Genomic DNA, 72089 nt, shown 5'->3' with positions numbered 1-72089 from the left:
TGTCAATTTGCTGTCCCCCCAAAATAACTCAATACACAGCCATTAATGTCTAAACCGCTGGCAACAAAAGTGAGTACACCCCTAAGTGAAAATGTCCAAATTGGGCCCAGAGTGTCAATATTTTGTGATGACATCATGGAGCTGGTGGATGTTGGAGACCTTGCGCTCCTCCACCTTCCATTTGAGGATGCCCCACAGATGCTCAATAGGGTTTAGGTCTGGAGACATGCTTGGCCAGTCCATCACCTTTACCCTCAGCTTCTTTAGCAAGGCAGTGGTCGTCTATGAGGTGTATTTGGGGTTGTTATCATATTGGAATATTGCCCTGTGGCCCAGTCTCCAAAGGGAGGGGATCATCCTCTGCTTCAGTATGTCACAGTACATGTTGGCATTCATGGTTCCCGCAATAAACTGTAGCTCCCCAATGCCGGCAGCCCTCATGCAGCCCCAGGCCATGACACTCCCACCACCATGCTTGACTGTAGACAAGATACACTTGTCTTTGTACTCCTCACCTGGTTGCCTCCACACACGCTTGACACCATCTGAATCAAATAATTTTATATTGGTCTCATCAGACCACATGACATGGTTCCAGTAATCCATGTCCTTAGTCTGCTTGTCTTCAGGAAACCATTTGCGTGCTTTCTCGTGCATCATCTTTAAAATAGGCTTCCTTCTGAGACAACAGCCATGTAAAACAATTTGATGCAGTGTGTGGCGTATGGTCTGAGCACTGACAGGCTGACCCCCCACCCCTTCAACCTCTACAGTAATGCTGGCAGCACTCACACATCTATTTCCCAAAGACATCCTCTGGATATGATTCTGAGCATATGCACTCAACTTCTCAACTCAACAAGTCACATGATACTGGGGAGGAAAAATGGCTAAATGGGCCCAATTTGGACATTTTCACTTAGGGGTGTCCTCACTTTTGTTGCCAGCGGTTTAGACATTAATGGCTGTGTGTTGAGTTATTTTGAGGGGACAGCAAATTTACACTGTTATACAGGCTGTGCACTCACTACACAAAGTGTCATTTCTTCAGTGTTGTCACATGAAAAAATATAATAATATATTTACAAAAATCTAAGGAGTGTAATAAGCCAATATTTGTAAGGTGGTAAATGCAGCATTTTTGTTCACAATCTAGAGTGGAAGACATCAACTGATAGGATAGGACCTGATTGGTAATTGAATATGTATTTATGTGGCTCTTCTTTAGTATAAAAAAGACTGAATATCTTATCCTATTTCACATCACAAGATATAGTGTTGCAAAGAGGGTTGCTTCATTTTATAAAATGTACAGATGTAGAAAGTACGCAGATTGATTTGATAAAGGGTTTGAGAATGTTCTCAGAATAAATTGTGTGTATATACTCTTCAATTATCCAATCATGTGCAGATGAAATAAGTAAACAGGCACTTTTTTTCTACATCATTGGATAATTGAAGTGAATCTCAAATTCTTTAATTCAGCCTTTTAAAAGCAGCGTATAGGTCATGTTAAATGCAGGTACCACTTGAACTTTACGAGAAATTTGCCTGGGTGTGGTATAACCTAAAGAAGGCCAAACAAGATTGCGTTCACACCACTTGCTTTGCATTTACCATGCATTGACATGCATTAAACACATAAACACACTTCAAGTGATGTATTTGTTAACACATTGTGTTGCGTCGATATGTGTTGTCTCTTTTGTCAGTTTTTAATCTACAGCTGGAGCCAAAATACTTTATTTTTTTCTTCTTATCATGCACTGTGCTGTATTGCACTGCATGTAATTGCAGCTTGTTCAAGTTTAACCTTGCACACACTAGTGCAGTACATTTAGTGTGAATTGGAGGACACAATTGTATTATTTAACTGTAAGTGGTGTTATTCACCTAGCTGTGCTGTGTTATCTCAGGAAATGTGTAAATCTCAGGATTGGATGGATGGAAATACAAATGCTTTGATGGTTAAAGCTCTTTTATATGTATTTCATTGGTATGAGCTATCATCTGAAGCTCATCTTCAAATGCACGCCTCAAATATAAATCCAGTGTTTTTTTTGTTTTGTATTTTTCCTTCAATTTATTTTTTCTTATACAATGTTTTATCAGATATCAGTTACAACAGATGAATGGCGACCTGAAAAAAAAAAGACAACTGACACGGAATCGATATTCCAGACAGCATAACCTATAGTAGTAACAAATTATTACCAACCTTTCTGTGTTTAAAAATAATTGAGTAATTATTATGTCCGGTTATAGTTTTCCATCTTGAATATACTTTGCATGGACTTGCAGAGGATGTAGAAATACAATACCATAGAGGAATACATTGCTTGCTATTCATTTCCAAGAAATAAGTATCATCTACGGCAGACAAAAGACAATTAGATACGATGCTCAATTAGCTTTATTTAGCTAATTTACAGTAATACTAAACCACTTTTTATTTCTTAGTCCTCTATTAGCTGCATAAACAATTAACCCTGTCAATGAAATTCCCATAAGAACTGCTTACATCTCTGAAAGAGGAGGTTATGTAACAATATATGATGTTTGTAAAGCATTAAAACAATTAGACAATTTCAGTATAAAGATCATTAAAATACCAAAAAAAAATTTAATTTAAATAATTTTTCAGGCAAATGTTTTCATGATACCCACTAGCCTTTTGAATTGTATTATGTGCCAAGGGCCTGGAGTTCATTTTGCCTAATTTTAAAAAAAGTTATGTTCTCATCCAGAGACCAGGAAGTCAGATTCTATCTGCTCAATTGTTTACATTTTATATTTTATGACACCATTTAAATCAGAGGTGCCCAACCAGTAGCCGGGGGCCACATATGGCCCGCGGAACACTCTCATGTGGCCCGCAACCTCCTGCTCTGGGATGGCGGGTTTGCAAGCCAACATTGCAGGTTGCCTACCCGCCATGCCAGAGCATTAGTGTTGTGAATGAAGCCAGCAGTAGAGGAAGCAAGCAGTTGTGGAGCAGAGCCGCATAAGCCAATGCTTACTGTATAGCACCAGCTCCTGCCATAGGTGGAGTGATACCAAATGCACTCTGCCTGGGACAGCAAGTTTATTACTAAAATCACGGTGTATATATGGACATATCTGTTCTGCAGTGGTTACTGGGCTGCTGTTAAACTGATCCACAGGTGTAGCGCAGTGTACCTGCAGCTTACCTGCACTGAGCCATAGACTTTTGGTTTTACCTGTGGGTTTGGTGCACTTTTATAAAGTGCACCACACCTGCAGGATATGATAGAATTCTATGGCAAAGTACAGCTAACATGCAGGAAAGCCACAGGTACAGGTAGACTGCAGATCATCAGTGTAAAAGTAGCCTTAGGCCCTGTTAACATGATCTGTCTGACCCAATCGGACCCTCCATTCACCTCTATGGAGCGGTAGATGTAAACAGACTTGTGTCCATTTACACCTGCCTACGTGAGGATTGTGTATCTAGCACACGGGCCAGCAGTGGGTGTATTACACTGAGTATTAGTGCTACCAGTGTTAGCTATTGTGACCCAATAGGTGCTTTTCCATCTGTGTCCTCATTAACTGTTTTGTTTTTGTTTTTGTGTCTGCCAGCCACCATATATTTTTAACTATTTTTTAATTTTGTACATTTTTGATCTGTAAGAATTTTTTAATAAATGGATTTTTGGTGACTAAAATACTGCACCATGGGAGCTGCCTTTTTGTTCTCTCTGAGGATCCATCACATCGCCACAAGCCTTTATTAAAGGGGAACATCCTAGGTATAAAAAATACAGACAAGTGAAAGGAGGTGGACGAATCAAATGGAAACAGTTGGACACTGAGGGACTACATGCACTTAACCCCTTTGGGGGACAAGGATTTGGTGAGTGGGGACTCGAGTGGGCGAGCATGGAAGTCACTGGATTATCTTAACCTGATTCGTTATTCACTTCATAGTTTCTGAGACCTGTTACACATTGACTGTGCACTTTATTTATATATATATTTTTTGAAAAGCTTTTTGGGACACATACAAAAATAGCTGGTGTTTGAATTTTTTTCTGCACATGTTTTTGCACTTTTGCGCACATTGCACTTTATGAATTTTGGAGAACTGTTCTTTACACAGAATTTAGACTTTATTGTTACATGGACCAATGATGGATGATGCTCCTCTTTTCTCTCACATGGAGATATATAGTGTGGAATAGTTGAGTGATAGAGAAGCATCGTGATTGAGTATCTCACATTTATATATATATTTACGTTCATAATCATTTTTTATAATCAATTTTTATAATTATTTTATTAGTTCAATCCATCTCGATATTCTGTATTGCCTTACACAATAGCCTTGGGAGTGTGTATGTAGAGGACGGGGTGCCCAATTTGCCCATTTTGAGTGTATGGTGTGTACATACACTCATTATAGGAAAACATTTTATATGATCTGATAGCCTTACTGGATATTATAGCCCAATATAATATGTAGCGTGTTCTCAGCATCAGAGAAGACACAGTTAATCCTGTCTTCCTTTTGCTTAGAGGGTCTCTTCCTCTGGTGGTAGAGAGGAATTTGGAGACCCCTTTAATACTGATCTAGTTCATATAATTTTGGGGTAGCACCTTGGGCCCTATATCTTCTTTATAAAAAGTATTAGCAACTAGACTAGCGAAAATCACACCGGGACTGATCAAGTCAGATAAGTGGGATTTGTCCAGGGTAGGCAGTCCCCAGATGGCACACGTCGCATGCTTGACCATCTCCGCATTGCGAAATCAAGGAAAACGCCAACAACCTTCCTAGCGCTTGACTCCGAAAAGGTGTTTGATAGGGTGCACTGGGGATACTTGCAGGCTACCCTGGACTAATTCCGAATCCAGGGAATCGCCCAATCCACCATCCTAGCTTTATACTCAAGCCCCTCAGCGAATATATATACCTCTAATGCTCTATCTGCATCCTTTGGAATTTCAAATGGCACTAGGCAGGGGTACCCCCTGTCTCCCCTCATTTTTACTCTCATAATGGAGCCCTTAGCGGAATCAATTCAAACTAACTCAGAAATCTCAGGTATAAAAATAGCAGGGCAGCATCATAAAATCGGCCTTTTTGTGGACAATGTAGTCCTAACCCTTACCAACCCGGAGTCCTCGCTTAAAGCGGTACAATCAATACTCAATAGATTTAGTAGCATTTCCCATTATAAACTTAACGACACTAAGTCCATTAATTTACCAATTAACATTCCCAAGGTCACCCTAGCAAGTTTAAAAAGAAAATTCCCTTATGTATGGGAGGGCAACAAATTACCCAATTTAGCAATAACCCTAACAACTCCTACAGCTAATACGTACAAGGCCAATTTCTACCCACTTATACAGACCATTTCCCAAGATACTCAACGCATTGCAAAATATGAACTAAATTGGCTAGGCCGCATCGCAGCATACAAGATGCTAGTACTTCCCAAAATTCTTTACCTCTTTAGGACAATCCCCACTATAATCCCATCCAGATTTTTTTTTTTTTAAATAGAGTCTATACTTAAAAAAATCATATGGCAAGGAAAAATCCCCAAAATCCCATATCGGACATTACAAAGGACTAAAAAAGATGGAGGGTGGGCCTCCCGAGGCTGGGACAATATCACCCCGCAACAATAGTGGACCAACTCCATTCTTGGTTTGACCAAAACTCAGATAAGCTGTGGGTGGAGCTGGAAAAAGCCACTACCACGTATCGGGATCTCCCATTGTTACTACTCGCCGCCAGAATGGGCCTTTCGTTACACATGCTTAATATCGCAGCAATTAAGGCCTCGGTAAATGCTTGGAATCTGTTCCATCAGAGACAAACCAGCAATCGACTCCGATTTAGGATTAAGGCCCCTATCCCAGTTTTAGAATACCTAATCCCATCTCTCAAATTGCTCTCTTGGATTGCACGGGAGTTGTCCTATATTGAAGACCTTAATATTACAAATCCAACTTATAGTCATTACAAAACTTTACAAGTCCAGCACCTATTTAAGGACAAAGGAAAAAGTATATTGCAGTGAACGGAGAGATATGGCAAGAGCTTATCAATAGACCGTACAGAAAGGGAGGGATATCTAGATGTTACGCTAAATTACAGACTAAGGAAATAAATACCAAAACAGCCCATATGTTAGCGTGGGAAAAGGACCTTGGAATATCACTTAATATTGCAGATTGGAAACAAGCTAGACAAACCACATTTGAAGCATCCAGGTGTGTCAACCATTGGGATAACTTTCTGAAAATGGTTAACAGGAGCTACCTAGTTCCCCTTAGGCTGTCTAGGATATTCCCTGTGTCAGACCCTATGTTCTGGAGAATGTGTGGAGACGTAGGATCAATATTCCACATATTTAGGACGTGCAAATGTTTATGTAGTTCTTGGAATGGAATATTCTGTCTAATTTCAAAGTTTACAGGCCTCCTCATCCCCCCCCCAAGCGGAAATGGCCCTTCTTCACCAAAAGATAGGGATAATCCCTAAACAATTTTGTTCATTAATAATTAAAATCCTTACAGCAGCGCGCATGACTATAGCATCCTTGTGGAAAACTAACAAGGCCCCCGAACGTGTCAGATACAATTAAGAGTGCAGAACTCTGCTCAATATGAAAGAATTTTGGCCAATAGTCAAGAAGCTAACAAAAATTGTAATGATAACTGGAACTGTTGGTTAACTGAATTCCCACTAAAAGATATGTAATTTAACAAATGTAGGACAACGCGATCCGTGACATAAACAGATCACAAAGTGGAGGGGTGGCACTGGATGTTTTTTGGTGTGTTAATGTTGCTTATTTACTTTGTTTAAGTTGTAAAGGTTATTTTTCTTTTCTCCTTTTTCTTTATATTATCTGTCGATTTCAAAAATAACTGCATAGCATTGAACTGAATAGCTGCAAAGCATTAAGGTGGACCCATGGTATATATAGGCCTTTGGAGAAGTTATGAGTTTTTTTTTATCTATGGGGCACCCATGCATGCCAACGATATATGTACTACTATTTCTGAAGTATGCTAAACCACTCAAAAACGGGAGAAGGGTGGCGCTGGGGCAGAGCACCGGGGCACAGCTAGTTCCCCATGGGGGTGCCGGGTGCGCAGCTGTGGTGCCATCCATGACCTAATGTTAAGACAATAAAGGTAACAGAATGAATACTATGGATGTAACTAAACTGCTAATTTCTTGTTAACTTGCTCTACTATACCTTGTAAATGTAAATTTGGAAATCTAATAAAAACGAATTAAAAAAAAAGAAGAGTGGACAGCCTATGCTAGTTTTCCTACACACACATTGGAAGACTCTTAAGCCCCATATACACTATTAGATTTTCTGCAGATTTTAGTCTTCAAATTTACCAAAACCATATAATATGAGGTCAAATCATAAGCAATTCAATTTGTATGCGTTCAGGCAGGCCCTTGTACTACATGATTTTGGTAATTCTGAAGACAAAAATCTGCAGAAAATCGAATAATGTGTATGGGGTCTTAGCGGGTGCATGTTTACGAAAGTATATAAAGTTCTTCAAAGGGGCACATTCATACAACATATTGCATAAAATATCCATGCTCTGCCAAAGTTGCCAATCCAGGCTTGCATTCAATGCAAAAACCATTCCATATTCACAACCACAGCAACAAATGAAATATTTTTTTTCCTTTGTTACATGAGTGAGCATTTATAAAAAAAAAATAAAAAAATAAAGTACAGAACTTATAATATTCTACTAGAATATTGGTCATCTTGTTTATCAAAAGAAAACATGTTCAATTATGTAATACGGGTTTTACACTTCACGCAATTAGCATGCTGAGTATTTTGTTTGTGTGCCATTCATCTGTTGAATTGAACTAAAGTGAAATACATTTAGATCTGACAGGCTTAGTGAGACTACCCCCCTGACTTTTTCAAACATTAAAATATCTGATACACACATAAAACCTGCTGAATGGAACTCAAGACATGACACCACACAGATGAAAAATGTGTGGGTGAAGAAGGTTCTCGAGGTACAAAAATTATATAGGCAACATTCTTCCAGAAATGACTGATCCAGGGCAAATCATGAGTGTTACTTTGCCATGATATTTCTTTTCTACAAATATCAAATATATTGTGTTATTATTTAAGACAACAATCAGAGAATGCTACCCTGAAAATGAAAGGCACAGAATATATTAATGATTAATTACTGAGCCATCTTCAAATAGTTATTGAGCACCACTGTGACTTTGACAAATTACCCTTCCATTTTTGTGACTGATATGCAATTTGAATAATACAGCTTTGCTGTAGTCTTGTCAGTTAAAGACCTTTTAATGGGATTCCTGGGTCTTATAAAGACAGCTTTGTCATGCTAGGGTAATGGATGATATTTTCGGCTTTTAAATAACATGAATTAAAAAAAAGTGAGTGAGGTAGAGAGAATAGGAAATGTGACAAGCAGGTAGGAAAATACCAGCAGGGTAATTGAATTGTTTACGGACAATGACAAAATATAATTTTTGCCAGCTGTTAACCTTTTTCATGCCAATACAGTTTCTATTACACATGTGACATTAATTAAGAGTTAATAAGTTAAAGGTTTGACTTTTTTTATAATTATGTACATTATACTCACAAAATGTATCTAAATTACCTCAAAAAATATGTGTAAAAATAGAACTTTAAATAATTAACAGTAGCATCAGCATTAGCAACATCTTTTTGTATTTATATGATCAATTACATACATATTAATTATAAAAATGTTTACTTATCCTTAATGGTTTTGGTCCCACTGAAGCATAGTGGGATTGCCTTTAGAATTTTGCTCCAAGCTTGCCCCAAGAATGAGCCTAGCTAAACAAATATGTAAAAAACAAAGATACAATGATCACAATTAATGTTGAAAAATTTAAGAGTTACTCCACTTTTGTGGAGAAAAAAAATCTCCTCTTTGTGATCTATGTACATGCAGGGATTTTCACAAATGTTGTTGAAGATTCTTACCTTTTCTTATTCTGAAGAAATAGCTGTTTGTGTCCATGTGCAAAATGGATGTGAATGGGAGTGATTTCATAATTATCATTCATAAGATATCATAATTGTCAGTCAGCTGCTGCACTTACAGAGTTATAATGAAGATCATTCCAGGGTCTGCATCCCTTTAGGCTGAGTTCATACCTATTCAAATTGGATGCGGGTTTCCCCACATCCAATTTGCATGACAGCAGATTGTGACCGACTCTCTATGGAGCAGTTCACATATCTCCATAGTGGCTGTGGACAGGAATGCTGTGTGTTTTTGGCTCCCTTTCAGGGCCGAATTTAGGCAAAAATTCAGCCCTGATTCATCCCTGAAACAGAGAATGGGGCGCATTGGACCCTTGCTGCGAGCTGCATCCGTCTGTGGTGTGAACTCAGCCTTCGATGTGATTTTCCTTTTGTTGCAGTAGCTGCCCAAAATCTGATGTGTATCTTACTGCAGACTTCTGGAAAAACTAGTAAGCAAATCACACAAGCAGCAAATGGCATTTCTGGAGGACGCTCTGTACACCATCTGTCTACAGAATGCCTCCATGTTGCAATATTGCATTGTGTTTTGCAGAAAATTGCAGTGTTGCAGATGGAAAAGCAATTTTCTATTACATTCAATTAGATTTTTTTCTCTCTTCCCCCTTTTTGTACTATTATGGATATGGTAAGGATCTGTTCTTTTGATGCTAGAGGTCTTAATTCAGGAAACACATTTTCGGTAAGACCATATTCACAATATACATAATAGACAGTATCCAACATGGATCCATGATTCATTCCAATATTCTAAATCTTCAGGTGTTTCCTTTGCAATCCATAAAACCTTACCTCATCAAATTTTACAAATATGGAAGGATAGAGATGGAAGGTATTTCATCTTAAAAATGTCAGTCTATGGAAAGATCTTTACAGTTGTTAATTTTTATTCGCCAAATCATGATCAGATTAAAGTGGAAGTAAACCCTTCTATCGTTTTTAGTCAAGGAAGCTGCCATCTTGGCCTCTAATGATTCTTCAACTGCCATAATGCTGCACATGTAATCAGTTATGAAACCAGCCATTGGATGGTTTGAAAGTTTGGTTGAGAGCACAACCAATGTGAAAGTTAGCATTTCCAGCATACCGGGAATGTAAGTGTTTTTTTGAAACAGGGTTTACTCCCGCTTTAAGATTGGAATACAGGTTTTCACAAAGGCAATGGAAAAAGCAGAAGGAATGGTAAATTTTGTAATGGATTCAAAATTATATACAACATTGACTTATTTGCGTAAAAATAGGGGCCAACTAAAAGAGTTTAAACAGATACTTGAAAAACACCAAATGGTGGATTTGTGGAGGGTTTAACATCCGACAGAGAAAAATTATTCATATTATTCAACTATACATAACACATACCATAGATTGGATTATTTCTTTATCAGTCAAATGGGATTGTTGATGAGATGACTCCCTCCTCTGAAATTGGGAGTTTGCTGTGGTCGGATGATGCGTCAATAACTATGCAATTGGCTGCGGCTGAATACAGGAAACCGTAAGGATCATGGAATTTAAACAATAACCTTATCCTTAGGGATAAGATATGTAAAATGGATATCTGAAAGGTGATAAAGGAATTTTTGCAGATTCATGAAATAGATAATGCTTCAATTCCCATACAATGGGAAACATTAAAATGTGTATTGCATGGCCTGTTTATTAAACAAGGAGATGGATTGAAGGCAGAGAAATCAGCCAAAATATCTCAACTATTAAAGGAAATTCCAATATTATAATATTCTCATAAACAAAATTCTACCTCAGAAATTGGAATATGTTTAAATGATAAACGCATCGAATTACAAACCCTGTTGAATGAGCAATCCTTGCGAACAAGGGATACAAATAGGGCCAGGTTTTATCAACAGGGGAATAAACCGGGACAATTGTTAGCAAAAATTTTGAAACAACCCCAACTCATGACCTCTATAGTTAAAATTCAAAAAAACCTTTGGGTAAGTAATATATGATCCTGCAGAAATTTATAAGACATTCCACACATATTACTCTAAACTTTATAATATACCAACACAAAAGAGAAGTAAGGCTGGGGGGGGAGACAAAAAGAAATACGCCAATATATTATAGAAACCGCAATACCCAATATTCCTAATGAAACAACAGAGAAGCTGGAAAGAGATTTTTTAATAGCAGAAATAAAACAAGTTATATCTGGGTTGGTAACCAGGCAAAAGTCCAGGCCTGGATGGATATACTCCTTGATTCTATAAGGTATTTCAGGACATACTTATTCCTATTCTAAGTAAGACGTATAACTCTATATATCTGCCTCTCAAATATTTACTACACAGAGTATGGAAGCACATATTGCACTTATCCCTAAACCAGATAAGGATCATACGATATGCGGTAACTATCGACCAATTTCCCTTACAAATATAGACATACGTCTGTACTCTAAAATCATTGCAAATAGGCTGACATCTATTTTACCCACACATATTAGCTTAACCACTTCAACAACAGGCACTTAAACACCTTCCTGCCCAGACCAATTTTGAGCTTTCAGCGCTGTCACACTTAGAATGACAATTGCGCGGTCATGCTGCACTGTACCCAAATTAAATTTTTATATTTTTTTTCCCACAAATAGAGCTTTCTTTTGGTGGTATTTGATCACCTCTATGGTGTTTATTTTTTGCTAAACAAATAAAAAAATACCGAAAATTTTGAAAAAAAATGTTTTTTTTGTTTCAGTTTCAAAACTTTGTAAATAAGTAAGTTTTCTCCTTCACTGATGGGCACTGATGGGGCTACACTGATGGGCACCGATAAGGCGGCACTGATGGGCACCGATGAGGTGGCACCAATGAAGTGGCACTGATGAGGTGGCATTGATGGACACTGATATGTGGCACTGATAGGTGGCACTGATGGTCACTGATAGGCGGCACTGATAGGTGGCACTGATGGGCAACACGGATGGGCACTGATAGGTGCCACAAATTGGCACTGATAGCTGGCATGGATTGGCATGGATAGACGGTACAGATGGGCATGGATAGGCGGCACAGATGGGCATGGATGGGCACTGATAGGTGGCACGGATGGGCACTAATAGGCGGCACAGTTGGGCACTAATAGGCGGCATTGTATTGCATTATACTGTACTAATGGATGCCAATCAGTGCCAAACAATAATGCATGCCAATCAGTGATGCCCATTGTGGGCACTGATTGGCATCCATTGTGGGCACTGACTGGAATCCCTGGTGGTCTAGGGTGGCATACCTTGTGCTGGGCATCCCTGGAGTCTGGTGGTGTCCCTGGTGATCCAGTGTGGGCATCCTCAGGGAGGCTGCGCTGATAATTGATCAGCACAGACCCCCCCCCCCCCATCAGAGGAGCAGCCGATCGGCTCTCCTCTACTCGCGTCTGACAGATGCGAGTGAGGAAAAGCCAATCACCGGCTCTTCCTATTTACACTGTGATCAGCCGTGATTGGATACAGCTGATCACGTGGTAAAGAGTCTCCATATGCAAAGCCATAGGAGACTCTTTACCGAGATCATAGTTGCGGGGTGTCAGAAAGACACCCCGCAACAACAATCGCCGCGATGACGTCCGGTCAGGATTTTTAAACCACTTTGCCGCCGTGTTTCTGTTATAGGGCGGGCGGCAAGTGGTTAAATAAAGTGGGCTTTATGATGGAGGCAAGGGACAACATAATAAAAACGTGCATATTAATGGAACACGCCCAGAGAAGCGCTATTCCATCATAAATTTTATCGGTTGATGCTGAGAAGGCATTTCTTAGGGTGGATTGGCACTTCCTGGGAGAAGCGAAAAAAAGGACAAATGGTATACTCTCAATATGTGCAAACATAAAATGGTACCCAACAAGGTTGTCCCCTGTCCCCTTGCTATATGTTATAGTAATGGGACATCTTACTACAGCTATACGTAATAATAGTGATATTCAAGGTATTAAGGCCAAAAGAAAAGTATATACAATGTCAGTATATGCGGACGATTTATTGCTATATATCACCAATCTGATAACAAGTTTACCTAATCTTATACATGAATTTAAAGGTTTGACAAGGTAAGCAACTTTAAAGTTAATTATGATAAGTCTGATATGCTAAATATATCAATACGAAGAAAAATTCAGGAACTCCTTCAAAATAACTTCATATGGCTAAATTACAGGAGTTAAAGTACTTGCCATTGATCCAAAAAGTTATAAAATCACTTCAAGGATATGAAAAAGTAGTCTATTCATGGATGGGGAGAATTAATGTAGTGAAAATGGATATATTACCAAAATTACTAGACGTATTTCAGGCAATACCTATGGTTCCCTCAATTAATTTAATTACACAATTATGCAAAGCCATAGGAAGCTTTATTTGGGCTCAAAAATCATCATGGATATTAGACCAAAAGAGAATTGAGGTCTTGCCTTAAACAGTGGGTAACCCTTGAAGAAGATATTATTTCTTTACAGCTTAAATTACTCCCACGGAGGAGGGGCATGGCCAGCAGCCGAGGAGTATGGCCGCGTAGTGATAGAGCTCCGTCTGCCACGGCCACACCGGAGCTTTTTACAGCACTCCTGAGCAGAGAAACACAGCAGTTTCAGCACCCCCGAGGCCGGGCACACAGGGGGAACATGTCCAGGTGGAGGAAGGTGGCTGAGTAGAATGACGGCCTTCTACCGCCATCCCAGCAGTACTCAGGCCTAAGATGGCAAAGGTAAGCATGAGGACAGAGAGTGTGGCATGCACTCTGACCATAAGCATACTACCACACGTCAGGCGCATCCTCAGGAAGAGGAATACTTAGGGGACAAGCAACCTTCCCAATCGTCATCCTCAGCTTCCAGCCCAATTAAAGCTAAGTTGCCACATATGCAGGGGACAGATGAGGAAGAGACTGGTAATACCTCTCTCAATGACACCAGGGAACTCCAGGACTCCATACTTGAATTCCCCACTAAATCAGCCAGTGATTGATACCACCCTCAAGGACATGCTGGTGTCGCTCCATAGTACATTACATGCTGACATTATGTCCCTCACAAATCACTTTAAAGAAGAAGTTAAGGAAGTGGACAACAGGGTTTCTTAGTGAACTGACACTAATGAAGGAGAAATTGGCCGATCTCGAAGACCAATCGAGAAGGAACAATATTAAAATCCGTGGGATACACGAAACGGTTAAAACACCAGACCTGCATGCTCCTGTTCAAAAAATCTTTCAGGAAGCATTGCCAGATGCCTCTCTCCCGCCTGGCCAAGGGCAATAACAGATTGACCGCTCAGGTAACTACTACTAATTACTAGTAATTACTAATTACTTGCATCGATCTTGTAGCTCCAGTGAACCCGTGGAACTATGCTCAGTTCTCTTTTCGCCCCTACTCATTCAGCTGAATCACCCCTTTTTTTTAACCTCTTAAACATCAAAAGTTGCTCTTATTGCTGTTTGTTGTACCGCAGGAAAAGGGCTGCCCGCCTTTAGGCACAGTACACGTTTGTAATCTTTTCAATGTTTTTTCACTTTTATTTTTTATTTTTTTACTTTTACCGCTTGGTACTAAGGCGGATTTGTGATCGTAACTATTGTGCATGACTGTTTATTTGATATCTGGTATAGCTACAAGGATACAGGTATAGTCTAACCCTTCTACTCTGCATCATGGGGTTCAAAGTCACCTCGTTTAATGTTAGAGGACTGAACAGCCCTCATAAAAGGAGTATGCTTTGGAAAGAAGCAAAGAGGCTGCAAAGTGACATTCTGTGACTCAAGAAATGCATTTTTTTGACTCTAAACCCCTACATTTACAAAGCAGGCACTTTCCAACAGTGTTCTGCTCAAACGCCCAGAAGAAAAACAGAGGTGTGGCCATTCATATTAGAGATACGATCTCCTTTAAATGTATATTGAACTTGACAAAGCAGGCAGGTATATTATCCTGGCGGGGGAGGTAAACAACACAGTTTATACTATAGTAAATGTTTACTTGCCTAATGTAAAACAATTGACTTTTCTGAATAAGGTGTGGAAAAAGGTAGATGTAATGCGCAAGGGTTATCTGATAATATGCAGCGATTTTAATGCCATACCTAACCAATCCTTGGATGTGTCATCAAGATCTCCTACAGCCAGGGATAGGATAACCCTTTCGCGTTTCATGGCCTCAGAAAACTTATATGATGTGTGGAGGTGCCAGCACTCAACAGAACGTGACTATTCCTATTTTTCCAGTGTGCATCGCACATATTCTAGAATCAACATGTTTTTGATGGATACATTTTTATTACAAAATGTCAGGATGCCATCCATACATAACATCACGTGGTCAGACCATGTCCCGATATCCATTGTGGTGGAGGGGTCTCACACGGAAACCAGGGCTAACAGGTGGAAAAATGACACCTCTCTCTTTACGCACCCAAATTTCAACAACAAAATTACTTCTGAGCTTCGGGAGTTTTTTGAGATTAATGCCTGGTCTGTGTCGAACCCCTTCACCCTTTGGAATTGCCATAAGGCAGTTATGAGAGGGGTTCTAACAAAAATGACTAGCATGGCCAAAAAATGTTGAACCCAGAAAATTCAAGGCCTCATTTCTCAAATTGACAATTTGGAATCCTTGAATAAAAGGCCCCCGAACACGTCTCATAGCTCCCAACTTGACGGTCTCAGGCAGGAGCTCAGACTGTTACTGATCTCGCAACATGACCATTCACGCAAGAAGTGGAAAGCCCGATTCTACTGTCAAGGGAATCGAGCGGGGAAACTCTTGGCTAGGCAAATTAAGGAGAAAATAATTAAGCAGAAAATCCCCTTTATATATCATCCAACCAATGGCACCAAGTTATCCAATCCAAAGGATATAACCAATGCATTTAGGGATTACTACAGCGCCCTGTATAATCTGAAGGAAGATGCCTCGATCCCACAACCATCTCAAGAATTGATTCAAGGGTTCCTTGACAAAATTTTGCTTCCTAGAGTAAATCAGGCTCAGTTAAATATTTTAAATGACCCCATTAGGCTAGGTGAACTACATAAAACCATTTTAGCTTTGCCACTAAATAAATCTCCTGGCCCAGACGGATTTTCATCTGAATATTACCGCGCATATTACCCCATACTAAGTCCACACCTATTAAAGGCATTTGAGAAAGCTACCTCATATTCTTCCTTCCCTCCGGAAATGTTAGCAGCTACAATTATAACTCTACCTAAACCGGGGAAATCACCAGATACTCCACAGAACTTCAGACCTATTTCTTTATTGAAATTGGATCTGAAGGTCTATGCTAAAATATTGGCCAACAGACTGTCTGGTCTTTTGCCAACATTGATTAAAAATGACCAGGTGGGTTTTGTCCCAGGGCGTCAGGCACCAGATGCAACTAGAAGGATTATCAATTTGATCCACGGGACGGATGTCTCGGGGGTTCCTTCTCTGCTTCTCACGTTAGATGCGGAGAAGGCATTCGATAGGGTCCACTGGGGGTATTTGAGCCAAGTACTCCACAAATTTGTAGTAGTAGGTAGAATGAACTCGGCCATTTCGGCGTTATACACTAATCCCTCGGCTATGGTCTATACGGAAGGCATGTTCTCTGATAGTTTTCATATTACAAATGGAACGCGGCAAGGGTGCCCGTTATCACCCTTAATATTTTCCCTTTTAATGGAGCCCCTAGCTGAAGAAATTCAAACACATCCAAATACTGTATCTCCGGCATCTCAATATCCAAACATACTCACTCTATTACATTATTTGCAGACGATGTAATCTTATCCTTAACACACCCTAATACTTCCCTACCAGCCGTACATGCCACGTTAGAATACTTTAATAGAATCTCCTACTACAAAGTCAATGCCACAAAATCAAATTTGTTAGCTATTAATATAAGGGGGAAAACACAATCTGCACTGGCTACACAATTCCCATATCCCTGGGCAGACAAACCTTTTCAGTACTTGGGCATTCAAATAGTGTCACCTAGTTCCTCCTTATTTGAAATACATTTTCTACCTCTCCTCACCTCCCTGCAACAAGAGTTAACTAGATTGAAGAAGTTCTACCTGTCCTGGATGGGAAGACTGGCAGCATATAAAATGACAATTCTTCCATGGGGGGTGTGGCTAGCCGCTGACCGAGATGGCCGCCTGAGTCAGCAGCTCCGTTTCACAGCGGGGAGACGAGCTACATGCAGCTACCGAACACCCCGAATAGGCATACCGCCTGACTGGGGAACACATCAGAACTCCGGGGCATGACGAAGAAACGACAGAAGCCCCCTGCCCCGCGCCGCCTGACTCATTATTATTCATCCGCCGCCATGCAGGAGGCCCAAGATGGCGCCGGCTCAGGGATCTCTCGCCGGTCCTCCCCCAGTACTCCTCGCTCCACCATGCCGCCGCATCCTCGGCGCTCAGCGGAAGAAAGCTCCACTCTCCAAGGGGCTGAGATGGACACCCTGCCACCGCTCCCTATGCCGCAGGGGACACCTCACTCAGATAGAGGTAAGAGACTGGCCTCATCCCCTGCACAATCCCCATGTAAGGAACCACATGCAAAGAAGCAGCTTTGGTCTGCAGTTGTAGCTGGTGGACAGAATGCAGACCAGACCCCTTCTCTTGCAGCAGTCCCAGTGTCAGACAATCCAGTGTCTGAAGCTATGCTAAAAGCCATGCTGCTGACCCTTCAGAAGGATCTCCACAGAGAATTGCAATTCTCGATGTCCCAGATACATTACAGAGTGGATTGTCTGGAAGAGAGAACAGACACCATAGAGGAGACGTTACAAGACTACTCCAAAGCCCACAATGAGCTGCTGGATGCACATGACCATCACTCCGCAGAAATTCACCGCCTAAAGCTAAAAATGGCGGATTTGGAAGACCGCGCCAGGCGCAATAATATTAAATTCAGAGGGATTCCGGAATCCGTCAAGTCACCGGACATTATTCTGTACCTCCAGCAACTGTTCACCACGCTGGTGCCTCAGCTGAGTAACAATGACATTTTAATAGACCCACAGGATTTCTAAACCCACTCACCTGCCTGATGACGTCCCCAGAGACATTCTAGCCCGAATCCATTTCTTTTATATCAAGGAACAAATCCTAGCCACTACCAGACTGTCAAAGTCTCTACCTTCCCCCTACAACAATGTCAAGCTAGTCACAGACCTCTCCCCAGCGACGATGGAACTACGCAGAGCTTTCACTCCAGTCACGTCCACCCTGCAACAGAAGAAGATCGCCTACAGGTGGGGCTTCCCCACGAAACTTCTGGTGAACTACCAACAGCAAGTGATCCCCATTCTCAATCCCAAAGATGGATATAAGAAATTAACCAACTGGGGCTTCCTCCCGCTGCCCCCGAGAGACACCGGCCGCACTAATGAGCATATTTCTCCGCTCCCTGCTGGAAAGGACACAACCTCGCGACGAGAACGTGAAACCTAGATCCGCAGTAAACCCCGGCCCGAACAAGGATCTCCCCGCTGTGGGCGGACTGACCTATGCAAGTATACAAGCTTACCACTGTTTGCTTTAGTTTCTTTGAACTCAAACAACGTTATTGTTTGTGCATCCTTCTTCTTTACACCCCCCAGGTTAGAGTGTGCTAGGCACACGAACAGATACCCGTACTGTTACGGTTTACCCCCTTAACACCCCTGATCTCTTGTTTTGTGTTCACCCGGTATCTTGTTATCAGTTTGCATACCTTGTTTTCATAGAACGCATTTGACAATTACTGTATTGCCTTTTTTTTTATTTGTGTTTGCTACAGTAATCTCTTTCTGAGCCTCCCCTTTCCATTGTCCTCCCTGCCGGCATGGCCCTCACAATCTCCACTATTAATGCCAAGGGCCTAAACTCCCCATTTAAATGCAGCCTCCTTTGGAAAGAGGCGTCTAATCTCCGCTCTGACATCCTCTGTGTTCAGGAGACTCATTTCCCACAGACTAACCCCCCCAAATGTTCTAACAAACGCTACCCTCACACCTTCTTTGCGAACGCCACACGGAAACAAAGGGGGGTGATGGTAGCTATCAGCGCCTCGGTTGACTTTGAGCTACACCACTTTGAGAAGGATGCAGAAAGGAGATATATAATTCTATCGGCCACAGTCAATGCCCATCCTCTGACCATTGTCAATGTATATGCTCCTCATGTGGCACAAAATAAATTCTTTACCACCCACATGGCCAGACTAGCCCCTTACAGATCGTCACCACTAATTATGTGTGGGGACTTTAACAGTCTCTCTGACCCCGCACTAGACTCAACTTCCCACACCAAGCATAGGCCCTCTGCCGTGGCAGCTATGCTTGCCCGCGAAGACCTCTATGACTCATGGAGATGCACGCATGGCTCAGAAAGAGATTACACCTTCCCCCCCCCCCATCAGTCCTACTCCAGAATAGACTTAATTATCACGGATAAACATTTATTACAGTCAATAACTGATGCAAGTATAGGAACTATCTCGTGGTCCGACCACGCCCCTGTCACTGTCAAGCTAGCCCTGCTATCACAGTCACCCAGGCACACTCTCTGGAGGTTGAACTCATGCCTCCTTAATGACCCTAAACTTGCCTCCCAAATACACTTAGAAATCCTCTCCTACTTCCAATCTAACGAAAACTCTGTTGACGACCACGCTGTTATCTGGAATGCCCATAAAGCCTGCCTACGCGGCCTATTTATCAAGCTGGGAGCGCAACAAAAAAAGGCGTGCGCAGCCACAACGGTCTCCATGCTCCAGCAAATTCGAGCCTTGGAAGCCATTAACAAATCCTCCCCTTCGGACACGATATCCGCGGAATTAAAAAATCTTAGGTCTAAACTTAGCGAACACCTCCATATGAAATTTTATTACTATATAAAGTGAGTCTCCTGGACACAAAGGACTTCTGCCTCCAGTTTCAGTGCCTCCTTCCACAGGGAATTCCGCTTAACTGGATGGTTGAGGCCGTGCACGTTGAAAGAGACTAATTTAAGCGGCATTAAAGGTAGTAAACGGGTGCAGATGTTGGGATAGGCAACCCTATACAGAGTGGAACCACGAGGTTCCAGGTAGGACAGGCTTCCCAGGGCAGGCAGTATAGGATATTTGCAGGACAGAGCCAGTTGGTATTCAGGGGTACGGGCAATGACAGACCAAATAGAAACTGCAACAGCGCAGTAAGAAAAAACAGTAGAGCATGAAACAAAAAAAATAAAACAGAAGTCAATAAAAAGGGGGATTTCTGGTGAGATCCGAAGGCACTATAGATGCCCATTTACTTGGGGGGGTACAAAAGAGAGCTCTAGATGACCTCCAGCGAACGGGAAAGCAGAGTCAAATGGTAAGCCGCAGCAAAGTTCTTACGGGATCTTTGTTTTGGTTTTCCTCCGGCGTCTCCGTTGGACCACCTGCCAGTCTCCCTGATTCTCCAGCCGGGCAGGAGGGGACGAGGCCGACGGAACCACCGGCTCCTCAGGGATGATGTCGAGGGAACGTAGCAAATCAAGCCCTTCCTGTAGTGTAGATATCACCGAGGATTTACCTTCATGGGTAATAAGAAGCTTCAGAGGATATCCCCAGCGGTATTGAACTCCATGGTTCCGCAGTGCTTTGGTGACAGGAAGAAGAGCTTTGCGTCTCTGTAAGGTAAACTGAGAGAGGTCAGCGAACAACTGCAGGTGGGAGAATCTCTCTGGGAGCTGGGTCTCCTTTCTGAACGCCGAGAGGAGTTGCTCCTTGGCATGGAAAAAGTGAATCCGCATGAGAACATCCCGCGGAATATTATCAGGCAGGTGAGAGGGCTTAGGAAGTCTGTGTATGCGATCAATAGTCACATCCTGATCCGACAGAGTAGGCAGCAGGGTTTTCATGAGGTCTTGAATGAACTGGGTTAGCTGGGTAGGGAGGACGGTCTCAGGAATCCCTCTAACCTTGACGTTGTTGCGCCTGGACCTGTCTTCCAGGTCGGCCATCTTGGATTTGAGCCACTCAATGTCCTCAGACTGGTCGTTGTGTGCATCAACTAAAGTGTTATGAGCAACCGCAAGTTCCCCCATTTTCTTCTCCACATGATCTAGCCTGCCGCCCAGTACTCCCACTTCAGCTTTGAAATTAGTGACACATTGCATAAAGTCCTTATGAAGTGAGGCACGAAGGCAAACTAACATGTCTCTCAAGGTAGACTCAGAAACAGGCTGGTTGGTGGCAGGGAACTCAGCTATGTAATCATGCAGCTCTCTAGTGTCAGCAGAGGAGTTTTGTTCAGCGCTCACCTGCAATGCTTCCTCTGAGAGTCTTGGCCTGGACTTCGCTGGGCTGCTGCTGATCGGCGTGGACGTCCCTGGCGACCTCCTCCCCTGTCTGTCTAAGGGTGCCGGGCTCCCGGATGAGGCCGAGGAAGGACCGGGGGAAGAGCGCATACTGTCGCCGGCGCCATCTTGGCCGGATTCGCGGGCCGCTGGCGGGAAGAAATCCGGCAGTTTTTTGGGCTGCCCGGACCCTCTCCGCTTGGGCGACATCTCCGGAGGGTGAGGAGGCTCTCCGGAGCAATGTAGTGTATGTTTGCCGGCGCAGATAGTCCACAATGCGGATAGAATCCCGTCGCTGGAGAGGAGCTCTTCTCCTACGCTGCCATCCACCAGCCGCGGTAGCCACGCCCCCTTGATTACTATATAAAGCGCCTTAAGCTACAATCATACTCCTCAGCAAACAAACCGACCGCATTTATGGCCAAACAACTAAAACGTCAACTGATTAATAAAAAGATTTCCTTCCTGACAACCTCCAATAAAACACGCATAACTAATCCCCTCGATATTGCCAACGAATTTAGCAGCTTCTATCATACTCTCTACAACCTCACTACCACCGACCCCCCCCCCCCCCCCCCACCTTCCCAAGCAGATATAGCTAGTTTCTTGGCGTCTATATCGCTCCCTACGATTACCCTTGAACAACTAGACTCCTTATCGGCCCCCTTCCTCCCTGAAGAAATTCACAAACTCATTAAGAAACTTCCCCTACATAAAGCCCCGGGCCCAGATGGCATCACCAACGAGTACTATAAAAGATATGCTGATTTCATCGTACCCTATCTCTGAAAAGACCTATAACCAATTCGCGACCACTGGACAGATTCCCAAGGAATCCCTAGAGGCACTTGTAGTTACTATCCCCAAACCTGGGAAATCTCCTGATAGTCCAGCAAACTACCGCCCCATATCACTCCTTAACACTGACACCAAACTATATGCCAAGCTTCTCGCCCAACGACTTGCCATAATTCTCCCGGACCTAATACATCGCGACCAAGTGGGCTTCGTCCCAGGACGGCAGACAGCGGATGGAACCAGACGGTTTATCGACCTGATTCAGTGGGTCGAATATAAACGAACGCCTTCTCTCTTCCTATCTCTGGACGCAGAGAAGGCGTTCGATAGAGTCTCCTGGCCATATATGGAGGCAGTCCTCCGTAAGGTGGGGATTTCAGGCACCTTCCTGTCAGCCGTTCTGGGACTGTACACACACCCTAGTGCACGCGTATGGACCTCGGGCATTATATCGAACCCTTTCCAAATCACCAATGGCACACGGCAAGGATGCCCCTTGTCCCCATTGATCTTTGCCCTAGTAATGGAGCCCTTAGCACAGACTATCAGGAAGAACCCCCAAATCAAAGGCATTACGGTAGCAGACACAGAACACAAAATTGGCCTCTACGCCGATTATGTCATTATTGCCCTTACAGACCCGCTAACCTCAATTCACGAAGTTCAACGTACATTGGACGCCTTCAGTGCTGTTTCCATGTATAAAGTCAATCATTCCAAATCCCTAATGCTAAACCTTGGCCTAGACCCACATACCGTGTCCCAGATTTCGGCAAAAACTTCTTTCACGTGGGCCACCAACTCTTTCCTCCCGTATTTAGGAGTACAACTAACATACCCCTGCACCATACTAGTGCGATCCAATCTTGAAATCCTACTGAGCAAACTCCACCACCTCTCCAAAGACCTATTGACCACACCGGCCTCCTGGGTAGGCAGAGTCGCCCAAACCAAAATGTATCTACTCCCCCATATCCTTTACTTTTTCTGCTCCACCCCCCTCCTGCTCCTTCAAGCCCATGTTAAAAAGCTCCAAGGGATACTTAATGCTTTTATTTGGCAACACAAACACCCGAGGATTAGAAACAATACCCTCCTGACACCCACTCGCTTTGGTGGTCTAGGGGCCCCTAATCTCAAAGCATATTACCGAGCTGTCTTACTAGACCAACTTAAAACATGGTGGTCCTCGGACCTACAACCCACCTGGAAACAAATAGAACTCGCTATCATAACGACAGACCCAGTGAAAATTTTGACAGCAATCTGGATGCGCTTTAAACCATCACGTTACCCACTTGACTCAATTAATGCCTCCCTTAGAGTATGGCAAACATACTTTCACAACACTGATCAATTCTCACTGACACTCCTTCCACTGGTCCCCCTCGAAGCCCTCCAAGTCTTCTCCCCTGATCTCCCCATAGGGGACTGGGATGCAGCTGGGATTACTAATATAGGCGCTTTATTTTCCTCCACAACTCTCCTATCCTTCTCCCAATTACAACACAAATTTCATGTCCCCTCCACAACATTCTTCTTATATCTCCGGATCAGATCCATCCTAGCAAATCTCCCTCTCTCTACCTCGAACCCACTCAAGGATCCCCTAATACAGTTCTTTGGGAATAAAACTCAAAAAAAAGGAGGCATTTCTCTCATCTACAGAATACTCACTTCACCAGACCCTGAAGTCGATCCCGCACGCACCGAATACTGGTCATCCAAACGGCAACACTCTGTCCCACCAGAAACATGGCAAAAAGCTCTGAATGCTCCTGCACGCTTCTCTCACTGCATTCCCATTGGGAATCTCTAATGAAACTTTACCACGGCTGGTACTACACCCCGGCCAGACTGGGTAAAATCTTTCCCTCTTCCTCGCCTAACTGCTGGAGGAACTGCGGTGACACAGGTACACTACTACATATTTGGTGGTGTTGCCCTCATATACAACCATTCTGGAAAAAAATTAAAAACCTAATACATCACACTTGTCGAATAGCTATCCCGCTCTCACCCACAGACTTACTACTAGGTATATCTGTAATCTCTTGGCCGTACCACCTGCACGCCTTACTGACCCACATCCTTATCGCTGCCCGACTAGCTATTGCGAAAAAATGGAAATCTGTACATTCCCCATCCCTGAAAGAAGTCCTGATATTGCTGAATGCCCACTTTCAATTAGAATACGCCTTTGCTAAAGCTAACCTTACAACTGATAAGTTCCTGGCTGCCTGGAAACTATGGATAGCAGACCCCAGGAGTAGCCCACTACACTGAACAACCCTGGTTATCATATTTATTTTCTATCTGCTCTCAATGGTTAATGTTACCTGAACTCAGAGTAAACCCAAGGTACCTATACTACACTTACTCACGCATTTTTCTACAGATATTTCTCCTTCACTCAGTTATTGCCTATAGCAAGCGTGCAAATCAAACTCAGGTTATACCCGCTTTTTATTTGTACTCTTATATATCTTTACTCCTCCTCATTGCAAACCTCCCCTCCCTTTAAAGTCGTGTATCTTGATAAGATTTTGATATGTTTCTATGTTGTACACCTATACCTGCATACCTGTATCTGTATGTACCTTATTTCAATGACAAGTTTACTGCCAGGGTATGCCCGTTTGGCAATGTACCTTTTTTTTTCTGACTCTTCCTTTCATAATAAAAATGTGAAGTTTAAAAAAAATGACAATTCTTCCAAAGCTTTTATATTTCTTTAGAGCCCCGCCGATTCCTATTCCTGCAACCTTTTTCAAATCAGTTCAGACTCAACTCAACAAATTTGTATGGGCTGATAAGAAACCTCGGTGCTCCCAGTCTTCCTTGTCCAAGAGGAGGGAAATTGAAGGAATGGGCTTACCAATTCTAAGGGACTACTACTTAGCAAGCTTGCTAGATCAACTGAAGTACTGGCTTCACCCTCAAGAATTGAAACACTGGGTTGCGATTGAAAGTTCATGGTTAGATCCCAACTCCGGACGATCCACACTACTTGCAACCTCCTTCGCTAACACAAATTTTAAGTCTGAGCACCCTATTATACAATTGGTAATGGACATATGGAGGAACTTTCACCAAAATGTGGAACTTTACCAAACTTTAACTGAGATACCAACTCCTCTATCCTCCATGTGCACATACATTGATAATCTGGACCTATTGTCTTGGGAGCAAAAAGGTATTTCATTGGTCACAGACTTGCTAGAGAGGGGCAGGTTGATCCCCTTCGATGTCTTAGCTCAAAAGTGCTCTCTCCCCATAACAGACTATTTTACATACTTAAGAGTCACATAATTTTTAAAACAACATCCTTGCACATCTGTTAAAATACCACACCAAGCTTGGGCATTCTGGTCAGACACGACAAAATTCAAAGGGGGAATCTCTCTTTTTTACAATATGTTACAACAAAAGAGCCAATTCTGTAAAATATCTCCACTTCAAAAGTGGGAGAGAGATCTCACCATTTACGGAAGATCAGTGGAAAAAGCCATTCAGTGTAATTGCCGTTTTATTAGATCTGTAACGCAATGGGAAACAGCCCAAAAAATTATTCTCAGGTGGTACTATATCCTTTATATCACAGCAAAATTCTTACAGGGGAGCACCAATGTATGTTGGCGTGGTTGTGGTAAAGTTGGCACCCTGATGCACATGGTTTGGGAGTGCCCTGATCTCCGGAGTTTTTGGGGAGGTGTATTCTCTCTGATTTCTAAAACCACTGGCGTCATCAGGAAAGGTACTCCAGAATTAGCTATACTAAGTATACATATAGACCAGTATCCGCCATCTCTCAGAATGATAGTAGTCCAGATCTTGATGGTGGCTAGACTATTAATCGCTAGGAAATGGAAAACCCCCAGCCCCCCGAACATTAGTGAGATTATTAAAAAAGTAGACAAAACTTTTAAATATGAGCAGATAATGGCTACGATGGAAGGGAAGTCCTCACGTCTGTATGCACAGTGGGCGCCTTGGATCAATACCAGAAAAATTGTGTGAAAACATGCACTACTTGCTCTTTCTGTTTTGCTGCTTTTTGAGAATTTACATTAAAGTGGTGTTGCCACCAAAAATATAACCTAAGTTGTATGTGCAGCAAAGGGTTTTAATAAAATTAATTGGATAATAAAATTTTTTTTACTTACCTATTTCTTGCGGTTGCTAGGTGGTCCCACGAAATCTGCCTCTTCCATTGCCCGGGCTAAAAACGTCACTTCCCTCGGCAGCCCGGCTCGCTAAGGCTCCTGGGAGAAGTGTGTCACCATTTCCCAGGATGCCTTGGGCATCACGAGGGCTACAATCACGTTATTTCGAAACCGGAAGTGACGCGATTGCATGTGTAATTTGGCGCCATATTTGATTTGGGAATCCCTTTGTTAGCAGAGGCTGAGTGATCTGGATAGGTGAAGGACGTGCGTCGAGGGGCTCCACCGACTATCTCCACTTATCTATCCAACTACCGACTATCGATTCTGTAGCAGCAATCTTACAACTACAAAAGGTAAGTAATAACTCATTTTAATTCTGGTGTATTCATTTTTTTAATCTTTTATTATTTTTTTTTATTTTATTTTTTAGTCTCAATATTATTTATTTAATTTAATTGCATCACATTTACTTGCCTTTGTATTATAAAAAAAAGATTCAATTCCCTGTTAATGTTTGAATGTTAAGAAAAGTTTTTTTATTTTATTTATTTATTTATTTGTTTTATAATTTAATTTTATTTTTATTGCCATATACTAATAACAATCTAAATTCCAAAGTACATATTACATTTTTTAGTGTTGGTGATTTTTTTTTATTAATTTTATATTTCAGAATTCATTTTCTTAGTAGTCTCTTCTGTGACCGAAGAATTTTTTGAGAAAAAAAAAGAAATTTCGTCAATTGACCGGTATTTATTTACTAATTTATTTATAATTTTTTTTTTCTATCCTGCCCACTGCCATCTACCAGCCTGCCTACTCCCATCCGCCAGCCTGCCTACTCCCACCCACCATCCTGCCCACTCCCACCCACCAGCCTTCCCACAACCCGCCTTCCCACTCCCACCCACCAGCCTGCCTACTCCCACCCACCATCCTGCATACTCCCACCCACCAGCCTGCCCACTGCCATCTACCAGCCTGCCTACTCCCATCCGCCAGCCTGCCTACTCCCACCCACCATCCTGCCTACTCCCACCCACCATCCTGCCTACTCCCACCCACCAGCCTGCCTACTCCCACCCAGCTTCCTGCCCACTCCCACCCACCAGCCTTCCCACAACCCGCCTTCCCACTCCCACCCACCAGCCTGCCTACTCCCACCCACCATCCTGCATACTCGCACCCACCCACCAGCCTTCCCACTCCCACCCACCCGCCTTCCCACTCCCACCCACCAGCCTTCCCACAAACCACCCACCAGCCTGCCTACTCCCACCCACCATCCTGCATACTCGCTCCCACCCACCCGCCTTCCCACAACCCACCCACCCGCCTTCCCACTCTCACCCACCAGCCTGCCCACTCCCCACCCACCAGCCTGCCCACTCCCCACCCACCATCCTGCATACTCGCACCCACCCACCATCCTGCCCACTCCCACCCAACAGCCTTCCCACAACCCGCCTTCCCACTCCCACCCACCAGCCTGCCTACTCCCACCCACCCACCCGCCTTCCCACTCCCACCCACCAGCCTTCCCTCAAACCACCCACCAGCCTGCCTACTCCCACCCACCATCCTGCATACTCGCTCCCACCCACCCGCCTTCCCACAACCCACCCACCCGCCTTCCCACTCTCACCAACCAGCCTTCCCACTCCCACCCACCAGCCTGCCTACTCCCACCCACCAGCCTGCCTACTCGCACCCACCATCCTGCCCACTCCCACCCACCAGTCTTCCCACAAGCCGCCTGTCCACTCCCACCCACCAGCCTGCCCACTCCCACCCACCAGCCTGCCCACAAACCACCCACCAGCCTGCCTACTCCCACCCACCATCCTGCATACTCGCTCCCACCCACCGGCCTACAACCCACCTTCCCACTCCCACCCACCAGCCTGCCTACTCCCACCCACCAGCCTGCCTACTCCCACCCACCAGCCTTCCCACAAACCACCCACCATCCCTTATACTCGCACCCACCAGCCTTACCACTCCCACCCACCAGCCTGCCTACTCCCACCCACCAGCCTGCCTACTCCCACCCACCAGCCTGCCTACTCGCACCCACCATCCTGCCCACTCCCACCCACCAGCCTTCCCACAACCCGCCTGTCCACTCCCACCCACCAGCCTGTCCACTCCCACCCACCAGCCTGCCCACTCCCACCCACCAGCCTGCCCACAAACCACCCACCAGCCTGCCTACTCCCACCCACCATCCTGCATACTCGCTCCCACCCACCGGCCTAACCCAAAACCCACCTTCCCACTCCCACCCACCAGCCTGCCTACTCCCACCCACCATCCTGCATACTCCCTCCCACCCACCGGCCTTCCCACAACCCACCTTCTCACTCCCACCCACCAGCCTGCCTACTCCCACCCACCATCCTGCATACTCTCACCCACCAGCCTGCCCACTCTCAACCACCAGCCTGCCTTCCCACTCCCACCCACCAGGCTTCCCACTCCCACCCAGCATCCTTCCCACTCCCACCCAGCATCCTTCCCACTTCCACCCAGCATCTTTCTCACTCCCACCCTGCATCCTTCTCACTCCCACCCAGCATCTTTCTCACTCACCCAGCATCTCTCTCACACCCACCCAGCATCTCTCTCACACCCACCCAGCATCTCTCTCACACCCACCCGGCATCTCTCTCACACCCATCCAGCATCCCACCCAGCATCTCTCTCACACCCACCCAACAACCCACCCAGCATCTCTCTCACTCCCACCCAGCATCACACCCACCCAGCACCCTCCCAGCTTCTCTCTCACACCCACCCAGCATCTCTCTCACACCCACCCAGCTTCTCTCTCACACCCACCCGGCATCTCTCTCACACCCACCCAGCATCTCTCTCACACCCACCCAGCATCCCACCCAGCATCTCTCTCACACCCACCCAACAACCCACCCAGCATCTCTCTCACTCCCACCCAGCATCTCTCTCACTCCCACCCAGCATCACACCCACCCAGCATCTCTCTCACACCCACCCAACAACCCACCCAGCATCTCTCTCACTCCCACCCAGCATCACACCCACCCAGCACCCACCCAGCTTCTCTCTCACACCCACCCAGCATCTCTCTCACACCCACCCAGCTTCTCTCTCACACCCACCCGGCATCTCTCTCACACCCACCCAGCATCTCTCTCACACCCACCCAACAACCCACCCAGCATCTCTCTCACTCCCACCCAGCATCTCTCTCACTCCCACCCAGCATCTCTCTCACTCCCACCCAGCATCTCTCTCACACCCACCCAGCATCCCACCCAGCATCTCTCTCACTCCCACCCAGCATCTATGTCACACCCACCCAGCATACCACCCAGCATCTCTCTCACACCCACCCAACAACCCACCCAGCATCTCTCTCACTCCCACCCAGCATCTCTCACACTCCCACCCAGCATCTCTCTCACTCCCACCCAGCATCTCTCTCACTCCCACCCAGCATCTCTCTCACTCCCACCCAGCATCTCTCTCACTCCCACCCAGCATCACACCCACCCAGCATCTCTCTCACACCCACCCAACAACCCACCCAGCATCTCTCTCACTCCCACCCAGCATCACACCCACCCAGCACCCACCCAGCTTCTCTCTCACACCCACCCAGCTTCTCTCTCACACCCACCCGGCATCTCTCTCACACCCACCCAGCATCTCTCTCACACCCACCCGGCATCTCTCTCACTCCCACCCGGCATCTCTCTCACTCCCACCCAGAATCTCTCTCACTCCCACCCAGCATCTCTCTCACTCCCACCCAGCATCTCTCTTACTCCCACCCAGCATCTCTCTTACTCCCACCCAGCATCTCTCTCACTCCCACCCAGCATCTCTCTCACTCCCACCCAGCATCTCTCTCACACGCACCCAGCATCTCTCTCACACCCACCCAACAACCCACCCAGCATCTCTCTCACTCCCACCCAGCATCTCTCTCACACCCACCCAGCATCTCTCTCACACCCACCCAACAACCCACCCAGCATCTCTCTCACTCCCACCCAGCATCTCTCTCACACCCACCCAGCATCCCACCCGGCATCTCTCTCACACCCACCCAGCATCCCACCCGGCATCTCTCTCACTCCCACCCAGCATCTCTCTCACTCCCACCCAGCATCACACCCAACCAGCACCCACCCATCATCTCTCTCACACCCACCCAGCATCTCTCTCACACCCACCCAGCATCCCACCCAGCATCTCTCTCACACCCACCCAACAACCCACCCAGCATCTCTCTCACTCCCACACAGCATCACACCCACCCAGCTTCTCTCTAACACCCACCCAGCATCTCTCTCACACCCACCCAGCTTCTCTCTCACACCCACCCAGCATCTCTCTCACACCCACCCAGCATCTCTCTCACACCCACCCAACAACCCACCCAGCATCTCTCTCACTCCCACCCAGCATCTCTCTCACTCCCACCCAGCATCTCTCTCACACCCACCCAGCATCCCACCCGGCATCTCTCTCACTCCCACCCAGCATCTCTCTCACACCCACCCAGCATCCCACCCAGCATCTCTCTCACACCCACCCAACAACCCACCCAGCATCTCTCTCACTCCCACCCAGCATCTCTCACACTCCCACCCAGCATCTCTCTCACTCCCACCCAGCATCTCTCTCACTCCCTTCCAGCATCTCTCTCACTCCCACCCAGCATCTCTCTCACTCCCACCCAGCATCACACCCACCCAGCATCTCTCTCACCCACCCAACAACCCACCCAGCATCTCTCTCACTCCCACCCAGCATCACACCCACCCAGCACCCACCCAGCTTCTCTCTCACACCCACCCAGCTTCTCTCTCACACCCACCCATCATCTCTCTCACACCCACCCAGCATCTCTCTCACACCCACCCGGCATCTCTCTCACTCCCACCCGGCATCTCTCTCACTCCCACCCAGCATCTCTCTCACTCCCACCCAGCATCTCTCTTACTCCCACCTAGCATCTCTCTCACTCCCACCCAGCATCTCTCTCACTCCCACCCAGCATCTCTCTCACACCCACCCAGCATCTCTCTCACACCCACCCAACAACCCACCCAGCATCTCTCTCACTCCCACCCAGCATCTCTCTCACACCCACCCAGCATCCCACCCGGCATCTCTCTCACTCCCACCCAGCATCTCTCTCACTCCCACCCAGCATCTCTCTCACACCCACCCAGCATCTCTCTCACACCCACCCAACAACCCACCCAGCATCTCTCTTACTCCCACCCAGCATCTCTATCACACCCACCCAGCATCTCTCTCACACCCACCCAACAACCCACCCAGCATCTCTCTCACTCCCACCCAGCATCTCTCTCACTCCCACCCAGCATCACACCCACCCAGCATCTCTCTCACACCCACCCAACAACCCACCCAGCATCTCTCTCACACCCACCCAACAACCCACCCAGCATCTCTCTCACTCCCACACAGCATCACACCCACCCAGCACCCACCCAGCTTCTCTCTCACACCCACCCAGCTTCTCTCTCACACCCACCCGGCATCTCTCTCACACCCACCCAGCATCTCTCTCACACCCACCCAGCATCTCTCTCACTCCCACCCAGCATCTCTCTCACTCCCACCCAGCATCTCTCTTACTCCCACCCAGCATCTCTCTCACTCCCACCCATCATCTCTCTCACTCCCACCCAGCATCTCTCTCACACCCACCCAACAACCCACCCAGCATCTCTCTCACTCCCACCCAGCATCTCTCTCACACCCACCCAACAACCCACCCAGCATCCCACCCAGCATCTCTCTCACACCCGCCCAGCATCTCTATCACTCCCGCCCAGCATCCTTCTACCACCCACCAGTCTTCTCACTTACTATTACCAGCCTTAGATATCCCCGCTTGCCCACTATCATCCACCGACCAGGTCACAACCACCCATCTCCATGATCACCACCAACCACCTCCTTGTTAACTACAAAACAACCACTATCTCCCTAAGTAATAACTCCTTGCTCAATAACACCTACCACCATGCACACTACCACCCAGATTTATGATCTTAAACAATCACCTTCCTACACACTTCCACTAACCTAAGACGATCGCTATCTACAACCTCCACGATAAACACCACACCCATCAATGGTCAATACCACCCACCTTCAAGCTCGCTACCACCCACCTTCCTACTTACTACCACTCACCACAATGCTCACTACCACTCACTCAGTGTCAGGCTCAATATTTCCAAACAAAGTAATGGATCTAGCATACTTACTGCTTCTCTTCATCATCAGAAACTACGTATTACATCTCAGGAAGTTGGCTCTCATGTTTACACAAGTGATTGTTTTAAAAGTATAATAAACTAAATAAATATCACTTTATTTTTTTTTTTTTATGTTTAGGTAATACTGATCGTAATCCTATTTGATTATCAGTCGTTGACTACATTGATTCGCTTTTTGTTGCAGGTAGGTAGCCAGGATATTTCTGTTATGGTATTTTTAATATTGTTTAATTTAACATTTATTTTGTTTATACAAATAATAATCATTTATTTTTTTTTATTTCCTTTTATCTAGATTGAAGAGACAATTGGATTTGATATTTTTCAAAACCAAGCTAATCAGAATTGTGTATTATATATCTACAATGTTGAATATACTTTAAAGTGGTGTTGCCACCAAAAAATGAAAAGCTGCTTAAAATTCATAAAAAAAAAAAAAAAAAACTAATTGGCAAAAATAAAATGTTTTACTCACCTCTAAATACCGGTTGCTAGGGGGTCCCTCGTAGTCTGCCTTCTTCATTGCCCGGGCTGGTGACATCACTTCCCCTTGCACCGCACATTCACCTGGGACCTGTCACGTGTCCCAGGTGACTGTACGGCGTATCACGGCGCCCTGCGCCGCTCGCGCATGCGCAGTGGGTGCCCGGCTGTGAAGCCACAGCCGGGTGCCCACAGTATGCATGACGGCGCCGCGAGCAGAGCGGGGAACGAGGGGGGGGCTTCGTCCCCCCGCATCACTGGACCCGGGGGCAGGTAAGTGTCCGATTATTAAAAGCCAGCAGCTGCAGTATTTGTAGCTGCTGACTTTTATTTTATTATTTTTAAGGGGTACCCCACTTTAAATATGTTATGTTTTATTCTTAGTTTTATTGATTGTTATTATTCTCGATTGTTTGTCTATCTTTCTTTCTCTTTTTCTGAATTCTTTTTTTTTTATTTTTTTTATTTTTTTTCTCTTTATCTTTCTTGTCTCTGTTGCTGGTTTTATTTGTCCAATTAGCAATCTTTTCACAAACTAGTTTTTAGTATTTATATTTATCACTTGCTCTTTATTGATTTAATTTTTTAAATCTCGTCCATTTTTCTATTTATCATTATTATGGATTTTTTGCGCTAGTGCCATTTTATTATTTTTGTCGGTCACTTTTCAATGTCAATTTTGTTCTTGGTTTTTATTTTTTAATCGCTCAGTTTACATACTATTTGATCTTTCGCTAGTCTTGCGCTCTCTTGCGATCCCTCTCTATCTCTCTCTCTGTCTCTCTTGCTATCTCTCTCTCTCTGTCTCTCTTGCGATCTCTCTCTCTCTCTGTCTCTCTTGCTCTCTCTCTCTCTCTCTCTCTGTCTCTCTCTCTCTCTCTCTCTCTCTCTCTCTCTCTCTCTCTCTATGTATGGCTCGCGCGCTCTCTCTCTCTCTCTGCTCTCTCTGTATGGCTCGCGCGCTCTCTCTTTGTCTGTCTTTCTGTCTGTTTCTCTCTCTCTCTCTCTCTCGCTCTCTGGCTCGCGCGCACTCTCTCTCTCTCTATGGCTCACTCTCTCTCTCTCTCTCTGGCTCGCGCTCTCTCTCTTTCTCTGTCTGGCTTGCTCTCTCGCTCGCTCTCTGTCTGTCTGGCTTGGTCTGTCTGGCTTGGTCTGTCTTGCTTGCTCTCTCTCTCTCTCTCTCTCTCTCTCTCTCTCTCTCTTGTGCGCCTCTTCTACCTTGCTCCCCACCTCTCTCTCTCTCTCTCTCTCTCTCTCTTGTGCGCCTCTTCTACCTTGCTCCCCACCTCTCTCTCTCTCTCTCTCTCTCTCTCTCTCTCGTGCTCTGTTTTTTAAATTGTGTAATTCAGTTATTTGAAAGTTTTATATATATTGTATATAAATAAGTAAAAAATGCGGCGCTACCAAAAAAGTGCTAAAACCAATCCGTGAATAATACTCTTAAAAAAATATATATAAATCAACTAATTTCCACTGAGTGTAACATAAATACCATAAAATAAATCAATATCGATAATTCAAAAATTCTCGTGTATATAATACATGTGCAACAATTAGTGAGCAAAAATCCGTGAAGAAAAAATTTAAACACCTAAAATGATCCACATAAATAATCCAAAACATGTAAAATTACAAATTAAGTGTAAAAATGGTGAAGAGAAAATACGTAAAAAAATAAAAAATTGATCAAACAATCAATATATACACGTGATAGTCCATAATTAACGTGCACTAATAACTGATGCCATTGCAAAATATATAAATAAAGTTCATGCAAAAAGATGTGCAAAGATGATTCCCACGGGTGACAAATCACTGCAAACTTCAGTGCATTAAATGGGTGCACCACCTATTTCCCCCAGCCTCTCACCTCCAATAACTGGTAAACAGGCACTGTGTATAGGGATAACTGCAGGCTTCTACTTCGTTCACACTGCTCCACCGCTGATTGTTTTTCACTGTGATATTGAATATTAAATGCCCTCCCAATAGCTCCAGGATATCCAGATCATACAAGGTGGAAAAACACAGAGGGCTCTCATGTGCAGTAACTTCAATATTTATTGAAAACAACAGTAACAGTTCACTTACATTTAAAACTACAGCAGAGTGTGCAGCAGACGCGGACTTCCGGTTTCGGCCGTAAACCGGAAGTAATGGGTCCGACACCGAATTCCTTCCCTGACGCGTTGCGTTACAAACGTAACTTTTTCAAAGTTAACTTTTTTTTTAAACAATTTAATCATTTTAAAATAAATAAAATAAATAAAAAAATAAAAAAATTTTTTTTAAAGCGCCCGCCGTCCCCGCGAGCTCGCGAAGCAAAGAAAACGCATACGGAAGTCGCGCCCGCATATGTAAACGGTGTTCAAATCACACATGTGAGGTATCGCCACGATCGTCAGAGCGAGAGCAATAATTCTAGCACTAGACCTCCTCTGTAACGCTAACCTGGTAACCGTAAAAAAATGTTTAAAGCGTCGCCTATTGAGATTTTTAGGTACCGTACTTTGTCGTCAATCCACAAGTGCGTGCAATTATAAAGTGTGACATGTTTGGTATCTATTTACTCGGCGTAACATTATCTTTCACATTATGCAAAAAAATTGGGCTAATTTTACTGTTTTTTTTTTTTTTTTATTCATGAAAGTGTCCCTTTTCCCAAAAAGTTGCATTTAAAACACTGCTGCGCAAATACCGTGTGACATAAAATAATGCAACAATCGCCGTTTTATTCTCTAGAGTCTCTGTTAAAAAAATATATATAATGTTTCTACTAGAAAGTAATTTTCTAGTAGAAAATATGGATTTTAACTTGTAAACACCAAATTCCAAAAATAGGCTTAGTCATGAAAGGGTTAATTAACTATTTCTTTGAAATTTTTCTATTCCTAGATATGCCGAGCTGCTTTGTACAGCATTGCAGCCACGTCAGTGGCAAACAAGTTAGTTCTGATAATACTACATTGTTTCGATTCCCCAAGGATTGCGATCAAATTAAAATTTGGTTGGAAAAGGCAGGAATGGAGCATTACATGATTGAGCGATTCACAACACTCATAATGGAAGACAAAAAAGGAGATTCTTTCCATATATGTTCCCAACATTTCTCAGAAGATTGCTTTGAAATGGAAGGAAATAGAAGAAAATTGAAAACTGGATCAATACCGACCATTTTTCAAGAAATGCCAACAACTTCAAAATCTACCACCAAAAAATGGGAAAATAGACTTTCTAAACTAGTTCGTAAAGAGTTTATGTCCACAATTCCTAACACTACTTATTCATGTTCAAAAAGACAATGCAAATGTGACTGTCCTGAAAAAAACGTCATAAAAAATGATGTGGGTACGCAGACTGGCATGTTTGACTTTCCTTCTTTTGAGTCGGAGGAAAGCTACATAAAAATAGCGGACGAACGCTGTATTCATTAGATCATTCCTATTGTGAACCAGATTTAATGAGGCCACTTGAAGCCTCAACACCAGATTTTAAGTCAAAGAATGATAATCGCCGATCTTCAGCGATTGATCAGATTTCGGATACAGGTGAGGTGGATCCGTTGATCATACTTTCACCTACAGTCTGTGATCTGCCATCAGAAGATAGAAATATAGAAAGTTCACTTGATGATCTAGAAATAGAGAGTCCAATCATTAAAAAAAAAAGAAAACTGGCATATGAAGACGACCCAAGTTGTCACGAGTCTGATTTTGATACCCCTCAAAAAAGTGACTACACTTTGAATGACAGTATAATTGAGCCACTAACTGTAGATCTAATTAATGACCCCCTTAATTTGATTAATGAAAAAAAAATTATTGTCTTTGAAAGCAGTCTAGATACATTGCTTTTTAAAATGCGATGCCCCGACCAGAGCTGCTTTTCGAAAATTTAAAAAATAGAAAAGAAAATAGTTGGTACGATGCTGATAGTGTTTTCAACATGTAATGCACAGCACCGCATCAAACTTTGGGAAAGCCAACCAAAGATAAAAAATTATGCTGCAGGCAATATTGTACTTGCTGGCGCCATTTGTTTGTCAGGTGGTAGTTACCAAAAGGTAAAGGAAATGTTTGATCTTAGTGGAATTTCGATGTTTGGCAAATCGTCCTATAACCGTGCTAAAAAACAGTATATTTATCCTTCCATAGATTACAGCTGGAATCAAAATTGTCAAAATGTAAAGGAGGAATTAACAGGAACTCCACTATTCCTCATTGGTGACGGACAATGCGATAGTCCTGGTTTTTGTGCAAAATATACAACGTATACTTTTATGGATATCTATTCTAAAAAAAATTGTAGATTTTGAATTGGTGCAAGTCTCCCAAACAACATCCTCAGTTGCCATGGAAAAATTGGGCTTTACCACAGCACTTGACAGAATATTGGAAATATGAGATATGATGTTCAATTTGTAGGCACTGATCGCCACACGGGAATTCGAAAACTATTGACTATGACTAAATACGAAAATATAAATCATCAATTTGATATATGGCATTATGTTAAAAATTTAAAGCGCAAATTGATGCAAATCTCCCAAAAAAAAGCTTTTCGTCCAATTTTACCGTGGATTGGAGCCATAGTGACGCATTTCTACTGGTGTAGCAGAACTTGTGACGGAAATGAGGATGTTTTCAGACAACAATGGCAATCTCTGCTACATCATGTAGTGAATGAACATACATGGCGAGATGGAGACATACAACATCAGTGCTTACATGATGATCAGAGTATTCTTTTTCCAAAGATTCCATGGCTTCAAAAAAACACACCTGCCTTTGATTCATTATCTGCAATTATAATGGACGCACAAATCGAAAAGGATTTAAAGCATCTTACTTATTTCTGCCAGACTGGGAGCATTGAAACATACCACAGCATGATGTTAAAATATAGACCGAAGAGAATTCATTATAAATATGATTCTATGGAGGCTAGAACACGATTGGCTGCATTGCAGCACAACAACAATATTGGTAGAAAAATGGCAACAGTAAAAAAAATTGATGACAGTGGTGAAGTCTTTCAAGTTGAGCGTAAAAATTTGGAATTCCCCCGAGGACGTAAAAAATGGATCGTTCGAAACGTTTTTGAAAAAATGTCGAACGAACATGCCAAAACTATTTTGGCAAACATGCTGTCAATCACAGAAGGTACTTTAAAAAGTACATGGAAATCCAAAAATGTACTATTTCCAAAAAATATTGCAACTGAAGAAAGGCCTGAAACCAGTGCTGCTATTGCAAAGCACAGAACACGGTTTCCTGTTGTATAAAATGTTAAATCTAATTTTTGATTCTATTTTTTAGAATGTTAAATGTTGTTTTTAATTTTAATTATTGGTTAATTACTGTCTAAAACAAATAAATATTTGGGTTGTGTATGCACATTGAAATCTAGTTATTTAGTGATTTTTCTTTTTTATTTCTTTTTAATTTGTAATATAAATATTTAATATAATTGATTCAGAATCTAGTATTAAGAACAGTAATATGCATCTAATTTCTCAAATTAGACATTAAATCAACATCATTAATAGTAATTAGCATTAACAAAATAACACACTAATTGTATTTCAATTTTTTTTTATTTTAACTGCAAAAATATTTAAAAAAAAATCACATTATACATTATTTTGTTTAATAGAAAGCCATTTCGGAAGCATCATAATCATTGGCATAAAGAAATCCGACATATGATCCATTGGGATCTGGAAAAACAAGTCGTACTGCATTGACTGCACAGGAAGGTATAACCCTTCGGTTTCCCTTTCCTAAAATACCATAAATCCATGCTATGAAAGTGCGATACGCGGTTTTACGTAATCTCTTGGAATAAATAGAATAAAAAGTGTAAATATGTAATTTTATAAAAAAAGTCACAAATTTACAATTTATATCAATTATCAGCTTATTCATTTACTACTTATAATTCAGACTTATAAACTTTAGAACAAATATTGGAATAAAGTAATCACCTGTTGTTGTTGGCATCTATCAGAGGGAGATTATCCATATGAATCGCCATATACGCAATTCTCACGTGTTCATGGTGCACTATTTGAGAAATAAAGATATCTGCCTGCGTAATGCATTGATGTCCCTCAGGTATGCAGGCATCAACGTCGTATATTTCCCGACAGCAGACAGACTCCACTTGGGTGGGCATTTTAATGCACCTTTCACAGGAACACCACGTGATATTGCCAATTCGATCTGTTTCGCTCGGTTCGGTTTCTGATGTAGACGATCTATCACTACTAGAGGGCATGGTAGGGTTATTGGGGAAAGCCGGATCATTTTCTCTTGATGGATACCGAGCCCATATTTTCTTTATCAGCATTCTGCGCTATAAGTACACAACGAAAATAAAAGTATATTATACTTAGATTTTGGTTATCAAATTTTTTTTTTATTCATTTAATAAAAAAAAAAATATGATGCTTTATGCATCATTAATGTACTTGGAAGAGGCTTCTCAGATGTATACAGAAAGAATGCCCTTATCCTCAACAAGGAGGCAGGACTGATTGGCTGCACTGGCTGGAACCAGTGGCGCATGGTGATCCAAATTTCTTTTTTTTTTTAAATGTATATTTATTGAAAAAAAAATTCTGTAAACAGTACAAAAATGACATAAATACGGTACAGTAGTCAGTAACATTGGGTGGACATAATATGGGCACCATATTGTAGGTTACAAACGGGTTAAGTGATAGGATACACCATGAAGCTGTATACAATGGTGATAACATAACTGAAAAAGAAGGATAGAACGAACTAAGACATTGGAAACCAGACGTATGGGTGTTCTTGGTCTGATACGGTATAATACAGTAAACAGAATATCAAATCTCCCTAAGGTCACTTAAGGAAGGACCGGCAGAGGGGGTAGTCAAAGATTCTGGGTTGAATATGGAGGCATCCCATGGGTCCCATGTCTTGGAAAATTTGGGCAAGGAATCATGAGCTATTGCCGTCAAATGTTCCATCCTACGCATGTGAGCAATGGACGAGACTACATGTGCTTGTGTGGGGGGTATGGGAGATAGCCAATGAGCTGGAATTACTCTCTTGGCAGCCAGGAGTATGAAAGCCATTAGTTTCCTGGCATATTTAGGGAGATCTAGGATCGGAAGGCCTAACAGGTAGTGTGTCGGAGTCAGTGGGATATCTCTCTTCAATATTGATTGGAGAATGGATTGGACCATAGACCAAAAAGATGTGATACGTGGACAATCCCAAAAGATATGAAGTTGTGTGCCAATATCCTGTAGGCACCTCCAGCATAAACGAGACAGTGAGGGATCATATTTATGTAAAACTTCGGGGGTCCTATACCAAAACATTAGTACTTTATAAGCAGTTTCTTTCTGCTCAACACATCTCGAGACTTTGGAGATGGAAGTCCAGATCTCCTGCCATTGAGAGAGAGAAACAGCAACGGGTAGGATTTTGGCCCATTTCCGCATATAAAGGTGAGAGTCTAGAGTGGGGGGTAGTGAGTCATGTAGAATCCTGTAAATAGCGGACATGAGACCCTTCTGGTGTGAACCCTGGGTGCATAACATTTCAAAGGCGTTAGGTTTCTCTAGGCTCATGGCAGGAGATACGGAGCAAAAGTAGTGCTTAAATTGAAGGTAGGTGAAAATGGACCGTTGTGGAATGTCAAATTTATCCTGTAAGTCCGGAAAAGATAAAAGTTTGCGGGACACTGGGTGAACTAAGTGGCGGAGTTGGAAAATACCTGCTTGAGTCCACGGGGTCATAGCCATTGTGGACAAACTGTCAGGTATATCTGGGTTGTGAGTAACATTTAAAAGGGGTGGACAGGGGGAGGAAAGAGAGAACTTCTTGTGGCATTTTTTCCAAATATCCAAAGTAAATAGCATAGGAGCAAGGCAAATACGTCTGAGTTGTGATATAGAGGAGGAAAGGTCAGACCAGAGCATAGAACAAGGATGGACCGGGTCAGTGATACTCATTTCTATCTCCGCCCAACGACTCGTCGCAAAATAGGAGGACCAGGAGACCGTCGTAGATAGGTGGGTCGCGTAATAATATCGTATAATATCGGGAGCTCCCAGACCCCCATGTGAGCGCGGTGCAAAGACAACCGTATGGGCAATTCTATGTGCTTTGTCACCCCATATGAATTTAGTAAAGGCCCTTTGGATACTGCGGAGGTGGGACATGGGAAGGGCCACAGGTAAAGTTTCGAAGAGATACAAAAATTTAGGGAGTATTGCCATTTTAAGGACATTTATCCTACCTAAAAGGGACAAGGGACATTCCATCCATTTACGGAGTAGACTGTGCGTTTCTGAAATTAAAGAGAGAAAGTTAGCCTGGTATAGTGTGCGATAGGATGCTGTTAAATGAATGCCCAAGTATTTGAGCGAGTCAGAGCGCCACTGGTAGGGAAAGGTGTTGCGCAAAGCGGCGAGAAGTAGGGGAGGGATATGAATGGGAAGCGCTTCAGTTTTAGCTGTATTAACTTTATATCCTGATATATTACCGAACGTTTCTAGGAGGGCATGGAGGTTGGGGAGTGAGGTGTGAGGTTTAGTTAAAGTAAGCAATATGTCGTCGGCAAACAAGGACAGCTTGTATTCCTTCCGTCGTAAAGAGACTCCCCTGATATCTGAGTCTTCCCGAATGCGGGCTGCCAGGGGTTCAAGGCATAATATAAATAACAAGGGGGAAAGGGGGCAACCCTGTCTAGTTCCATTGCTATGTGTAAACGTTGGGGATTTGAAGGATGCCAATTGAACTTGTGAGGTGGGATGGGAATAAAGGGTATGAAGAGCTGATACAAAGGAGCCTGAAAAACCGTAGCGTGCAAGTGTGGCAAACATGTAAGGCCAGCCAAGCCTATCAAAAGCCTTTTGGGCATCTAGGCTGAGAATAAGAGCAGAGCGAGAGGTTTTATCAAGCATGTCAATTAGATCAATGGTGCGTCTGGTGTTATCGCCCGCTCGTCTACCTAGAACAAAACCCACTTGATCGTTGTGAACAAGGGCAGGGATTATGGAAGAAAGTCTATTGGCTAAAATTTTTGTAAAGATTTTATAGTCTGAGTTCAGTAGGGCGATGGGCCTGTAATTATCTGGCAGGGATGGGGATTTGCCCGGTTTCGGAAGGACCGTGATATGGGCGTGTAGGAATTGCGAATGTGGAGTGACCCCTTTTTGTAACGAGGAGTAAAGCTTTAATAAGTGAGGGCCAAGGATGGGAAGGAAAGTTTTATAATATTGATATGGTAGACCGTCAGGTCCAGGGGACTTATTTTTTTTTTTTTTTTTTATTTATAACTGGAAAAGAGGACCAACCAGGCCACAACAAGGATACATACAAAATAACCGCCATACAGTCACAGTCCAGAGCAATACAAAGAAAAAGAAAAATAAATCACATAACAAAATATCAATAGAAGTATGCCCTGAGACCTATAGTCCACGACCAGTTGCCTTGGCTCGGCGGGGCCTCCCCCCATTTTTTCAGATATGTAGAAAACAGTAAGAGCTTAAAGAAAGCCCTGGAAGGCTAAGAGAAGCCGGAATAAAACAGGAGTGGGGAACAGGAAGGAGAGAGAAAAAAAGAAAAGGTGGGGGAAGGGTCAGGAAAGAGGGGATGGGGAAAAGGAACTCACGAATATGGGTGTCCTGTTTATGCTCGAAGAAGGCAGCCCATCTCCGCAGTTCAACCTGCCACTAGTGGTCTCACGATGGGGTTCCGATGGGCCCTCTAAGAGCCTGCCCCTCATGCGAATATCTAAACATGTTCCAGAGCTGCCATGTTCTGAAGTACAACGCTTGTCTATTCTGACTCGTCAAGATTAGTTCTTCCATCTTATTAATATCTTCTACTTTCCTAATCCAGATATCCAGAGTTGGCGGTAGCTGAGACTTCCAAAGAAGGGGGATACAAGCCTTTGCTGCATCCACCAGATGCCGAACCAAAGATTTCTTGTAGGAGCGTGTAGGTATATTGGTTACATGCAATAGAAAAAAAGCCGGGTCATTAGGGATATTGTGATCAGTAAACTTCTGTGTGATTCGGCGCACCTCCCCCCAGAAATGCTGAAGTTTGGGACAGGACCAGAAGATATGCAACAGCGTACCTCTGTCCTCTCGGCAGCGCCAACACACATCTGCCACCTCCGGGAAGAACTTGTTCAGCACCTCCGGGGTTCTGTACCAGCGCGTAAGAAGTTTGTAATTCGTCTCCTGTATCTTGGTACAGATGGACGATTTGTGTGTTAACGTGACAATTTTCTGTTTCTGGATATCAGTAAAATTGCAGTTTAACTCTCTCTCCCATTTAGAAAGGCTAGGGAGTTGGTAGTCTGTCGGTGGTGCAATCAGTATCGCATAAGTCAAAGACAGGGTATGAGTCACCGCCCCCATCCCAGAACATAGATCCTCCATAGTCGTACAAGGTGGATCCCCGGCGCTAGGTGGCGTCAGGGTATCCAAAAAATGGCGCAGTTGGGCCGCTCTCAGGAAGTCTAGGCGAAAATGTCCAGTCGGGTCCATCAGTTCTGTAGTCGTTCTCCACCTACCTGCAATGCTGAAATGCACTGCCTTAGAAATCCCCGATTCCCCCAGGGCACGGAACACTATGTCATTCGCACCAGGAACGAAGCGGGGGCTATCCAGAATTGGGCGGAGCGGTGAATTTTGAGGGAACACGGGAGTCCGGGATGCCAGCTGCCCACATATCTTAACAGTGGTGCCTATAAGCGGATGGCGTTTAATGGCCAGCGGCACCTCATCATAGCACCATGGAACAACTCGCAGAAGGATTTCGCTCTGGGCTTGCTCAATTTGCGTCCAGAGTTTAACCTTCTCATGGCGACACCAATCAACTAGTCTACCAAGGTGAATCGCCTTATAATAGGTGTGGACATCCGGCAATGCCAGGCCCCCGCATCGCTTTGGAAGTGACAGTATCTTGCTATGTATTCTGGGTTTCTTCCCAGCCCAAAGAAATGAAATGAATGCAGAGCGTATTTGTGTGAAGTAAGACGTTGGAATCTGTATCGGGAGTGCTTGGAGTAAGTAGAGAAATTTCGGGAGTATCATCATTTTAAGAATATTACAGCGGCCAATCCATGAGTGCAGACCGCTGTTCCATTGGTTCAGCAAGGCTCTGATTTTGTGAAATAGGGGCGGAAAGTTAAGCTTGAAGAGACGGTTTAGTTTCGAAGGGATATAGGTGCCCAGGTATTTCAGGGCCATCTCTGTCCATTTAAAAGTAAAACGAGTTTGTAAATTCACCAGCTGTGGCGCAGGTATACCTATGCCCATGGCCTCCGACTTGCCAAAATTTATACGAAAATTGGAGAGTTTGCCATAAGTATCGAATTCGCGCATTAAAGCAGGGAGTGAAAGGGATGGGCTGGCCAATGTAAACATCAAATCATCCGCATATGCCGAGACTTTGTACTGTGTACCCGCTGTTCCGATCCCGATAATGTCTGGGTTGTTCCTAACGTGACAGAGAAACGGTTCCAGGGTCAGAGCAAACAGCAGGGGGGAAAGTGGACATCCCTGCCTGGTCCCGTTGACAATCTTGAACGAGTCTGATAAAATGCCGTTCGCTCTGACCTTGGCCGACGGGTTGGAGTACACCGCGGAGATCCAATGCATCATCCTGCTACCTAGACCTATATACTCCAACGTAGAGAACATAAACTGCCAGCTCACTCGGTCGAACGCTTTTTCAGCGTCCGTCCCGAGGAACACGCACGGAATGCATTTATCGTTTGCCATATGAAGCAAGTTCAGGACCTTAATAGTATTGTCCCTTGCTTCTCTGGTTGGAACAAAGCCGACCTGATCCAAATGGATCAGATACGGCAAAAATCGCTGTAGTCTAACAGCTAAAATTTTCGTAAATAGTTTTAAGTCCGTGTTCAATAAGGAGATGGGACGATAATTCCCACACTGTGACAAGTCCTTACCCTCTTTTGGTATTACCGATATCTGGGCCTGTACCGTGGAATCGTGAAAGCGTGAGCCCGTGCTCAGGACATTGAATAGATTAACCATATGGGTACCTAAAGAAGGAAAGAGGGTCTTATAATATGCGACAGTGAGACCGTCCGGTCCAGGTGCCTTACCCAATTTGGTAGCGCCTAGCGCTGTCTGAAGTTCTAGTAAAGTGATGGGTACTTCTAGCAATTCTATATCTGCTGCCGGTAGGGTTGGCATTAGTGAGGCAGCTATATATCGGGAGGTGACATTTGGGGAGGGCGGGGGCGTGTTCAAGTTATACAGGGAATCGTAGAACTTTCTAAATTCCTGCGAGATTTTTTGGGGCAAAGAGATTTTCTGACCTTGTGAAGAGGTTAAGTGTGATATATAGGAAGCTAATTTTTGTTCCTTTAGGGTCCGAGCCAGGAACCTCCCACATTTATCGCCCGATTCATAAATTTTTTTCCGGGAGAGTTGAATCATTGCCTTAGCCTTGAAATGAAGTATGTCGGTGACCTGTCTGCGAGCGACATCGAGCTCCGCACCCAATTGCGGAGTGGGGGCGTGTTTATGGCCCACCTCAAGAGTCCGCACCTTATGTAACAACGTCTCCAACTGCGCCACCCGTTGCTTGTGTATTCTAGAGCCATGTTTAATAAGTACTCCGCGGATCACAGCCTTATGCGCCTCCCATACCACCCCAGGGTCGCTCCCTGTAGTCAAATTAGCCTGAAAGTAGTGACCGATTTCCTTAGTCACGTCCGCGAGGATCTCTGGGTCTTGGAGTAAACTGTCATTTAGGCGCCAGGCCGGTTTCTGTGTTTGGTATATATCTGTCACGGCGTACCTCAGGGTGATCGGGGCATGATCCGACCAAGTGATCGTCCCTATCGTAGTGTCTTTTACCGCATGCAAATGTCTGTGGGGGATTAAAAAATAGTCTATGCGCGAGTAGGTCTGATGCGGGCTGGAATAAAATGTATAGTCCCTCTCTCCGGGGTGAAAAAGACGCCATGTGTCGATAAGCTGTACCGCATGCAAGGATGTCGAGATTCTTTTGCGCATCTCTCGAGAGGTAGCAGAGAGACCCGTGGAGGTATCTTCCGCAGGCATAAGAGGTACATTCAGATCTCCGCCAACAATAAGCTGTCCTTCCGCGAACCGTGTAAGGTGTGTTAGTCTACGTTTAAGAAAAGTGTCCTGACGGTCGTTTGGGGCATAAATGTTCGCCAAGGTCAGCATCGCCTCTCCCACCTTCCCCTTTAAAAACAAAAACCGTCCCTCCTGATCAGATTGAATGTCTATGTATTTCCATGGTACTGAAGCTGATATCAAGATAGAAACACCTCTAGACTTAGCCTCAGTGTACATGGAGTGGTAAACCGTAGGGTAGAATCTATTCTTGAGCAGTGGTAGGGAATTAGTTCTAAAATGGGTCTCCTGCAGAAATACAATATCCGCCTTCATTCGTCTCATATCATGAAATAACACCCGCCTCTTCTCTGGGATGTTTAACCCCTTAACGTTCAGTGAAACCACAGTGAGTTCAACCATGTTCGTGATTCCGGGGGGGGGGGGGGGGGACAGGGAAAGTCTCAGCAAGAAAGGGGGGTAGGAGTGAAGAAAGCAGAGGAAAATCAGCAGATGGGCCTCTTGGACGGCTCGAAGAAAGAAAAAGGAGGAAAAAATAGTAAGGAAAAAAAAAAAAAAATTTTAGGGCGCTGTCTAAAAAAGAGAACAGCGCAGAGAAGTCTCTAACGGAGCTAAATCTAGCTAAAGCGCTCCCCAGTGAATCACCGGGAATTGAGCGCGGGCCTAAGTGGGGTAGTGATTGGACAGGGCCGAAGAATGACTCCCCCGATCCCACCCACCCCCCCCGGCAATCAAATAAGTGATAATTATACACGGCAGCAATCACAGCCAACAGACCAGTGAGCATAATATATAACATATAACATCACATAGTCTGCAATAAAGGAGCCAAAGCATTGGAAAAGCAAGTCGTTTCTTAAACCAGAAAGAATCAAGACCACAAATATTCAGAAAAATAAAAAAAAAAACAAGTAAGCAATTATAAACAAACGTTGAACTAGCAATGTGACCCCAGCCCCACTCCCCGATAATGAATGCCAACAGTGCCCAATCCCCTCCCCCATGTCCGCCCCAGAGTGGTAATGTTAGCCCCCGTGCAGTATGTCGGTTCCCCAATCCCTCAGGGGCTCCATAGGTGCTTACAAAAAAAAAGAAAAATGAGATCCTAAATCCGCCCCCGGGCGACAAACACCCCTTCCGCCCATTCCCGAGGATCCCGCAAAACCCACCAGCCCCCTACCACCAATGTCCAGCGGCTAACCGGGGCCGCAATGGGTCAATCGTAGTGTTGGTATCAGTACTGTCCCGCACGGATAAAGTGTTACAAAACTCCATCACTTGGTCCATTCACCCCGCCCCAAGTCTTCTTTGGTCGCGGGGAGCTTGTAAGCCAGACGGCCAATTGTCAACGTGGTAGGTGCCAGAGGCGCCCCTCTGCCCCCCCCTCCTCCCAGTCCTCAATGTCCTGACGGTGCCAAAATTGGCACCGACCAGTGAGCAGGGGTCCCCCCAGGTGGAGTTAAATCAACAAAAACCCTTGGCCAGAACATTGAAAGGGGGAAACCACACACAAAAAAAAAAAAAAAAAAAAAAAAAACCAATAGAGGCGGGGGGGGGGGGGGACAGTCCAAATGTCGCCTTCCCGACTTGGAGCCATCAGTCCACGGGGGGGCCGAGTTCACAGGTAATGGTAAAAGAGTTAACATGGGGGAGCAGAGTAAGGTCGGGGTTCAGGTGCCGTGTGGGAGAAATCTACTCACGGTGTCCTCGGTCTTCCCTCTGAGCCAGCCGTGGCCTCCTCCTGGACCGCTGAAGTCCGGGATGCAACGGGCCTCGGTATGTGGAGAGCCCTGTTCTGCCCACCGGGCGCGGGAGCAATTGAAGCCAATCTGGAACCGGGATCTGGTCCACCCCAAGGAACCGGAATAGGCCGGGGAGATCCGCCGGCGACTGTAGAGTATATATGTTCCCTTCCTTACGGAAGATGACGGCTAGGGGGTATCCCCAGCGATAGGTACAGCCCTTCGCCTTTGCCAAGTCTAATACGGGTCGGAGCATGGCTCTACGTCTCAGCGTCGCCCTGGATAGATCAGGAAGGATGGTGACAGGCACCCCATCCACATCTACCTGCCCTTGCTCCCACGCCCTCCTCAGGATTTCATCTTTCTGCGGGAAACGTAATAATTTACACAGCACGTCCCGCGGGCGCTCTGGGTCAGCGTTCCTGGGGCCCGGGGTCCTATGGATCCGTTCAATATCCACCACACAGGTAGGGTCTTCTAACAGATTGCGGAAAATCTCCAGCACCGTGGCCTCCATGTCTTCCCCTTCTAGAGATTCGGGGAGCCCCCGGAGCCGCAGGTTGTTCCTGCGACTCCGGTCTTCAACATCTTCCAGGTGGAGCTGGAGGGCCATAGCAGTGTCTCTGTGGTGGTCCCTGGCTCTCTCCAACTCAGACACCCGGAGCTCTAATGTAGAGAATGAGGCCTCCCCTACAGTCACCCTCTCCGTCAGAGCCGATACATCCTCTCTCACCTCTCTCACCTCCTCTCTCACCTCCTGAATGTCCCTGCGGTGTGTTTCCTCTAAACGGAGGATGAGGGCCTCGATATCCGTTCTAGTAGGGAGGGCCTGTATCAGGGTCCTGAGGTCCTGCTCAGTCTGGTCTGGCTCCCGGGAACTCTCCACTGCCTCCATGGATATTGCTGTGGACGGCTGGACAGTTGATGGTGGATGCCGGTTCGCCAGGGCAGCCCGGTCCGGGCCGGGTTCAGACCGCTGAGTGGCTTGTGCGGAAGTTCCACTCGGCGTACCTCGTGACACCGCCGAGTCCGTGCCTGCCGTGCGCCGCTGCGCTGGGTTAAAGAAGCGGTGTAGTGACCCGGAGGAAGCACCACCTCGCTCTCCCTTGACAGCGGCTCTCGTCCTGCAGGGTTTGGCTGGTTGCATGCCGGATACTATGGCGGATTGCCGTGGAAGGAAGGCCGGGGCCGGGAGCTCTCAGAGAACACAGCCCTACTCCGCCAGGGGACTTATGTAAGGGCAGTTCTTTCACTACTGCTGCTAACTCTTCTGTCGAGATATCTGCATTAAGGGCAACTAGCTGTGACGGTGAAATTTTAGGCAACTTTAAAGGGGAGCAAAAAGAATCAAAAGCCTCTTGAGTGAAGAGGTGTTTAGGGTCAGAAGCTAAACAGTTGTACAATTTGTCATAAAACGAGCCAAAAACTTTGGACATCGTCAAAGGACAATGGGTCGGGGAGCCGTCAGCCTGAAGGAGGAGGTCAGGATAGGATTGAAAGGGACGCGGTTTAAGCTTATTTACTAGCATCCTGTGGGGTTTGTTAGCAAACTCATAAAATTTCTGCTTTGCCCAAATTAGGGCCTTAGAACATTTTTGCATATCTAGCGACCTCAAACGCTCACGAAGGGTCGTGACTGCGCGCAGACGGGTTACCGTAGGGGAAGCCAGGAGCAGATCTTCAGCCTTACGGAGCTGTAAGAGGGTTTCTTGCCTCAGGGCCGCCGAGTCCCGCTTTAAGCGGGCGCCGGCAGAAATACATGCACCTCTAAAAAACGCCTTATGGGCTTCCCATAGGGTAGACACCTCTGCCACTGAACCCTCATTCAGTTGAAAAAATTCTGATAAAGTTTGGGACAGTTGAGCTTCGACAATGGGGTTGCGGAGGAGAAAGTCATTGAGTCTCCAATGACAGGTTCTCGGCATGGAGCAGGCAAGGGCCAGGTCAAGCTGAACCGAGGCGTGATCTGACCACGTTATGGGGTTCAGTTCTGAGGCCACCGCCGATGTCAGTAGAGGTGTTGATATAAAAAGGTGGTCAAGTCTGGAGTACATCTTATGTGGGGGGGAGAAAAATGAAAATTGTCTGCTAGTGGGGTGTTTGATTCTCCATATGTCCAACAGGTTATGGGTTCTAATTAGTTTACGAAATGTGGTGGACTGACGTTCCACTCTAGATGAGGTAGTGGAAGGAAAAAGCGTCTGTCTGTCTCTCCTTGGAGACATGACCATGTTGAAATCCCCCCCCATGATCATGAAAGGTTGAGCATAGTTACCTAAGCTGTCCAGTAAGTCAGAAAGAAATTGGATTTGGCCCGAGTTAGGAGCATATACATTAATCACAGTAAGAGAGCGTGAGAGATATTCGCAGTCCAGGAGAATATATCTACCATGGGGGTCTATAAATGAAGATTTCACCCTAATCGGGCAAGATTTCCTAATCAGGATTGCAACCCCTGCTTTGCCAGAGGGGTCAGAAGCCAGAAAAGAATTTGGAAAGTGTTTAGCAGCAAATTTGAGAGAACCCCCAGGGCGAAAATGAGTCTCCTGGACCAGGACTATGTCCGCAGCCGAAGATTTGAACTCTTTCAGAGCCAGCCAGCGCTTATGAATAGAGTTCAAGCCTTTAACATTATAAGTAAGAACCCTTAAAGCCATCTTTATGGATTGGCATTAATGCAATGTAGGCAGAACAAACATGTATTAACCAAAAATACCCGTAAAAATTAACTAGGCAGTATAAACCATGGTGTATCCTGTGGAATAAAAGCAGATGTACGCATACAACATCGACTGTAAGGAAAAAAGCAACACAATACCTTGAACAATGTAGGTCAAAAAGAACCAATAGGCCAAAAAAAAGGCCCATAACAAAAAAAAAGAAAGAAAAAAACAGAGAAAAAGAGCCTGGGGGGTAAAAACCACCCAGGAGTCCGCGGCCAAGGCCGCAGAACAATCGAAGGCACACAAGGGGTTCCAGCTCATCGGGAGTGGCTCCCCTCGCCACCTTCCGACAGCGTCTAGAAATAGCAAAAAACAATGTAACTTAGCTTGACTCCAGTCCAAAGGAGCAGAGAAAGACCCATAATTACGGGTATGACCAACCCCATAACAGGGGAAACATGGTGACTTAGGGGCCGAAATCAATCCCAACCAGGGTTGGGGAAGGGGTCCATCTCAAGTAGGATGTCTGGCGAATGGCGAGCGTTGAGGAGTAGAAAAGTTCTTCTGCGACCTCTGCCGAGCGGGGGTCCAGAGTCGTCCTGGAATGGAAGTGGGTTTGGGTGTCACGGGAAGAGGAGTGGGGTCTTCATCTGGAATCGGTGGTAAACCAAGGCTACGGAGAAAAGCTTCACTTTCCTGTAAGTCTCTCATGGAGTATTGAATTCCGTCTTTTGAGGCAGACAGGCGAAAGGGGAAACCCCATTGGTATGGGAGTTGATGATTCTGTAGATGCGTAGTCACCGGGCGGAAGCTTCTGCGTTTGGCAAGGGTGATCGGAGATAAGTCACTGAAAATCTGTATCTTCGCCCCCTTAAACTCTAGGCGGGATTTGTTGCGGGTAGCCACTATTAAAGCCTCCTTACTGTCATAGTAATGAAAACGTACTATGATGTCCCTGGGGTTGGCACCCGCTGGGGGCTTGGGGGCCAGGGATCTGTGCGCCCTATCCAGTCTCCAGTCAATGTCCGGAATCCGAGGGGCCACCACATTGAACAAGCTGAGGAGATATGGTCTAATTTCTCCCTCGCTAACGGTCTCCGGCACGCCTCTGATACGTAAATTTTGACGGCGTTCCCTATTCTCCAAGTCTTCTTGCTGGGATTGAAGCTGGGAGATTGATTGTTTCAGGCCGACATTGTCTTCTTCCAATACGTGAACATATTGGATCAGATCATCAAACTTCGTTTCCAAGACATCGGTGCGTTCACCAATTTGAGCTATCTCTCCCCGTAGTTCGTGTGCAAGTTTTCCCATTTCTTTAGAGACGTTGCTAGTCAGGTCTTGCAGTAGGGCCTTAAGTTTGTCATCAAGAACTTCTACCGTGACAGGGGCGGCCATTGTTTCTGGTGAGGCGTCTGAGGAAAGCTGAGAAGCGTTGCGCGTCACCCCTTGAGAAGGCGTTTGTGTGGACAGGGTGGCCGTCGAGGTTGGGGAAGGGGATGTAGGTCTGCTCAGAAAATGGTCAAGTGTTTGTGAGGGTCGCAGGTCTGGAGATTGAGACTGGGTGGGATGTTTTGGCCCGTACTTCACCATGAGGCGTTTGGACTAGAAGTCAGACAGTTGTGCTGTCCCCCGTTGTAAAGATGCTGATTATGCGTTGTAGGGGGGAGTAGGAAGGCGGCTTAGGGCGACATTTAATGGTTACATGGTGGTCATCCTATGGGACCAAACATGTGGCCCCCACTGCAGAGAATGAAGCACATGAGCTACAAGGACCACACGGGTATAAAGGGTATCGCGGGGACCCGAAATGAGAAAGAGAATTCCAGGGGGGGATATTGTGCTGGTGAGGTGGAAGGATCTGGGGAGAATGGAGGAGCTGTGCTCACTGAGAGTGACTTGAGAGTCCCAATATGGCCGCCAGGTAGGCCAGAGCCTCAGTGTTCAGCTAAGGGCAGTGGTAGGGGGAGATGCAGAAGTCTGTTGCCCTGCTTGCGCGTGTACAGTGCAGAGCTAAGCCAGCAGGGGTAAGCAAGTTAGTGGACTCCCAGGGCTTCTCCTCACCTTAGGCCCGGGTGTACCAAGATGGCCGCCGGAGTTCCTCGGGAGCCTGAAGGACCGCTGCTGCTCCTGGAAACCTCCAGGAATGTCACTGTGGGTCACCCTCCGGTGCGTGTGGCGGTTTTACGGTGGGCAGATGCGTCTACCTGCTCGGTGGAGCCCGGAGCCTGCAGGGCCCGTCGGAGGAAGTAGGCCGCAAGATGGCAGCGGCGGGACTCACACTGTGGCGCCGGCCGCGCGCTAGGCCGCGAACGATGAGAGCGCCGGGGGACGGAAATATCGCCCGTAATCCGATCCGGGCGGCTTCCCCACTCAGGATGGGCTGTTTTGGGGCCTCGGCGGTCGATCCCGGGTGCTGATTGAGGTGGATGTGATCGGGGATGCACGGAGCTCTCCTCCAGTGCGTCCGTCCACCTCGGCTTCCGGCCACGCCCCGATCCAAATTTCTTCACACAATTCAATGCAAACCGAAGAATAATATAAAAAAAAATTTTTTTAAGTATTTTTTAATAAATTGTCATTATTTCTCACATACAGCATATGCATCCAACAAATTACACTGCAAAATACATTTATCCCAAGTATGGCGATACCACATGTGTGAGACTTTTGCAGAGCCTGGCCACAAACAGAGCACCAACATTGAATAGCACCTTCAGACGTTCGATGACCAAAATGACACATCTCATTTCACAACCATCTATTACACTTTTGAAGGCCATGGAGTACCTGTACAATGGAATAGCCCACAAAATGACCACGTTTTTGAAAGCAAACACCTATGAGTCATAATGTGTCTTTTGAAGGGTTCTTTTTATTATTTACAGTATTTTTTGGGAAAAATTGAAAATAATAAATGCTTTTTTTTTTTTTTTTTATAACAAAGTTCTTAATTTCTAAGATATTTCTAACACATAGCGTGTATATAGCAAACATTAAACCCCAAAACACATTCAGCTACTACTCCCGAGTATGGCGATACCATGTGTAGGACTTTTACACAGCCTGGTCCCATAGAGAGGCTGAACGTTGAAGTAGTACCTTCAGGCGTTAAAGGAGCATAAATGACACATCTCATTGAATTCATACATATCACCCTTTTGAAAGTCCAGGAGCACGAAGCTTTTGGAAAGCAAACACCCGAAAGCAAATTCTATGAGTCATGGGCTGCAAATGGGTACTCTGATGGGCTGGTGACAGGTACTCGGGTACTCTGATGGGCTGGTGACAGGTACTCGGGTACTATGATGGGCTGGTGACAGGTACTCGGGTACTCTGATGGGCCGATGATAGGTACTCGGGTACTCTGATGGACTGTGAGTGACAGGTACTATGATAGTTGTTGATAGGTCCTCTATTGGGGGGGGGGGGGGGGTCAATCAGTGCGATTGTTGTACACTGTATGCGGTAACAAGATGTTTACGCAATCTTCTCCTCACACACGATCGGTGTCTGAGGAGGAGAACCCAGTAACATCGCGTTACCGCGGTTTGTTAACAGTTAGTGATCGGCTGTGTGTATCGATCACGTCGGCAAACAGCCAGCCAATGGCTGTTTACCAGTGTCGGTGACAAGCAGTGTTCCCGGGAACACGCAGCTAGCGATGTGCACGCACAGCGCGCTCGCGTTTGCGCCGCGCACAGTGTGTGTCTAACCATCTGTGATCGGCAGTGATGAAGTCACGTGGTAAACAGCCATACCCAATGGCTGTTCACCCCCCTCAGTGGCGAGGGGTGTCTCCATGACACCCTGCCTATTTAAAGGGGAAGCCGTCATATGACGCCCTCCCGCCACAATACTTGCACCGCCTGGCCGTCGTTTGACAGCCGGCGGCCAGAAAGCAGTTAATTATACTTACTTTTTCATCCTGAGTCAAGGGCATGGTATTTTGAATGGTCGACGGTTCGGTCACAGCAGGATTGTCCTTAAAATGTATTAAAAAAATACATTTCAATTGACAAGTTAGTTATTTTTTATATAATAATTGTAGACAAAAAAATGAATTAAATGTATTATTTAAATTTTACTTACCATGGCAGTTGATTAAAATAAAAGGATCAACAAATTGATTTAGAATATTGTGTAAATATAGAATATCTGTAAATAAATAGAAAAATATAATATCTTGGCTATCTATATATCTATATCTATATCTATATCTATATCTATATATATATATCTATATCTATATATATATATATATATATATATATATATATATATATATATATATATATATATATATATATATATATATATATCTATATATATATATATCTATATATATATCTATATATATATATATATATATATATATATATATATTCTCAATCAGATGTTTTTACATAAAAAAAAACATTTAAGAATATAGTAAACCACGGCTTGCAAGATAAGTGGTTGGCTGCCACTTTGCTAAGGCAACATAGATAAGCATTGTGCTGACAAGAAAAGGTCAAGATAACATTATTTATATTAAAAACAAAAGTAAACAGCTTTTTACCCACTTGACAATTGGGCACTGAACCCCCCTCCTGCCCAGACCAATTTTAAGCTTTAGGTGCTCTCACAATTTAAATGACAATTACTCAATAATGTAACACTGTATCCAAACAAATTTTTACTATTTTTTTCCACACAAATAGAGCTTTCTTTTGGTGGTATTTGATCAATGGTGCTATAAATGAAAAAAATAGAGAAAATTTTTGATAAAAAATAGCATTTGTGTTTGTTTCTGTGATAAAATTGTACGAAATATTAATTTAGCTTCATAAATTTTGTCAACAATTTATACTGCTACATTTCTTTGGTACAAATAACCCAAATTGGTGGATATTATTTGTTCTTTGTGAAAGTTAGAGAGTCTACAAGCTGTGTTGCGAATCACTCAAAATTGATAACATCTGATGTACTGGTGGCCTATCTCATTTCTTGCAACCCGAACAAGCACGAAAAGTACAAATACCCCCCAAATGACACCATTTTTGAAAGTATACATTCAGAATTATTTAGTAAGAGGCATAGTGAGTTTTTTGATTTTCGCATTTTTTCCCCTCAAGCAAAATGCAAAATGAATATTTTATTTTTTTTATGTTATTACATTTCAACAAAATTGTCAATGTAATAGGTTAGTTCTCTCACTTGGCATGTGTATGCCACAAATAAAGGCCCCAAAATAATTCTGTTACTCATACAGTATTACGATACCACGTGTGGGACTTTTACACAGCCTAGCCACTCAGAGAGACACATCATTCAGGGAGCACCTTCATGTGTTCTAGGGGCATAAATTACACATCTAACTTGGTGACTACCTATTACTCTTTTGAAGGCCGTGGAGCACCAGGACAATGACACATGGCACTGACATGGCTCAGATGACAGATGGCACTGATACGTGTGACTGATAACAAATGACACTAATACGTGGCACTGATGACACGTGACACTGATGGCAGATGCCACTAATACGTGGCACTGAAGACATGTGACACTGATGACAGCTGGCACTAATATGTGGCACCAATGACAGATGGCACTTATACATGGCAATAAAACATGGCAATGATGACAGAATGCCACTAATACGTGGCACTGATGACATGTGGCACTGATACCTGTCATTGATGACACATGACACTGATAACAGATGGCACGTGACACTAACAGGTGGCACTGATGACAGATGGCACTAATATGTGGCATTGATGACACGTGACACTTATGACAGATGGCACTGATTACATGTGGCACTGACGACAAATGGCACTGGGGGCAGATGGCACTGATGACAGGTGGCAGTGGGGAAAGATGGCCACTTTATTTTCTTTTTTGTTTTCTTTTTATTCATTTTTTTTCCACTAACCGCTGCATCTCTCAGCGGTTCATCTCTCCCTCCTCACACGCTGTCTCTGTGTGAGGAGGGAGACCCGGCGAGGGAAGATGATCTCATATGTTTACATATATGAGCTCATCTCTCATTGGACACACCGATCGTGCTGTAAACATCCACTGTGATTGGCTATTTACAGCGATCTGTGACTGGCTGTGTCCAAGGGACACGGCCAGCACAGTACTTCCCGATGCACGCCCGTGGCATGGCGCAGAGGGGAAGTAAACAGGAGGATGTCCAGGGATGCCCTCCCGGCGGTAATCGTCCGCGCTGTAGCCATCTTTTGGCTATAGAGCGGGCGCGAAGTGTTAAAAAAAAAAATAACATTTGAAAAATAAATAATCTGACTGTGTGTGTCACAAATGTAAATAAGAGCTAGATTATATATATATATATATATATATATATATATATATATATATATATATATACAGAGAGAGAGATAATATCACTATATAGATATATATTATCACTATATAGAAATCGATCTCTCTCAATATATATATATATATATATATATATATATATATATATATATACACACATAGATCTCTCTCTCTCTATCTATCTCATATATATATATATATATATATAATCTTGACCTTTTCTTGTCAACCCAATGCTTATCTATGTTGCCTTAGCAAAGTGGCAGCCAACCACTTATCTTGCAAGCCGTGGTTGACTATATTCTTAAATGTTTTTTTTATAGGTAAAAACATCTGATTGAGATATATATTTTGTGGGAGATATCGCAAATATATAGAGAGAGAGAGAGTTATGTATTGTGCATATATATTGTGAGAGATCGATTTCTATATATAGTGATATTGTATATATATATATATATATATATATATATATAGAGAGAGAGAGAGAGAGAGAGAGAGAGAGAGAGAGAGAGATGGAGATGGAGAGAGAGAGAGAGAGAGAGAGAGAGAGGCAATATCTCCCACCAAATACACACACACACACACTACCTAGATCTCTCTCTCTCTATATATAATTAAATTTGGCACATTTTAATTTTTTTTTATTCCAATACATTTTTTTATTGTTTTGTAAAGGTGATACAAAGGTAGGTGGTACATGACATGTTGATTTTACAATAGTAATCAATAGTCGATGCAATTGAGGAAGGGAAGAGGGGAGAGAGAAAGAGAGGGTAGAAACAAAAACAAAAAAAAAGAAAGAAACAAGGAAGAAATGGATAAGTAGGTGGTTACACAAACAACAATGCAAATACTGGTTACTACACAGAATTTATCTTATCAGGATTAAGATCTAGGTCACAGATTTCTTATATTTGGTGGTCCAAATTTTCCATTGTGCATCAAATAGACCGCACTTCAATGCATTCATAGCTAGTGCACGCTCTATAGTGTGGTGTTGGTTCTGGTCAGGTCAGAGATGTTTACCGTCATGGCAGTTTTCCAGTGTTGTAATATCATGGATCTAGCAGAAAGAAGGATGTTGGAGATAACAATCCGCATGTCATGTGGAAATTGTTCAATACCTATATGCAGGCGGGTGACGATACCCGTGAGTGATGCTATGAGTTGGAACACTTGGTTCCAGTAACTAACCAGATTGGGGCACTCCCAAAACATATGCAGTAGGTGTCCTGGCTGTCCACAATTTCTCCAACATGCACTCTGGGCAGATGGGGAAAAAGTTGCTAGTCTATGCGGTGTGTATTGCCATCTGTTGATGATTCTAATGGTCATTGCCCAGTGATTAATAGAATGTGAGGCTTTTTGGATTTCTCGGAATGCAGTTGTCCACTGGTCATCCGTGAATGTTTTCCCTAAATCTGCCTCCCATTTATTAATCGATTTTGTTTTCACAAAGGATTGTTTATCCTGTAGAAGGGAGTAGAAAAGCGAAATGCCTTTCCTGGTGGGGCGTTCGCGAGTTAGGAAGTTCCATGCATTGGATGGCATTGTTAGTGTGGGGGGAGGGTTATGTTTCAGAAAGTGTGCCACTCGGATGCACGTAAATTGGTATTTGATGGGGAGATCGTATTGAGCCATGATCTGTGTGCTGGTGAGAGCTGTACCATTAGACAGTAGGTCCTGGATGGTATGGATACCGTGGTTGGGGAACTGCTTTAGGGACAGCATAGGGATTCTAGTCTCGAGTAAGCTAAGCGGAAATTTGTATTCCACAGCGTTTTGAGATTTATAGGCATGATGTAAGAAGAACCTCCATGCCTGTAGGGAGGCTATGAGGGTGGGGGCCATAGAGTGGAGAGCCCAGGGCTTCCAGACATCACTTACGAGTAGTGCCACTAGATCTGGCGTTGGGGCCATATGTCTTTCCAGCTCAACCCAAAGTGGTAAATCTATAGTTTTGAACCAGTGTTGGAGTTGGTCTAGTCTAGATGCCCACAAGTAATCAGAAACGTCAATTAGTGCCACTCCACCTACTCGGTTATGCGGGATCAGGTTGCTAGGAGAGCAGTGAGCTTTTTTTCCATTCCATATGAATTTCCACAAAGTGGTAGACAAGGTCTTAAGAAAATTGGGTCGGGATAGGTATAGGTATGGATCTGAACATATACAATATGAGAGGGAGAACTAACATCTTACACGCTGCCAATCTACCCTTTCAGGATAATTCAGTCTTGGCTATGCATTTAAGCGTTTCGTCTATCTTTAGAAGCAGTGGCTTAATGTTGACAGAGACCAGGGTTTTTGTGGAGTTGGTGATTTTTATACCTAAGTAGGGTATGCTATCCTCTTTCCATTTATACGGGAGGGTGTTTTGAAGTTGGAGTCTGATACATTTGTCAATTCCTAAATCTAGAATCAATGAATTAGCAAAATTAACTTTGTAGTACGATATCTCACCAAAGTTTTTCAAAGTTTCATGGACTAAGGGGAGAGACCTGGATGGGTTTGTCAGCATCAGGACAACGTCATCGGCAAACAAATTGATAATGTGGTTACGAGATCCTAACACGTGTCCAGTAATATCGACCTGGGATCTAATGGCCTCCGCCAGGGGTTCAATCATAAGGTTAAAAATAGTTGGGGATAGCGGACACCCCTGACGGGTGCCATTAGAGATAGGGAATGGTGTGGAGAGCATACCAGCTGTCAGGACTTGGGCGGATGGACTGGAATATAAAGCTAACATTGCGTTGGAGATGAGACCGTGAAAGCCAAATTTTTGGAGGACTTCTTTCATATAACACCATTCTACCCTATCAAACGCCTTCTCTGCGTCTATGGAGAGCAGCAGAGAAGGCGTTTTAGTTAAATTAGCATAATGAACAATATTGATAATACGTCTTGTAGCATCAGAAGTTTGTCTCCCCCTGATGAAGCCCATCTGGTCGCTCATAATTAAGGAAGGCATAAACTCCGATAGTCTAAGGGCGATAAGTTTGGCGTAGATCTTTATATCTGAGTTTAGGAGAGAAATAGGTCTAAAATTACTAGGGGTAGTGGGATCTTTGCCAGGTTTGGGTATGGTGGTCACGTAGGCTTTTAACATTTCATTTGGAAAGGACGCTGAGTCTGCTGCTTGTGTGAACATTTTTTGGAGATACGGGGAGAGAATAGTGGAGAAGGTTTTGAAATATTCATTATTCAGTCCATCAGGACCGGGGGATTTCCCATGGGGAAGTGAAGTAATGACTGATGTTATTTCATGACTTGTGAAGGGTGAATTCAGCAATTCAAGCTGTGTTTCGGAGAGTCTAGGGAGATCTAAATCTTTGAGGAAATGCTGTATTTTGGGAACAGTGGGTTGAGTAGTGTGGGGGTCAGTGCTAAGGTTATAAAGCTCACTGTAGTATTGTGCAAAGTGGTTCGCGATGTCCTGAGGATTAATGATTTTATGATGGGATGTAGGGTGTATCAAATGGGAAATCCTAGTTTTGGTGCGTATTGCTCTAATCCTATTGGCGAGATATTTACCTGCTCTATTTGCACTGGTGTAGGTACGCAGTTGTAAGCGTCGAAGGTAAAAATCATAGTTTTGGGCTAGGTGATCTCTCAATTTTTCTCTAAGCAAAGTTATTTGAGTAGTCCGCTGGTGGGAGGGAGATGCCTTATTAAGGGCTTCTAAGTTGTGGATGTCGGAAGTAATGGAGTCTATGGTTGCTGTATACTTCTTTTTAGCTCTAGCTCCTAGCTGGATAAGGATGCCTCTGATAAACGCTTTATGGGCGTTCCAGAGTGTGAAAGGACTCTCTACTGAATGTTCATTTTGTTGGAAGTACGTTTTAAGGTTTTGAGAAATCAGTTCCCTAGTGCTGGGGTCTTGTAGTAGTCTAACACTGCAGCGCCAGATGGGTGACGAGGGAGAGACACCCTTCTCATGAATAGAAAGTGATATGGCCGAGTGGTCAGACCACGTAATATCATATATCTTAGAGGATGAAATATTTTGTAGAGTCCATTGATCTGTTAAAAATAAGTCTATTCTGGAATAAGAACCATGTCTATGGGAGAAGAAGGTAAAGTCTTTCTCGTTGCCATGCGTGCATCTCCACACGTCGTACAGTTTCTCGGAATGTAGGACCTTATTCAGGTAGGTGTTGCTGCTACGGGTGACATTAGAAGTGTCAAGTTGTGGATCGACAATGAGGTTGAAATCGCCACCAATAATGAGACTACCGTATTGGATAGAGTGTATTTTATGGATTAGTCTATTCAAAAACCTAATCTGTCGGGTGTTTGGGGCGTATATGGATACAATGGTGTACGGTTTAGAGTTAATATCACCCTGGACAATAATATAGCGACCGTTGTCGGCTGCGATGGAGTTCTTGAGGTGGAAGGAGACCATGTCACGGACGGCAAGGAGAACACCTCCGCTTTTTTTATTTGGATTATTTGCCAGGAATACATGTGGGTAATTTTTGTGTACGCATTTGGGATGGTTGTCCTGTTGGAAATGAGTTTCCTGCACACATAGAATATCCGCCTTTAGTTTATGTGCTTCGGTCCACAGCGAGTGGCATTTAACGGGGTGGTTGAGGCCTCTGGCATTAATGGAAACAAGAGTAATATTCATATTTCAGGTGGGAGAAAATGCGTAGGCGTATTTACAGTGTCCTCCGAGAGTTATCAGGGTCAGCTGAATTCCATGAGGTCGACATAAGAGGTGCTGCCATGGTAGTTGGAAATGTAGTAGGTCAGGAGATGAAGGTCCATAGTGTGTAGGTCCAGTGCTATTGAAACAAAGGGTGTAACCACAAAAATAAACAATAACGTATAGAATAATAAAAATAGAATCATAGAAGCGATCCATATGCAAACAAAGCTGCATAAATGACAAATGTCAGGGGTAAGAACAAGGAAAGATGAAGAAATCCTTGTGTCCAAGGAGAGAACAGATTTGTTAGCGGTGTATGATCATATACTACCATCAGTGACATTTTTGGGGGCCCGTCTGCGCGAAACTACTTGCAACTCTTCCGGAATGGAGCGTAGTTGTGTAGCGGGTAGTTCCAGAGGGCTTTGTTGTGGAAGTATGCCCCATTGGCGCAAGAGTGCGATACCTTCAGCTAAAGTGGCAATTGTGTGCGTGGTACCATCATGTAAGATGGACAACTTTGCTGGGTAACGCCACTTGTGCGGTATATTGTGGTTGCGCAAGGCCTTCGTGATGGTCGCTAAGTTTCGGCGCAATTGCAGAGTATGCCTTGACAGGTCAGGGAGGAGGATCAATTCTGCATATTGAGAGAGGTTGCTGCCACGAGTACGAAACGCAGTCATAATTTGTTCCTTGATATGATAGTAATGCATCTTGAGCAAAACATCCCGAGGGGTACCTTCAGGGAGGAATGCTGGCTTGGGGATTCTGTGAATCCTGTCAATGGTCAGTTCTTGAGGAGATAATGTAGGGATAATGGTGGAGAATAGCGTCTGTACACACTGCAGTAATTGGTTTGGAGGTATAGCTTCAGGAACACCTCTGATTTTAATATTGCACCTCCTAGAGCGGTCCTCGAGGTCTGCTACTTTACTCTTTAGCCATGCTATCTCTTCATCATGGGATTTGTGAGCCTCTACTAAAGCATTGAAGGAGGTAGTGCAGTCCCCCATGCTGCGTTCCACTTGATCCACTCTATTGCCTAGGGCCAATACTTCTCTATGGCAGTTAGTGACCTCTACAGTGAGGTCAGCTTGTATGGAGGCTTTGAGTGACATCAGCATCTCCTTAAGGACCGTATCTGAGACCGGTCGATCGGATGTGGGGTAGGCCGCAATCAGGTCGGAGGCCGGTGGACGTAGAGCATGGCCTACAGGAGCGGATCCTCTTACCTCCATGTCGCGGTCCGCTCGGTTTGCGTCTGGAGAAGAGATCCGCTGCCTTTGTTTGGCTGGGCTTCTAGTCGTTGGGCTATTCGTCCCCGAGGAGGATCCGCTGAGGGAAGTCGTTCGGAGGTGATGTTGTTGCGAGGCCTGCTCCTGATGCTCAGTCTCACACGATCCGGAGCCATTTTGTGTGATCCCGCGCGCTCCGAAGAAGTTCGGAAGTTTCTGCGGCGTCTGCTGATTCTTTTTATTTTTTGGCATCTTCGGTGGAAGCGAAGGTGTCAGCACTGCGTCGTAGATAGGTTTATGCAGAAATATGTCACCGATGGAGTTGCGATAGGGTTGTTCTCTCCGGTGGCCGAAAGGAGCTCTTAGCTCAGGCGTCCATCTTGGAGCTCGGTCGCCACGCCCCCCCCCCCCCCCCCCCCCGGCACATTTTAATTTTAAAGATAGTTACTCTCTTTTTCCCCAGAGCAATATTTTTTATATGTAAACTGCAAGGTAAAATACATTTTTGTACTAACCTTTCCTCTAAATCCAGCGCCGCTCTCTCGTCTATGATCCTCCCATCTGTCCTCTTTGTTTCAGTGTTTATCTCCATTGCCATCACAACGGAGCGGGACTTCCGACGACAACAACCGTTGTCATGGCAACCGGAGCTGTTGACGGCGCTCAATATAGCGCTGACTGCGCATGCGCGAGATCTTTAATCGAACGGGCGGTGCATGCTGGTCTTTTAGCAGCACACTCTCCCGGAAGAGGATGCCTGTGGGCTTCACATGCCCACAGGCAAAATGACAACCGTCAGGAGACGGTTTTATAAAATCGTTTTTAATGACAAAACAGCATGCTGCTGGATTGAAAAAAAGAAAAGGTAAGTGTTAGATTTAATAATAATAATGATTGTCAGTATGCCAAAAAAAAAAAAAAAAAGGATAAAGACAGTGGAATCCCGCTTTAAGTTGAATTTGGTTAAGGTACAGAATGTATGAGGTTTAACAATCCTCTGTTGTACAAGAGGATATGTACGTAAGTTGCTAATGTGAAAATGGTAGACAATGCTTCTTGAGAATTTTTTGATGATGTATGTCTCAACTATTTACTGATTATTTTATCGGTTAAGCCTTTCAATAAAAAATATAAAAAAATAAATAAAAAAATTACTCCCATGGATTAAACCCCAGTTTCGACCCGGGAAAAAATAACTAACAATTTTTGTGACATCAACATTAAAGATATGGGATACAGTGATAAAAAGGAAATCCCTCTCTACACTGGATGGGCCTATGACCCCATTATTTTCTAACCCCGAATTAGAAAGGTGGGTGGGAGGCAGTTATTGTTCAGAGGGAGAGTCCCCCTCCTTATACATTAGGGAGATCTCCTTCAGGGGTTTTCTCTCTTCTTTGTCTCTCATTCTTGTCACCTTCATTACTGCCCTGCACATTCTTCCTTTTCAATAGTTTTTTATTAGTTTATAACATGAACAAGAAGATAACAATCGTTCGTTGATCATTAGGTTGTTATACATAGAGTAATACAGAAGAGCGTAACTGCTAATTAGGGATGAGCTTCGAGTTCGAGTCGAAATCATGTTCGACTCGAACATTGCCTGTTCGCCTGTTCAGCGAACAGTGAACAATTTGGGCTGTTCTCAGCAAATTCGAAAAGCCGGAACACCCTATACAAGTCTATGGGAGAAATCTAAAGTGCTAATTTTAAAGGGTAATATGCAAGTTACTGTCCTAAAAAGTGTTTGGGGACCCGGGTCCTGCCCCAGGGGACATGGATCAATGCAAAAAAAAGTTTTAAAAACGGCCGTTTTTTCATAAGCAGTGATTTTAATAATGATTAAAGTGAAACAATAAAAGTGTCATATTCCTTTAAATTTCGTAGCTGGGGGGTATCTATAGTATGCCTGTGAAGGGGAGCATGTTTCTGGTGCTTAGAACTGTCCCTGCACAAAGTGTCATTTGTGCAGGTAAAAAAGTATTTTAAAATCACTTGCGGCAGTATATTGTCGGCTCCCTGTAATACAGAGAACACTCAATGAGTGTGCTCTGTATTAGCCGACAATTCATTCATTCATTGATAAAAAAAAAGCGTGGGGGTTCCCCTAAATTCAATTACCAGGCCCTTCAGGTCTGACATGGATATTAAGGGGAACCCCGTGTCAAATTAAAAAAAAAATGACGTGGGGGTCCCCCTAAATATCCATACCAGACCCTTCAGGTCTGATATGTATATTAAGGGGAACCCCGCATCAAATTAAAAAAAAATGACGTGGGGGTCCCCCTAAAAATCCATACCAGACCCTTTATCCGAACACGCAACCTGGCCGGCCGCAGGAAAAGAGGGGGGGACGAGAGAGCGCCCCCCCTCCCTCCTGAACCGTATCAGACCACATACTCTCAACATTGGGAGGATGCTTTGGGGGTCTGTGACCCCTCAAAGCACCTTGTCCCCATGTTGATGAGGACAAGGGCCTCATCCTCACAACCCTGGCCGGTGGTTGTGAGGGTCTGCGGGCGGGGGGCTTATCAGAATCTGGAAGCCCCCTTTAACAAGGGGACCCCCAGATCCCGGCCCCCTCCTGTTTGAAATGGTAAGGGGGTACAAAAGTACCCCTACCATTTCACAAAGAAAGTGTAAAAATGGTTAAATAAGACAAACACACTTTTGAAAAATTCCTTTATTAAAAATAAAAAAATAAAAAAAAGATTCCAGCGGTGCTAATCCACTCTTGCTATCCAGCGACGAATCTCCGGGGTCCAGCGATGGATGATCATATCCAGCGACGGGGGATCTCTCAGTCCAGCGCTGTCCATACATCCGTCTTCTGTCTCCACTCCGGAGACACTGCAAAGATCCCAGCGCTGACGTTTCTTATATTAGGGGGGCGGGGCCACCTGTCACCTGACCCCGTCCCCTCTGACGCTGGTGAAGGGAGCCAGGGGTTCCCCAGTGACGTATGGGTGATCCCGCCCCCTCTGATGTAACGGAAACCTGCGTTACATCAGAGGGGGCAGGGTCACCCACACGTCACTGGGGAACCCCTGGCTTCCCTCTCCAGCGTCAGAGGGGTGGGGTCAGGTGACGGGTGTATGGACAGCGCTGGACTGAGAGATCCCCGTCGCTGGATATGATCATCCATCGCTGGACCCCGGAGATTCGTTGCTGGATAGCAAGAGTGGATTAGCACCGCTGGAAACTTTTTTTTATTTTTTTTATTTTTAATAAAGGAATTTTTCAAAAGTGTGTTTGTCTTATTTAACCATTTTTACACTTTCTTTGTGAAATGGTAGGGGTACTTTTGTACCCCCTTACCATTTCAAACAGGGGGGGGCTGGGATCTGGGGGTCCCCTTGTTAAAGGGGGCTTCCAGATTCTGATAAGCCCCCCGCCTGCAGACCCTCACAACCACCTGCCAGGGTTGTGAGGATGAGGCCCTTGTCCTCATCAACATGGGGACAAGGTGTTTTGAGGGGTCACAGACCCCCAAAGCATCCTCCCAATGTTGAGGGTATGTGGCCTGGTATGGTTCAAGGGGGAGGGGGGGCCGCTCTCTCGTCCCCCCTCTTTTCCTGCAGCCTGCCAGGTTGCGTGCTCGGATAAAGGGTCTGATATGGATTTTTAGGGGGACCCCACGTCAATTTTTTTTCTAAATTTGATGCGGCATTCCCCTTAATATCCATATCAGACCTGAAGGGTCTGGTATGGATATTTAGGGGGACCCCCACGTCCATTTTTTTTTTAAATTTGACACGGGGTTCCCCTTAATATCCATGTCAGACCTGAAAGGCCTGGTAATTGAATTTAGGGGAACCCCCACGCTTTTTTTTAAAAAATTTTTATCAATGAATGAATGAATTGTCAGCTAATACAGAGAACACTCATTGAGTGTTCTCTGTATTACGGGGAGCTGACAATATACTGCCGCAAGTGATTTTAAAAGACTTTTTTTCCTGCACAAATGACACTTTGTGCAGGGACAGTTCTAAGCACCAGAAACATGTGCCCCTTCACAGGCATACTATAGATACCCCCCAGCTACGAAATTTAAAGGAATATTACACTTTTATTGTTTCACTTTAATCATTATTAAAATCACTGCTCCTGAAAAAACGGCCGTTTTTAAAACTTTTTTTTGCATTGATCCATGTCCCCTGGAGCAGGACCCAGGTCCCCAAACACTTTTTAGGACAGTAACTTGCATATTACCCTTTAAAATGAGCACTTTAGATTGTGAACGTTCGAGTCCCATAGACTTTAATAGGGTTCTAAAGTTCACACGAAGTTTAGGTCTGTTCGCAGGTTCTGGTGCGAACCGAACAGGGGGGTGTTCGGCTCATCCCTACTGCTAATAGCTAATAGAAATATTTAATCTGAGCAGGTACTCAATATTAACGGTAAGTGTGTGGTTCCTTCTTCTCCCAGACACCCCAAATGGGAACTCTTTTCTGTCCGGGAGAAGAAATGGTCCACTATAGATTAAGATTATGTGAACTTGGTACAAAACTTAAACTAATATACCCATTTGTTCATTTATGTCTGAATTTGACAAGGTTTTATGATAGATTACAAGAACATCCGCTCTAGTCCACTGTGCCCATGGTTTCCACTCATTTCTTGCTTTAGCGAGTTGACCTCTGCAGAGTGCCATCCCTGACTCACAACTGAAGTGTAGGTTGACTAAATCAAGTGTGTTGATAATGGACGGTGTCTAATTAGATTTCCATAGCCTGGTTAAGCTTAGCCTGGCTGCTACTAGGATATGGGTTATAAAATTTCTAAAGGGTTTAGAGTCAAATATTTTTTATTGCTTTTAACAGAATGAAATTATACATATATCTTTCAGATGGTCACAACATGGGATAATACAGTACAAGTCTCATTCTACGTTAATCCTTGGAACCATTTCCAGTATAGGCATTAACACATCGCCATTTTCTAAGAGCAGACGACAATGTTCTATACAAGGGACAGTGAGGGCCAATACTATTGTACAGTACATCATTTGACTGTGAAATAAAAATAGAAAGAGAATACCGATGGGGGGGGAGAGGGGGCAGAAAAGAATAATAGGGGAAGGAAGAGGAGGGGAGATAAAAAGACAGGGGTTAAGGGGCACGGAGCAGACCTTGGCGTATCAAACCTGCATTGTGGGATCAAAGTGTATGGCTGGGTTGACCAAGGGATGTTAATAACGTTTTCAGGGAGTCCGAGGCAGAATACTCTATCCAAATAAGCCATAGGGTCTTAAATTTGTCAAAAGTGTCATTATCGACGGGGAGTGGCGACTGCGTAACGTGATGGCCGCACATTAGGAGAGCTCCGCTCTACACTCCGGGAATTACCACAACACAGCCCGTCGGAAGAGGACTATAGACACCAGCGCGAGCGCAAGAGCCGTGGGAAACTCCCGGCGAGAAGACCGCGCTAAAATTACCAGATTTCTATCCGGCCATAAACCGCGGGCCTCGGAAAGATGGCAGAGGGGGACACAGTGATAAGCGGTGCTCTCGGCCTCATACGTTTGCTGCGTCAGCCGGCTCAGTAAACAGAGCGGAAGATCCGTGCGCAGCGGAAATGGATACTGGAACTGGGGCACGTTCATCAGACTCGGACACTTCCTACAATTCCCCATCAACCAGGAGCCCCGTAAAATCAAAACCCAGACTGGAACACAGCTCCTCTGTACCAGCAAGAACATAGGATCTGGGTATGGAGGTGAGTGGAACATTCATTAGTGAACCGGCATCCCAGTAACAAGCAGATCCTATAGCGATGTTTCCAACCACAGGACAGCCTATCTCTGATGTCACCCTTAAAGAGATGAAGATGTCTTTGAGGACATCACTGCAAAATGATATGCTGTCATGTCTTCAACAATATAGGGCAGAAATCTGTGACTTAGGGGAGAGAGTGCACCAAGTAGAATCGAGAATGTGTGATGCTAGTCCTCATTTAATGCGTTGGTGGACTCTCACGAATCGCATCAGGAGGTCATTCATAAAATGCAGTTAAAAATGGCGGACCTTAAAGATCGCTCTCGCAGGAACAACTTAAAATTAAGAGGGATTCCAGAGTCGGTCTCGTCACAACAACTCCCTACCTACGCGCGAGACCTCTTTCAAGCAATGGTCCCATCCCTGTCATCATTGGACCTCACGATAGACCGCATTCACAGAGTCCCCAAGCCGTCATTCCTCCCTCAAGAGATACCTAGGGACGTTCTACTCAGAATGCACTTTTTCCACACTAAAGAAAAAATATTGGAGACTTTACGTAAAGGCGACAATCTCCCTGAACAAGTATCTCAACTACAGATTCTACCGGACTTGTCGCAACATCCCCTTTAGCTCCGACGTAACATGGAGACAATCACCAAAGCTATGAGGAATCATAAGATACTGTACAAGTGGAAATACCCGGCGAATCTGCAAGTGACATATAAGGGATCCACTCACCTCATCAAATCCTTGGAAGAAGGATTGCATCTTCTGAGAACCTGGCAAATCATACCGCCTGACTCAGCTGAGGATCCACCTTCTCAACCTGGGCCACCGCTTAACAAAATACACCCTGATTGGCAAATTAAACAACAAAGAAAATCGAAGATGAATCCAATACTTGAAATTGAATCACCTCAACCCCATCTGCATACCTCAATAGAATTCCCTGAGTGTCGAGGGTAATAGTTTTCGTACCGTAGACCCCCTCAATCGGGCACTTTAGATGCCTGACCCTATTGGGTTTTGTTTCTTACCAAATCGTTTTCTTTTTTTTTCTTTTTTCTTTTGTTTTGTTTGATTTTTTCTTTTCTTTGTTGCTCTGCATTCCCTTTGTTGGGTGTTATTTTTTTATTTTTATTTTTTGGCGCATGCTCTCCATTCGTCTCTGGCGAAAAGAAAAACAAAAAGCGATTGTTTACCAAGTACCACACGCAAACACAAACCGAAATGCATCTTATGCAGGGTTTCCCTTTCTACTACTCAGACCAAGCATCAACAGTACACATTTGCTACCAACCTCAGAATGTGCAGAAAAACGTCTAAAAATAGATCCACAGGAAATGACAGAATACATGGTCACTGCCCAGTTCCACTGGCATCATACATGGGACAAATACCTGAGGACTTTAATTACCAGACACAAGAATCTAATTGGCTGAACTTAAAATTACTTCAGCACGACTACATGTATCACTTCAAACAAAGTCACGATGAGCATTAGAATTCTTTCGCTCAACGCAAGAGGACTTAACCACCCGGCCAAGAGACGCTCATTATGGCAAGAGGCATTGAAATATAAAGCAGACATCTTAGCGATCCAGGAGGCACACTTCCATAAATCAGCTATGCTGAGATGTTCACACAAGGAATTTCCGTTTATGATTCATTCCTCCATCACGGCGAAGAAAAGAGGTGTAATGGTAGCGGTAAGAGACTCGGTGAACTTTGAACTTAATGACTCCTTTGTGGATCCAGAAGGGAGGTTTATCATACTGGTTTGTAAAGTTAATAAGATGCCTACCACCTTTGCATGTATTTACGCTCCAAACTCGCACCAACTCAAATTTCTAAAAAGAGTAATGAAAAAAATAGAGGAGATGCGAGTGGGGAGCGTATTAGTTTGTGGTGATTTCAATATGGTACTGGATAGGGACTTAGATACCTCTTCTGGAGTCAGAAACCACTCTCCCAAATTTAGGGAACTGTTGTATAGAGAGGGATTGTATGACATTTGGCGATGCCTTAATGCTAACGACAAATCTTACACATATTATTCTCCCAGGTTTAATTCATACTCCAGAATAGATTTGTTCCTGACGGACAAAGAGATGCTTCATAGAGTTACTCACTCATCCATTCAGGATATCACGTGGTCTGACCATGCTCCAGTACTGATACAAATAGAAGGGGGTAATGCCCATGCCAAGACACGTATATGGAGGTGTAATGACACATTACTGCAAGACCCTAAATATCAAAAAGAGATTTCCCATCAACTTGAGGAATATTTTCATTTCAATGACCCGGATAATACAAGTCCCTACATTAATTGGAACACCCACAAAGCCTTTATAAGGGGAGTCCTAATTAAACTAAACTCCAAAATCCGCAAGGCCCGATCAGCCAAACTAAATTAATTCCTAAACGAACTCCTATATTAGAAATACGTAACCAAACTAATCCATCTACAGATCTAGCGACGCAGTTATTTCACTTGCGATACAAACTAAGGGAACTGTACTGCACCCAACACGATCAGGCTATGAAAAGACTAAAGATCAACTACTATGGGAACAATAACAGAGCGGGTAAATTCTTGGCCAATAGACTGAAAGAAAAAAGGTCGAGGACGGTGATCCCACACCTGTTCCACCCAACAACGGCAGATAAAATAGTGAACCCACAGGCAATCGCACACACATTCGCAGATTATTATTCGACCCTCTACAACCTAAAAGACGACCCACACACACCCATACTGTCAATGGAACTTATAGGAAAATTTTTAGATAAGTTACACCTGCCTTCAATATCGACCGCACAACTTCAAGAACTTAGTGCCCCGTTTACATCAGACAAGATAGGGAAAGCCATCCACTCTCTACCCATGGGGAAGGCTCCTGGTCCAGATGGACTTTCTAATGGTTATTATAAAAGTTTTAGAGACATATTAATACCCCACTTATTGCCCATGTTTAATGAAGCCAGAAAGTCTGGTAACTTCCCAGCAGAAATGCTTAAAGCGTATGTCATTACCCTGCCCAAACCAGGGAAGTCTCCGGACACGCCGGCCAATTTCCGTCCCATATCCCTACTCAATGGCGATATTAAGCTGTATGCTAAAACTGTAGCGAGAAGAATCTTTGACATTATGCCTAAGCTAGTAAAATCAGACCAAACGGGCTTCACGAAAAGTCGTCAAGCATCAGATGCCACGAGACGCCTGCTAAATATGATTCATCATGTGGAGGTAACTAGAACGCCTTCTCTGCTTCTTTCAATAGATGCAGAGAAGGCGTTCGACAGAGTTCACTGGGGATATATGAAGGCGGTGCTGCAAAAATGTGGTTTCCATAATGAAGCTCTATCAGCTATTCTGGCACTGTACTCGAACCCTTCTGCCCAAGTA

At 44.4% G+C, this 72089-nt stretch overlaps 1 long non-coding RNA gene across 1 annotated transcript; it reads right to left on the bottom strand.

Moving 5' to 3' along the window:
* Nucleotides 1-39495: 39495 nt before the first annotated feature.
* Nucleotides 39496-54901, bottom strand: LOC143984352 (uncharacterized). Its single transcript, XR_013274803.1, has 3 exons — nucleotides 54816-54901; nucleotides 54643-54708; nucleotides 39496-39534 (listed from the first exon to the last, which is right to left on the bottom strand). It is a non-coding gene; the product is annotated as an uncharacterized LOC143984352 (long non-coding RNA).
* Between the last annotated feature and the right edge of the window lie 17188 nt (nucleotides 54902-72089).

The sequence above is a fragment of the Lithobates pipiens genome, unplaced genomic scaffold, assembly GCF_037356315.1.
Source record: "Lithobates pipiens isolate NorthernLeopardFrog02 unplaced genomic scaffold, aLitPip1_a1.2 Scaffold_16, whole genome shotgun sequence".
NCBI classification, from domain to species: domain Eukaryota; kingdom Metazoa; phylum Chordata; class Amphibia; order Anura; family Ranidae; genus Lithobates; species Lithobates pipiens.
The sequence above is the reverse complement of the archived record's forward strand: the minus strand, read 5'-3'. Positions and strand labels throughout refer to the sequence as shown.